The 72,089-nt window shown below is 40.4% G+C and overlaps 1 protein-coding gene across 1 annotated transcript; it reads right to left on the bottom strand.

Annotated features, from left to right (window-relative positions):
- Positions 1–49,599: 49,599 nt before the first annotated feature.
- Positions 49,600–71,000, bottom strand: BMS1 (BMS1 ribosome biogenesis factor). Its single transcript, XM_059477423.1, has 23 exons — positions 70,845–71,000; positions 70,330–70,572; positions 69,760–69,950; positions 69,309–69,388; positions 68,028–68,216; positions 67,401–67,543; positions 66,048–66,169; positions 65,283–65,479; positions 64,451–64,587; positions 63,146–63,984; positions 62,519–62,620; positions 61,420–61,577; positions 60,816–60,897; positions 59,775–59,851; positions 58,559–58,744; positions 57,312–57,500; positions 56,564–56,744; positions 55,849–55,907; positions 53,725–53,847; positions 52,526–52,673; positions 51,499–51,674; positions 50,844–51,005; positions 49,600–50,133 (listed from the first exon to the last, which is right to left on the bottom strand). Exons 2-23 carry the CDS (start codon positions 70,503–70,505, stop codon positions 49,897–49,899), a joined length of 3,954 nt encoding a protein of 1,317 aa, XP_059333406.1. The 5' UTR covers positions 70,506–70,572; positions 70,845–71,000; the 3' UTR covers positions 49,600–49,896.
- Between the last annotated feature and the right edge of the window lie 1,089 nt (positions 71,001–72,089).

The raw sequence follows: 72,089 nt of genomic DNA, 5'->3' as shown, positions 1-72,089 counted from the left end.
AAAAACCAAAATATACTACTTGTACCTTCCTTTCTGGATATATTGCACTTAGGGAAAAAAATTATTACAAGCTTAAAATCCACACGGTAATCAAATACTCCCTTTGAGGAATTTACAGGAAGAGGTATGCTTTTGAAACAATCATATGTACAAAGAGTTAGCAGACATGATGGTATAATATTTTGCCTCATCATTTTCCATCTATTTAAGAACCCAAATTTCTATAGGGAAAAGACCAAACCAAAACAAACATACTTAAAATTACACATTTTGATTCAATTTAACTAAAAGGCAAAAGAAAACAGGAAAAAATCAGTGATAGAAAGAGTTCTGTAGGACAAGATTGTTTGATTCAGCCTGTCCACACTGCATAGCATCTGATGACAGGCTCTTTAACAGAGCTTTAAACATGCTAACAGTGCTATTAAGATTACTTCTACCATCTCCCAGCGCAGGCACAAACGCTCTTGGCACAGTCACATTTTGTACCCGCCTATGCCAAATTTCAAAGAAGCCGCAAGTAAGACACGAGAAGTAGAGAAATAGACTCTTGTTTGCAGCCCAGAAAAATCCAGGTGGAACCTCTTCCATTAAGGAAAGACAGCACCAAGTAAGGTCATAAGGCACAAAGAGATGTCAGGCTCTAAAGAAACAGTGCCCCTCCAAGAATGTGAGGTAGGTACCCAAAGAATGGGTAAAGTATGGGTAGAGCTAGAGGACAATTGTCAAAAAGCATTCTAAAGATAACTGGGGAGCTACAGGATAACTGGCAGTGTGTAGTTACCAGTGGCTGAAAAGCAAGGAGGAAATACATGGCTAAATGCTACCCAAGCAAGAGTGGCTGATTTTTGACTGTGAACCTCAGAGGCAAGCAGAGGACACTGCTGAAATCAGAGAAGCCTCGAGGAGGGAGCTCAGACAGACCAACAACAGCCTCCCCAGAAAACAGCAGGCAAAATGTGCCATTGGCATAGGCCCAGGTGCCAAAACTGAGAGGACACCAGCTCTTTTCCATTTCCAGGTACCCTGCTGGTTTCTACTTTAACTTCCAGAAGTGACATAACATAGACTGATAGCTCAGTAAAAACCCTTCTTCTGTATCCAGAGATAATCAAGAAATAAAGTAAGCAATATCACAAATAAGGAAATAGGACTAGAATATCAAGTTTGGGAGAATGGAAAATTATTATTGTTGTTATTATGGTCTCCTAATGCTAAGTACTTACTCTGCTTCAACAGATTTCTGGCATGCCTTAGTCAAAGCAACAGCAAGTATTCATCTATGCACTTCATAGCATTTGTGCAGGAGCAAAAAATTCAACCACAAATTCAACAGTATAACAAGAACTATTTCTCTGAGAATGCCAAACAAATTCAGAAACCCCACCAATAAAAAACATGAGCTGCCAAAAAATTGAAAGGAATTGAAAGTTGACCTTCAAGACCTTCTAGAATTTATTTTAGTATTTGAAGAGTGTCTGTTTAACAATTTACTATTTACCATAGACTGAACAAATACATTTTTTCAGTTTACATCATGCCTCAGACATAAGGAAAAAGTAGTTCTAGAGCATAATTGTAGCTTAAGTGAAATTAGTTTTTCAATCATTTAAAATTCACTTCAATCACTTAAAATTAACAATGTACGCTTATTAGGCTTCAATAAATGAAGATATCTGAAAATTTTACTGGTTCAAAAGAAAACAAACCAAAAAAATTAAAACAAAACAAACAAAACCAACAAAAAACACCAAAAAATCCAAAGGAATATTAAATTCACAGCATTTATCTCATTTATTCCAATCCTTATTTTGCACAGTTGGTGTAGAATTTAAAGGGATTAAAATGCATTCCTAATATTCTCCTTTGAATAATTTCTATTGCCAAAATTTTATATGTTCCATTCCTAATCCTTTGTGATTCTATTCTGTCCCAGCAGAGTGCAGATGTTTTACTGAGATCTGCTGCAAACAGATCTCACAAAATAGGACTATATACATAATAAGTAACTCAATGTAACAAGAAAATGCAGAAAGCATATTATAAGACCTATTGCAGATAATATCCAAGCCCAGCTTTAACCTTTTAAATGAAGATTGTACAACTACTGTGTACTTTTATGGGAAGTACACTTTAACTTTGAAATAAGTACCTTAAACTTGTCCTCTCTGACTCACTCTCTGCAAACAGCAGTTCCTGATATAAATGAAAACATGCTTTTGCTACATGACTTCCAGGAGATTCTCTAGATCAATTAGCATTTGTATTATCATTTCAGGAAGTGATATATAGCCCTGGCCACTTTTTGAGCTATCTCTTGGAGAGCCTCTTATCCCTCTGTCAACTCACATTTGTCTGCTCATGAAGTTACTGGAAAGAATGACTCAACATTAATTTCAATTACAGCAGAGTGAAAGTCCATTCATAAATATTGCCCCTGACAGGCTTCATTTGGCTTCTGGAGGTTGACCTTGATTAACCAGTACACACTCCATATGCCAAAGAATCAAGAACTTGCAACATTGCTTTAACTCAAATACACAGTATTTCAGGGGAAAAAGAAAAAAAAAAGTTCACATTAAAAAACAAGTTTTTAGTACATTAAAGCAATTTCCAGCAATTGCACCATCTTTGTAATAACCTTTACTGTAATCACCTAAGGAGTACTGAAGATGCATTAAAGGCAAGATTTCATTCATTCTGAGGCACATCTAATTGCATCTTAAAGGACCAGTATCAGGGTTCTTTTCCTTTGTGAATGCCTGCAGAAATGTATTGGATCAGGTTTCAAGTATTTATAAGTTATTCATAATATAAACATAGTTTGATGGAAGTCTAGTTATTCTACCTGGTTGAAAGCATACAGTGCACCAGTCCTCGAAATATAAAAGAATTCTGAGAAGCACATATGCATACAACACATGCTATATAGACAGAAGTTTGCCAGAAAATGAACAAATACTCTTTCTGTGTGAGATACAGGACAGCAGATGGTGAGGTTAGCTTTTCTGTAGCATTAGCATCTCTTCCCTGATTGTCAGAGTGCCTCAGGGTCCTTCGAGCATTTAACAACCCAGCAAGATAAGGTGAGGAACAAACACAAGGAGAGACTAAAGTCCAAACCTGAGAGTATCTAGGAGCATAAGGATTATTGATTACTGAAGTCATGGGGATTCAGGTTTTTTGTTCTTTTGAGAATCAGGCCTAAATAATTATCCAAAGTGGCATGGAAAGTTTGAGGGAATGAACTTCCACCTCTATCGTCTGTGCCAGCCTGCACAATCACACCTTAGATTCTTGGTTTATTTTGTCTTCATGTTGTGAAGTGCTGCAGCTGCCAGAAAATAAGGCCATATGCACCTCTTCCCAACAACAACAAAAAAAATTGTGAAGACAGCTTTGGTGCAACTGTCAACTACAAAATTCACTTGACTCTATCCTAATGTACAGGACAGGGTAAATACTGTTCAGATGATCTAAAAAAGGCAGCTAAAAATAAAAAGCCACCAACTTTCAAGAGGCTTCCACTTTTTAAACACAAATATGACCTCGGATATCATGCTGTCTTCATGGTTTGGCTTTTCAAGTTTATGCATGTCACAGCTAGTTATCTGAATTGGATTATGTATTGTAAACCCATCTGGTGTAGCCAGATTATAAGAAAGGGCTTTTAATGCCAACCATGAAACAATCTCCTCTGCAGCCATAGTGATACTGTACCACACTTACTTTCTGCCCAAAATGCTCACAGATACCTTGCAGTCGTTGAGTCCATTTCAAAATAATATATTGGTTAATTTAATTAAAACTTCAATGCAAGATGTTCTCAGGAGACTATATGAAATCACAAAAAATTGGATACAAGGACAATATGCTGCTGAGCTAATTGCAAATATATCTAAAAAGCCCTTTATCCTAATTTAGTGATAAAATCTATTTCCCAAGCTTCTTTCAGTCAGGTGATATTTTCTGCTGAGATATCCTCTGAGTAAAGCCAATATTCACTAAAAGCAATTACCGGTGCTGCCAGAACAAGTATTGAGGAGCAGTGGGAGAGTCTGCCCAGTCTGGTTCAGGATCTCTTTCTGTCTTGGCACTGGGTGTTTGCTCTGAAGGAGGTTACACCCCACTGCTGCCAATGGGCTAAAACCCAGTGCACATTTTGCCTCCAGTAGCAGAGAGCAGCTGTCTACCAGAAACATTTAAGAAAACTGCTGATTACAATACTTAAATGGCAAATTAAGCCATAAGGTTGAATACAATGCTCCACAAAACAATGGATTTGGCAGCACGGGCCCTGCATCCCCCCCGGAGCAGTTTCCACGGCTCCGCTGGAGCGTTGCTCCTCTGAGAGCTCCCACACCTGCCCCTTGCGCCCTCATGGCCCGGCTGTGCTGACACATCCATCCTTCCCACACACCCTGGCGTGCCACGAGGGCCAGCGGTTCCCCGGGACCAGAAACACAACACTGAGCCTGCCATGACAGGGCCCTCACCATGCTCTACCTTGCCACCTCTCTGCCAGGGCTGCCATGCCAATCTCCCAACACCGGCACCGTGGCTCGGCTGTGAAAGCGCTGGCAGAGGCCCCGGGCCCGGCCGGGATCAGCCTCCCCTCACGCGGGCTGTGATGGGAAACGCCTCAGGAGGGGATGGCTGCCACGGGCCATGGCGTTTCCCGCCCTTTGCAGCTCCCATGGTTGCTTCGTTTGGCTGGGCCAAGGGATGAGGACATGGGAGGTGCCCCACCGTAAGGAGCCAGTGAGTTTTCCTGCCTACCTCATACCCACCATTCTCCATCACAGAGTCTCCTCCACCACCTTCTCCCAGTCTGAAACTTGGCACTGCTACTCTGCAAATAAACTCACTTGCTTACAGACTAGAACTTAGCCAACTGAACTGCAATTTCCATTTCTAAACAACATCTTAATGGCCTTGTGGAAAGCACCTTTCACTTAAGGCAGTTTGTGATCCAGCTGCCACAGGATGCCATTTGTTCTCCAGCATTCCTCATGCTCCTAAGATGCCTGCTTTATCAAGGCAGCACCCACTCCCTTTAAGGCATTTAGTTCATCTGCCCCTATAACATTCATGGGCAATAAGGTATGACTTATCTTTCTGTAAATACCGATTCTATTATTTTTGAACTCCTAACACAATTCCTTGCTGATTTCCCACACTTCTACCATGATCTTACCCTGCATCTTTGTAGATCCATTCTGTATTCTGCTTTTTGTAGGAAGCAGAGCTACTAACACCCTTGACAAACCTCTCTTTCCAATTTTCACGCTCTTTGACTCTAATCGGCTTTCTACCAGCCGGCAGCCATAGCACAAGAACAGACTTTTTACCATGAAGTATCTCAATTGGCTTTAGGTAATTCAACCAGACAATATAAATGCCTTTTTGAACAATTCAGCAGCTACCATGTAAATATCTTAATTAGTGAATCAACAGACGATTTTCCTTCACTTTAAGGACTGCGTTGGAATGTGAATATCTTTGGCAATGTGTTTTAAAAACACTGGTTACTGAGTCACAGAGTTGTCTTCCCAAGCAAAATGCAGTGATGCAAATGATACTATTGTTTTGCTATACCCTTGATGAAAAAAAATCAAACAATTGAATATTCTAATTTTCCTCTCATCTTTATTTAGAATATTGCATGTCATCTCTAGAAAAAACCAGATCCCATCACACACTGGCCTCAAGAAAAGCACACTAATTCAGGCTTTGACTTAAGTTTCCAACTGGTAAAAACCAGAAACTCTGTTAACACTTCAGAGTCTTGCTGAAGCTTACCAGCATTCAGTCTTAGTCAGGAATTTGTCCAAAAGAAAAACTCCCAGCATCTAACAGAAGAGACATTTCACAGATGTTCGTCAATTGATTAACTATGCAGTTGCAACGTAATAACCCCATACGTGTGATTGGGGAGTTGTAACTTGCAGCTCTTCAGCTGTTTGACACCATTTATTGATTAGAAAAACAGATTGCCATTCTCAGAATTGTAACATAATATTTTAATTACTGCCATATATAACATCTGACTTTCAGCCCATTAGGATAAAATTATCCACATAGTGACTAAGTCCTCCTCTCACCCACAGTTCCCAAAAGTTGATTTATCAGTGATGCCTATTCAAGCAAGATTCTGCAGCCTTTTCCCCTACCAAATAAGTCTAATCTCTTTTTATCTCATTTTGCAATAGGAAGACTCAATCAAAGATGTTTATTAGAAGGAAAGTTGGATGCTTTTTATTTCACAGTCCTTGTAGAAAGTTACACAAAATTGAATAAAAGACCTATAACACAAATATTTCAGAGGCAATAACCTCTGCATCACTAACTTGTCCCTTTTTTATGTTATTTACAAGAATCTGGCAATGGTGTTCATCCTACAGTGTCTGATCCCCTTTGCTACAGAAAAGTAGAAATGATTAATTTTCCAGTAGAGTACAACAGTTACTAGCAATTCCATGCACAAAAGACTCTGCAAGAGACAGGGGTTTTAGTTGGCTTTATCAACACTTTATTGACTTTTTTTTCCTCCTCCTCCCCTAGGATTGTTTAATGATCTGTGTGGGGAGAACTGATAAGTGAAATTTTAACGCTGAGAACAATGGACCTAATACCTCTCTAAGGAAGCTCTCCATGTCTTAAAGTGACACTTGTGCAGAATCCAATAACCCAGAACAATCCCAACAAGAGTATTAGTCATTAGATTGTGTTATAAAAGCAACATTATAAACACCCTTACACAATACCTATATCTTTCCACAGAAAATACACACACAAAGGAAATAGGTATTATTTTGACATTAAACTCATATCTTGCATTTAAGTTTCTTTTCTGTGGCTAATCCTTCTGTCTGGCAATCAAGTCCAGATACATAAAAGACAGCTTCTTTTTCGGCACTGGGATGGCACATAGCAAGTTGAGCTATCAGAAACTAAGGTTTTCAAGCAACAAATACCTAAAGAACTTTAATTCCTGTCATTCAGAAGGAGCAAAGACTAAGAGAAAAGAGTAAGAAGGCATCAGCATGAGACAGTGGTTTCTAAGAATATAATCTACTTTCAGCATGTGTTTAGCACCCTGTGAAAAATAAAAGTGTGTACTGTAACTGCGCAATTCACATCACAGAGGACCCTTAAAATAACCAGGTCTTAGGAGAGAACATTGTCCAATGCCATATTGTAGCAGTAGTCAAGCAGAAACCTATCTCAAATTTAACCTCTAAAACATAGGGTGAACTATCACCATTTAATTCCTCAAAGTAGATGCTGGCATATGCACCACCTGTGTGAGGGGTTTCAAGGCAGCACAGGTGTACAAGTGTTGCAATTCCATATGCTGTGTGTGAATGAGACACTTGAACAGTAAAGCTGATTTAAGCACTAGAATTGGAAGAGAATCTCAATTATTTCACATGTGCTAATTCCAAGTCATTCTCATTTTGAGTGTATTATGGAAGCCCATTCTCCTATAGGAAAAGGATTGTTTACACTGATACTGCTATGAGAATAATCTCATGTGGCACATTTCTCTGAATGTGCTCTGTCACCCATTTATCCTTTAGATAATCCAACACACCAATTTCCCCCAGCTCTTTGCTTGTTTAATTCTCTGCTTGTTAACTAAGCAGCCAGTGGGTGTTATCTTAAAGCAGCATAAAGGAGCTTGCAGCTTTTATTTTTAACCAGTAACGTTCTTCTGTACACTTCTACTACCCCATTATCATCTCACTACTTGTAATCCCACAACAGCCATAATCACAAAAGATCAGAATCTGGAAACTCAAGAGAAGTCAAGGAAACCAAGAAATACACACAGTTTGTGTCAGTTTACACTCTTGATAGCAAGGGAGATGAGCACAGTAGTTTTAGAACCAGGTACCAGAATTTGTAAAATCTCCTATCTGTCCCTCTTCAAGGTAAAATAAAAACCCCAAACTTAACAGAAACATACCATTTTTACTAATCTTGGTTTACTGGTGTAATTCTGCATCAGAAAGCTAAAACTTTCCAGATTTGTGCTAAGTGTTTTGCCTTACAATTTATAAAACATAAAATTGCCTCCCTGAGCACTCCTACCAAGCAGAAAGAATGCCCTCAAAACCAGATTTATCTTTAGTGGCACTCCTCATAAAAAAAGGATGGGGGGAGTTATTTTGTTTTCTTGAAGAGTATCGTGAATTTTATGGGTAAAGGATTCTCTGTTACAAGCTCTTGGATTGAAGTGTATGTCCCATGGGTATATAGAAATCAGAAAGTGGGCAGTGCTCAATGACCATGGGATGAGAACAGAGTTTAAGAAGCATACAAAGGCTGTTATATAACCTATTAATTCAATGACTTTACAGCATTTTCTGCTCTGTTGGGTACAAATGAAAGGAAAAATTACCTATTCCAAGCCTATAAGGCTCACAATCCCTAAAAAGGTCTGGCAGAACCTATTCTGGGAGATAGTGTTCATGTAACCAAGGGGGACAGTTACTTCTCTGCTGAAAATTCCAGCTGGAATTGAAATGGAGAAATGATTCTGTTCTTTCTGGAACCCAACTCTGCTCTACAATGAATTTTCAGCCACTCTCCATGTAATTTTCACTCCATAGAAATTAAATTCACCACCAAAAAATTCTGCTTTTTTCACTGAGATTGATTTCAGACTGGACTCTGCTTTAGCAAAGGCAGAACCATACAAGTCTTTGGACTTAGTATCTGTCTTCATAGAAAGCAGATAAGAAGTAACATCAGGGACAATTTTATTCCCCAGTAAGAGAAGGAGCTTAGAAATGACAAAATGAATACAAAATGGAACCAAAGTAACTGCTCTGACCTACAGTGCCGTGCTTGGTTGACCACTAAATCTTTTCTTACTAGTATAAGGAAACCACAAATACCACTCAAAAATTTTTCCTGGCTTTGGCTGGGATAGTTTTAATTTTCTTCCCAGTAGTTGGTAAACTGCTTTGTATGCCCTTTTCACAGAGACAACAATCCAGAACCTAGCAAATGTGCCAAAGTCTTTTTTCTTTTTTTAAAATCAGACAAGAGCAAAAAAGCCTTGTTTATTGAAATGTTCATCCCTGCAACACTTCTACAAGGCCAAGGTGATACCTGCAGTATACAAGTCTCACCATCACTCATATACAACTTAAAACCTTTACAGTTCACAGCAGCATGGAAATAAGTCTGCCACATTTCACATATATTTGGCTTACATATATTTGCACCTGCTAGGTAAGGCAATAAAATGCTTCCTACATCCCAAACAGGAGTTCACAAATCACATCATGTGAACGAGCAGAGCGCTCCCCTGGGTGACTGAGCATTCCAGGTATGACACGAACTGTTTCTGCAACAAGCTCCACAGCAGCTCTCAAAGCATTGTCAGGAACCACTGCCTAAAGTTACCCTGCAGTCTTCTCCACTCTCAGAAAGATTACACACACACATTCAGTTTAAACATTCTCAGGATCAAGAAAGAAAATTATTAACCACAAGAAATCAAACCAAAACCTAAGCAGGCCTCAAATGCTCATGTTTACATGTGTTACTCTGTACCTGACAACTTGATTCCTACAATCAGTACATGAAAAGAGAGAGAACAGTGTCTGGAAATTCAGAGCAATGTGCCTTACAAATGCTTTCTACATTACATTTGTGTTAATGCTTTGAAAACTTAATTCAGCCATGCCATTAACAATTTAAGATAATTTTAGTTGCTTTTATGTCAACTTCCACAATTAGTCTGATCAGGTAGCATGAGGGCATACTTGTTACAGAAGAACACTCCTTCATTTCAAGAAGTAATTGCCAACACATTCCCCTACTCCATAAATAAAGCTTTTCTTTTTTTCCAGGCTCAATCCCTGCAGTGAAATGGCACACAGATGACAGCACTCAATTAAGTTCAGAATTAATGTAGCATGAAAGCACATTTTTACTGAGAAGGCCAAGTGAAATTGAACAGGAGGACTGCAGGTATTTTCACCATATTTTACTGCAAATGATCACTCATTTTTCCTGCCATGGAACAGGTTAGTAGGGCAATAGTCAATAAAGGGAACCTTTGGAAAGCAAGGGGTTGCATTGAACTCTTCAACATATTAATTCAGATCTAATTCTTAACATTCACCAATAACTGAGTTGATGTACACACCTGTGTTGTCAAATAAAGTACTTCTGAGAGGAAATGTGATTTTTTAACCACCTTCATGGGTTAGTGGATAACTCTCCAAACTATTTGTGAATAGTTTCCATATATTAAGTTATTAAAATTAAGCTCTTTCATTGCATGATGAGCTCTCTGGTAATTTATATACATGTGTACATACTTATGCATATATTTAGAATATATGCATATTTATGACATATTTTTTGTCGATCAGCTAACTGATGTGGCTTCAGACACTGACCTTGTGAAAGAACTAAATTATAAATTGTGTTGGCTGAAAGTTATTATTCCTGTCTCAAGAAAACTGATGGGGATGGGAAGGGGAGCAAATGTGCCCATGATCAAAACAGTAGAGTTAAATTTTGGGAAATTGAAAACAAAGATGTAAACAAGGACTTAAAACTGCTCTGGATAAGTTTAACTCAATCTATTTAAACATATCTATCTTATGTTTTTTAAATAATTCAATATGGACCACTGAATACATGAATATAAAACTAGACACATTTAAAATGAAATGAATACAGGAAAAATATTTCAGCCAGAAATGTTTTGAAAAATACGGTGTCCAAAACAATCCTTTTTTTCTGTCAAGTTTCAGGTCTAACTATTCCCATTCCTCCCCCCAAAAAAGCTTCATTCTTTTATTTTCAGTCAGCAAGGGTATCTAGCAATCACCTGTCAAATCTGCAATCAGACCAGTCTCGACAGTCAGACTCCTCTACATACAGGTAGGTAGTAAATAGAATATCTAGAATTTCAATATGAATTACACACAATTCCTCTTGGTTTAAATGTACCTAGGAAAATTGCAGAATGTGCTGATTAGCATATTAGTGTCTCCAAAACCCATGAAAAAACTTCTCTCCCCCCACACTGTGTTCTGCCACAATCAGTGCACTAAACATGATTTTAAAGTACAGATCTTTCTCAGATTTCTCAACTTCTCAAGGAAAAGGCCAAAATCTTTGAGGGATGCTTTTAAAGTTCAGTGTTCTCCACCTTGTTTTCCTTAGCACCCACTCTTTTTCTTCAACTGCAGGGTTGTTTGGTATCTGATAACAGTTCTGTCATCTTCCTGAAGGCATTTATAGGACCTTTGAATTTCAGGTGGTACCGGGAACCTCTCTTGCTGAAATCATGGCACTATCACTTGTTTTTGTCCCCAGGGGTAAAAGGAAAACCAGTCATACCAAAAGGGAATATAATATTTAAGAGCGCTATTGATACACGAGCTTATTTATCTTCACTAAAATTTCAGAGGCAAGATAATTTGAAGCACAGTGTGGTGAATCAGAGACTGACAGGTTAAAATAATTGAAAGGGAGCTGGAGTTTTTTTGTTAATTGCCTGCTGCAGGAGAATCCTGTGCTATGGTATGCATCGAATCAGCAAGCAGAGACCCAATATTTACTATCAATCAGCGTTACAAGCATTTAATGAAAAGTTTCATAATTCAAAGGTTGAGTGAGCTGAGACAGATCATCCATTAACCAACTCCTCTCCACAACCTACAGCTCCATTATGAACTAGCAGTCTCCAATTATTTGAAAGCTCAGTTTCCTCATATTAAAAATAGTTTCTGCAGCACATTAAAAAATAGCAAAAAGCTAACTTTCTTGCATCTTCAGTAAAGTAGAAGTGAATTGGGACAAAAGGAGTTCCTTTGCTCTTTGTTGTGTTTATGTTTTAACAGGGGTGACTTGGAAAAGAGCTGAGAAAGGCACAAGGAAAAGAGTGGCATAAAGCACTTAAACCTGTCAAGCTAGATGTGATTGACAATAAAGTTTTAATTAATCCAAGTAAAACTCCTGAACACAGGACCTATATTTCTATAAAAACCGTTTCATTGGCAGAAGAATTTACCTCTGGATTGTGTACCTGGCAAAGGGAGTAACAACAGGTCCCTTAATCATTATATACCTGTTGTCATCTTATCACAGGGGTTCCATACTGTTGTCTCCTTATCACAAAAGTTCCATACCTTCTTGGTGTTTTCTTGTGGGCAGCTCCTCAGAGCACTGACTCTTCTTCACAAAGCAGCCACTGCCTCCAGCTCCCCTCTCACCCAGCCACCCCACTCTTTTATAGCATCTTCTTCTCACTGGTTACAGCTGTGGCCTGTTAAAGTCAGGCCTGCTCCTAATCTTTGATAATTGGCCCAGCTGCAAACTCCTTAGGGGTAAGATTACTTTCTAGTACTTTCTACACTATATTTTCTTACATTCTACCCCCTTACAAATACCTTCTTGCTTTCTAGATAGGAATATGTGAAGTTTTCAAACGGAAAATGAATGTGACTCATGCAACTGAATTTACCCCTTACTAGAAGCCCTTTAAACTTAACTGAGGGCATGCAGGAAAATGGAAAACCTTCAAAGCAATCTAATGTACAACACAGTTGTATCAGGCGCCTACTAACAGAAGGGGAAGTAACTGTATAGGTACCTAGAGAAAGCCAAAACTCAAGCAGCAGCTCATGTCCACAAACAACATGAATTGTGTATCAGTTTCCTGTCTGCATTACAAATTACGTGTTTGCCGAAGCTATCTATACCACAAAAGTTTTTGAATTATTGTCATCATATATTTTCCTCACTCTTTTTGGCAAGACAGAACATTTGAAGGACTCACACACACATTAGTCAAAAAATTGATACTGTCTGTTCTTGGCTAGATTTTATGCAATGACATTAGAAAGAATTTTTAGAAACATGTCTGGCATCAAGGTGAATAATCAAGTGGTTTAAATGCTATTCTATACTTAATAATAAAATTTTATTAATACATGTATTTGAAACAAAACTAATACAAGTCCATATAGAATGTATTAGCAAAAATTCTATAACCTAATTATCATGCAGATTTGTAGGAACATCACTGTCATCCCTAAAATTATGTCAATGAAGTGAACAAACTATGAAAAGTTGAATTGTGGTCAGTCTTGGCCAGATATTTATTTTGCTTCATTTATTACTGAAGAAAATTCACATAATTCAGTCATGTTTATAGTTCTTTTAGAAGGAAGTAAAGAGAGAGAATGATTTTTCAAAATACTAATGCTTAGGCTGTATCTTCATTTTCATTAAGTGTGTCATTGAAGGGAATGAAAAGCAAGATAAATGTACTAGTCCAGGAGAATCAAAGTGAAGGAACAGGACAATTCTATTCACTAGTCCAGCAAGTCCAGAGGAAGAGCAAATTAGTTTATTAATATTTCAGGTTATTTTAATGTTATTAGTAATGCAGAAGAACAGCTAAAATAATTTTATAAAGTTTACTGCTATATTTATCTTCAAAAATATTGGATATCTGTCTAAAATATCCCCAAACCCACAAAGAATCATTTGAAATTATTGATTTTGGTAGTAGCATCAAATACCTAATAAAAGTTAATGTTCTGAAAAAATGGAGGGTGGCAGGGAAACAGAAGAAAATATAACAGACACCTGCAAGTGCCTGGGTTCTTGCAACTCTTCAGCAATCAATTTTATTTCTATCTCAGCCTATTTCTGTCTGTGGGGATCCTGAGCATGCTAGTGGGGCACACCAACTAACTCCAGCCCTTAGTTTTACTTGTCAAGAAAACTATTCTGGTTAAAATAGCATTATTTCACACACAGACCATGAGACCCACTTAACCATCTAAAGCTTGACCTGATGTAGCAGAATCTTTTCAACCAGAAAAATGATGTCTCTATCTCAAAGATAGTCAGAATGCTACAAAACCCAAACACTGGGTTTTACTTCATTGCTCCTTTCCATCCTTTGAGATCAGGATGACAAACCAGAAGGTCTGACACAGCCCTTCTGGGTGATGGCTTCCCCTCTAACAGCCTCTACAGCGCATTTTCTACTGCACTTTCAGAGCGCAGTAAATGAACTTGGTCTCAGGACAGTTACCCACATTTTCTGTAAAAAGGGTCTTTTCAAAACTAACTGCCAGCAGGCAGCTGCAAGGACTAAATTGGTCTGTCCGAAGCTCCTTCCAGCTCTCTTGTGAAAAATGTGAAATACTATAATTCCTCCCTGTATATTTCTGGCTATTATTTTTTATTGGACTCATTATAGCTGTGGCCCAAGAAAAATAGGGCTCATCAGGTAACAGAAACCAGGCAAAAGAAATAATAATTTCTAGGAACCCTGGACATTAATCTTACTCAAGGTTTCATACTGGACTGCTCCTTCTGCTTTAAGAAAAGCAAAGCGTTGTGAACACAAATATATTCACACACAAGCTGTGACTTTCCAAAGCGGACAATTAATATTGGAAGATGAAGGGAAGTGGCAAGCGCAAACTAATTGAAAATAACAATTCCAAAATGGTGGTACCTTTAAAATATTTTTGTTTAAAATCCTTACATGTGCATGGGGAAGGTGGGAGAGGCTTCATGATGATTCTGCCTCAGCTGGTACTGCGTTTTGTGTTAAGTGCAGACAGTTATTGCAACTCTTAGAAACAAAGCAAAACCAAAGGTTTCTACAATTTCCTCAACTTTGATTTGTAACAGAGCACATCTACTTCGGGTCAGGCATCAGCCACTGTGTTCCCAAGTACTACATGTTCTCAGCTTTTAAATGTGGTACTTTCTTATGGTTTTCATAAAAAAAGGTCTTCAGCAGCCATGAATCCCTAAAGATTGTTTTTAAAAAAGCGCATTTTTCTACACTAGGCAAGAAGGTTTCACAATTTATCCATCTTTATCGCCATATGGTCAACTTTTTCAATGCATTCTAATTAGGACTACATCCTAATTAGATCTATATCTTTAGCAATGACTATTGTGCTGTGGGTCTGCTCACCAAGACAGCTCTCCCTAGTTTGTTTTCAGAGGAAGCTCTAAATGCTGAAGCTGAGAAATATGTATTTCATCAGCTGAATATTTTTCAGCATTTTTCTGGTCAATTGCCTGAAGAGAAACCAGATGCAAATCAGGGTAAGATGAAACTTCTCTTTCTGAGGTCTTAACACATTGTAGGGTGTGATTAGAAGTAGTGCAGTAGACTACAAGTTGTTTCTAGAGATTTCTTTTCTAAAAGCACTGTCCTTTGACAACACATGGAAATAAGTTTTCACAGAAGAAGTTTTCCAGACGTGTCTCTAAGGCACTATACCTTCCTGCTGGCTCATTGCTTCAAGTTTTGAATTCATCCATTTGGCTGGTGGATGGAAAGAAAACAAAATCAGGAGTAAAGAGAAAAAGCAAGGAAGAACAGACATGTAGGAAAATTACTTAATTCTATTCTTCACCCCTGCCTAGCTGCAGCTACAACATTTGTGAGACTGGAGCTAACAAACCCAAGTAGATAGACAAGCTGCAGCACTGCTAAACAAGGAAATTCAGATGATAGTTGCTGGGCAAAGTGCTCAGCTGCTCAGACAAGGTTTCTAGGACAAATGCAGTGCTCCTACAACAACCCAGCAATTTCAATCTAGTTCTGGAGCATCAGCAATATATGACAGAGCACATCAACAAAACCTAAGTACAGGTAGCATGTCCTCAGCTTCTTACAGAGAGCTTCCAATTCTGGAGTAAGCCCACAGCTGCCCTGTGATCCAGCATTCACTCCTGGTCATGAGCACAAGGAAGTCAGCAACAGTGGAAATAAAGCAATTAGATGTGGAAAGAGGCTCGTGCTGCCTTTACAGAGCACTCTGAGCAGACTTCATGAGTGATACTAGCCTGGAACTTCCCTTGCCAGTGCCTGGTTTTCTTACATGAAATATATGGATAATAAGTAAAAATATACTTTTTTTTTATAATACAGTATTTGTAAACCTACTAAACTTATTGGCATTACTGTTGGATTTTATGTGCAAACACACTCAAAATTGTGTTATAAATTATGGAAGGTTGAATTTTTGGTGGATTATTTTGTTGGCTTGTCATGGCTGGAATTTTTTTTCAAATTTACAATGTTTCTTTTGCTTTCTACCCCCACATCTTTGTCTAAAGTTCTTAAGTGCCATAAAAAGTATTTACATGCCTTTAAATGAACTATACATTTCACACTGCAGCATTTAATCCTCCATGATATTGAGAAAATGCACTCTGTTCTTTGAAGGTAGCAGTACATCTCACATGTTATTACTAGAAAAGGTCATGAAAAGATCAATACATGCCTTGTGCTTACATATCTTACTAGAGAAAATTGTCCTTTACAAGCAATATTAAAAAACCTCCCCTAGAAAGAAGCAGAATCATAAGGAATAAAAGTGGTAATTAACAGAAGGCAGATGGAATGCCTTGAACTTTCAAGGTTTGATCCTGTGCAGCCTGAGAGGAGATAACAGCCAGAATAGATGCTTAACACCAAGCACAGATGTAAGCAGAGCTGACTAAGAACAGTGGGGGGAGGGAGTTGATCTGCATGGTTACTTACTGAGGAGAGGATGAGAATATAAGCAGTAAATTAAGCAAAATCAATTCTTCCCAACACCCCACCCATGTATTTTTTTCTAATTATGGCGTAATTCCCTGTTCCTTCTAAGCACTAACAGCATCTCAGAGCCAGTGAAGATTTTACTCATTCACAAAGGAGCCAGACAACAAATAGAATTTAAAGTTGTGGTGTAAGTCACCAGTTGGCCCAAAGTTTATTTGAATGATTTGTTGGTAACTGATGTTGTTCTACAACTTCATTCTTGGTTTGGGGTAGGTGAGCATAACAGAATCAACATTTCTCTGTTGTATCCAAGACATTGCAAAGATTTGCCATTATAGATAGCATTTAAAATCCATTCCTTTCTGTCATTTAAAATTCATCAGCCAAAATGTTCATGCTTATCACAGCTTCCTTCTTGCACGGCTTTAACCACTGTGAAATCTGCATCATTGCTGTCCTCTTCATGTACAGAAAAGGGAGGTAAAAAACAAATCAAGTCTGAGATCCAAGAGGGATTTTTGTTTTGAAAGTTGGAGTTACTACAATGTAGGAATCTGTGCCAAAATTTTAATCACAGGCTCATGATTATTTTAATCATAGGCTTTGCTTACTGCCTGAACTCCTCCAAAAAGTTGGTTTTCAACATCCCAAAATGTCCATCTGCCAAGGGCTTGGCTTCTACACTGCACACCAGGTAGGTGAGGAAGTCAGCAAAGAATCCAGAAATTTGCATTTGTATCTTGTTAAAACACATAAGGCAAAGTAATCCTGGATATTTTAACTGAGGCCGTGGCCTAGCAGACATTCTCACAGTACACTGAATAAGTTTAACTTCATACTATAAGTCGGGTTTATCATCAACTTCAACACCAATGATATTGCCCAATTCACCCATTTTTAGGATATCCTAGCAATGAGAACACTCACCCAAAAAAGATAAAAACCTTTGTTCTGAATATATTCAGAAGTGACTTTATAAGACTCACTGTAAGACTTCACTAGAAGAACTCTGATTTCCTCCTACAGCTCATGAAATGCCCTGCACTCCTTTTCCATTCACTGTATTTGAATCCTGAGGGTCCCTTTTGAATCCTCAGAGAACAGACCAACTTCAGCAGGAGAGACAGATAATACCTCTACATCGAACAGCCTCCAGTCACACACAGCACAGCTCCAGAGAGGATGGGGGCACAGCCCTTGCCAGACAGAGGCAAGGAGGACAACACTACCAACCTGCATACTGTGCACATCACTAGTGTGCACATCAATCCTGTTTCACAACAGAAAACTGTTAAATAGCTTAGTATTTTGCTATAGTGGTGTGAGGCTTTGTAAGGGTTTCTTGGGTGGTTGGCTGGTTGTGTTTTGGGGGGTGGTTGTTTAGTTGGGTTTTTTTTGTTGTTGTTGTTGTTCTTTTTTCATTAATATGATTTAAATCACAGCAAGATTCCTAGTTTTAAAAAAATCGACATTTTGGGCACCTTCTGGGATAGAAATAAGTTTTCGTGTGTAGGTGTGCAGCTCCTTTGGCTTACTAACTCCCTTTGTAGAGTAACTCAGTAGGCGACCATCTCCATCTGTTGAATTTTGTGTCTTGCTGAGAAACCAAGGTCTCTTCTGGAATTTCACATGGAAAGTTTTGACTCTCAATTTTCCTGGTAGGAAAAGAAGGGCCAAAACAATGTGCTGTTTAATCCTTGTCTCTTACTTGTACTCAGTAACCTGTTTATCTCCTCTTACAAAGACACTGGGACTGAGACCTGCATGCATGGCCACATCCAAGACAGGGACAGCTTTCAAAGCTAGATATTCAAGGTTGTATACTGACTTTCAGGCATCTCCTCAGAGCACTGCTGTTGTGCCCCTTCCCTGGCAGGTCCTGATGCATTTTGTCCCAGGTAAGTCTATCTACCTTATCATATGCCAAGCAAGAGTCCCTTACCAGAATGAGGATCAGTTCACTGTACTCAGCTGTCACAGTTTTACTTCAGTTCCTCATCCAGATACTTCAGCAAATAAATGGTGTTAAAACAGCTGCCTCCACCTGGAAGCAGGTTCTGTGTCTGGTTGCAGATGTGCAATATTGCAGGAAGTAGAGCCCAAACACAGGCTTGTGAAGGTGGCAAACACTCCCGATCCCAGAGCTCTGTGCATTTCAGGAATAAAAGGAATTTTATCTCTAATTGTTTTCAAAGGAAGGTCACTTCCCATGCATTGTCTACAATAGATTGTTTTGCCTTTTCCTTTTTATAGCTCACAACATCTAGCTAACTAATAACAGGGTATGTTCCACAGGGGGTCATTCATATCCTATTACCACCAAGTGACCAATTGTCAGTTTGTAGCTGTTGCCTAGAAACTACTGTACTTTTTCCATTTGAAGCTCAACTTTATTGCAACACAGACAAACAATGAGATACAACCATGTGGGCAAATAAGTAGCAGCCTGCTTTCAGTAGTTTACACCTATTGTTTTACTTCCCATAAGTGGTGATTTTTGTTAGTGAAATGATTTTGGCCCAAGACATCCTGTAGTGTGGCTAAAATCAATCTATTTTTTTTCAGTTCTCTCTTGGAAAACAATATATAACTTCTTTCTTCTTTTCTCTTGGAACCCGTAGTACTGAGGTTTATTATTACAGGCTTGAGGTTTTCTTGTTCAAGTCTAAACATAGAGACACTTGGCCCAAGATTGCGTTTAAGATTAGGAACCTCTGTCTGTGAGAAGAGATACAGAGTCAGTTCTTATTCTTCACTGTTCCTTGACTCTGGAAGGAGTATAAGCACCCCAAAATACATATTACATTTCAGATTTTTTCCAATACTTATCTACATATATCCAGTCATTAAATAAAGCCTATAGTATTACTAAATAGGTGTATTGTAACTGCAAACTTCACCTCATGGTTATCAAAAGCAAACAGCCAGTACAGACTGATGGGAAAAGAAAGTGAGCAACTACTCCTGATGGGAGAACAGTCCCTTCATTCACATCAGTGATTTGGAGGAAGCCAAGGGAATATAAATGAAGCAAAATATTGATTTTTAACTTCCATTATTTCTTAGTCTTGGTAGCAACTCAATGTACCTTAGACATGGATTTCTCAGGCACAAACAATTGCCCTTTTTGTGTTCCTCACCTCAGCACATCAGACACTGAAAGCAATAGGGAATCAATAACAGCTGCACATAAACACATGCCTGGGCTGGAGCTTCCTTCTGATCCAAGTGTCAGGCTGAGACCCTCACCTGTGCAGAGAGCTGTAACTCCCCAGCACTTTGAAGTGCAATCTTCCTACCAGAGATTAATGACAGAGGTTGCAATGACCATGCCCCAGGCTTGGTTTTCTGCAACTAGTCTAGGTAGTCTCCATTTTATTACGTATAGATATGCACAGATAAATCTGGGCAAAATACTTTTCTCCTAAACCTGATTAAATAGATTTTATTACGTTTCCTTCATCTTTTCTGGGTTATAAACCTCAGTCTGGACTTTTATGCAATTTCAGGCTACTAGGAAAGACAATTCAGCAGCTTCAGTTGGAGGTGAACTTTCCTTGCATCTGCATTAGACCTCTCCAGCCACTCAGTAACTTTTTCATTTGCTTCAGTTATGTAGCCACTCTTGAAATAACACATGGATTTGCCATAGAAATTCAGTTGCTCACACTACATTCGAAAGTGAGCACAATCATTGACCTTGAAATATGTCAGCAATAATTCCAGCTGATTCTCTAAGAAGTGAAATAAATATTCTACCAAGATATGATCATTACAACAACCCACATACCTAAGCCAATGTTTTAGTTTAGAACTACATTGCCTGACAAAGCTGTTTAGGGTGTATATAGAACACTTGTGCCTATAATGAGTCCATATATGTTAGCAGACTCTATACAGATTCCTTAAACTATGTGAGAGAGTGAGTTTCAGTGTGCAAATTAGATTGTCTTGTCTGGTGCAAGTTTATGCTGTTAAACAAGCACATCCAGTCAATATTTAATTTAGAGCAGACAATAAAGGGCAGACTGATCATTTCAACAATGGTTGTAGGCAAATTATGTACAAAATAGCACAGCATGAAGAGAGTGAAAAAAACCCACAAATATCATCTCTTTTAAAACAGATAGTTTCATCTCTTGCTTGTCTGACTGAACAACTGAACAAAAAAACTTTTACACCAACGCATGCAGAGAAAATGACCAAAGTGTGAATAAGCACTACCTCCAGTGCTTGCTAAAATCTTTGCAGCCATGCTAAACTTACATTACATACAACTTCAAGTGTGGAGATCTCAAAGTAAATAGTATCTATGAAAATATCATCTCAGTTATTTTAGTTAAGGTATGCATAAGGTATAGAATATATTTTGAGCTTGTTTGGGTTTTTTGTTCTCAAAAATAAGCTCCAGTTCTCTATGCACCTTTAAAAAATTGAGCAATTCACACTGAATGTTCCCAGTATTCCATATGGATTAGAAAGCAAGGCTGAGAATAAGCCCAAGAGTAACATGAATGAGGCACTTTGCAGGAAAGTGCAACAAATACATTAGCAAATATTTCAGTGGTTATTTCACTAATGGTCATGAAAGCATGGCAAAATGGCTTTTGAAATAGTCTACTGATATTCCTTGAAAACACAGGCCTGACAAAAGTAGTCTTGTTTTTCAAAGGTTTGCCCATGAACATTTCTTTCTTCCCCTCATTTATCCCTCTTGTTGTCTACCCATCACTTTTCCCCCAGAAGAGTCCCCTTGATATCTATTCATGTACTTGCTTTCCCAGAACACTCACACACACTCTCTCCCTCCATTTGTTCTGAGATACAAAGAATAGCTTGCATATTGCCCAGACTAACCAGTTATAGCTAATAAGTTTTGACTTGTATAAAAGACTTCAAGTTCTATGAAGTAGCAGAGTATGCAGGCCATGTCAAGGTTAAAATATTTTAATTTGGCCCACCAAAGAGATACAAGACAGCAAAGAATCCAGATATTTCAACTTCTGAGATATCGTCATTCTCCCATTGTCTTGCATTACACATTTTGCAACCCAAAATTTGTCAGCTTTAGCATGCTCCCTCCACCCCCAGCACAAGACAACTTTACTTAAGAATCCAATTTGTCTGCCATTCATCAATGCCCTCCACGTGAACCTCATGGCATCACAGAAACATTTCTATCCCCTGCATTCACAGCACCGGAGTCTCTTGAGCCAACAAACTGTCAAATTAGTGCCAACTCGTGACAGCTTTATGATATGTAATCTTGTTCACCAGCAAATGGTCTGAGACCCCCTGCTTGCTACTGCTGTCATACAAGAAAAGCTTTTTTTGTGTGTCTCTGATATATTTATATTTTGAATGCAGATCCCAGCTGGGAAAGTAGTGGTTTTGCCTCACAAAAATCTTTCATACACACACTTAACTGCTCTCTCCATGTGTTACTTAAAAAGCAGCTTTTGCTTGAAAGGTTATGTTAGGGAATAGGAAATTAATTAAAAATTAGTTTAAAATGTACTTTGTCCCGCTGATTCAATATACTTATGTAGCAAGTAAAAAATCCTTACTCCTTCAACATTCAATCACAATTGACACATTGAAAAAAATATATTGTCAGGGTTGTGTGGGCTGTAAAGTCCATGTATCAAAAACCGAGGTGCAGATAAATCAAGTTTATTCAAACATATCCACAAAGAGGAAAGTTCACTAGGAAACATGTCTGAAGGTTTGAAGATGATAAACAGTGGACAACAGAACAGTGTGGAGAAGTTAGGAAAGTAGCACACATCCGTCTTGGAGTTCTTTGAGACAGGAAGTTAGTCTTTCCTTTACATAACTTTATAATAACCTTATTCTAGTCATTACAATATAAAACAACACCAGTAGACTAGCTTACTTTTTAAATGTATCCTGAAGTAGTTAGCTTTTACATCCCTCTTTGTACAAGTGACAGTGGTTGCCTGCATTTATTTCTTAATTGGTAACAGAATTAACCACAAGAAGTAGCCAAAAGGAAAAATTAGTGTGTGAGAAATGCTTAAAAGCAAGAATGCTATTTTCAATTAGCTTCATTTATAATTCAAAAGATATAAAGGGTACAATTCTGCAAAGTTCCCATATGAAGGACCATAGCAAAGTCAGTGGAAACACAAAGATTTACAGGAACAAGCCCTATAAACTGGATAATAACAAAAACAATAACAAAACAAACAAAAAAAAAAAAAAAAAAAGGGGGGGGACACACACAAATGGGACAGATCAGTGATTACTTTCACTTGAAAAAATTATCCCTAGAGTCTTCAAGGGACTTGAAAGCCTCAAAGTATAACAGAATTGTGCTAGAAAACAGGATTGGTCTAGAGAACAGCAGAAAACATTAGTGGTTTTGCTTAAGAAGATCTATTCATAGGGGCAGTGTGCATTTCTAGGCTTGAGCTGACCAGTGCTAACTAACAGAGGACTCAGACATAGCTTCACATGGAGTCTAGCAAGTGGCACACCCAGATTACTCACATAAGAAACAAACAATTAATGGATAAATTTTCCTCACCATCCAATCAATGTAGCCATGTTAGGACTTTCAAGGCTAGAAGGCCATGTAAAACTCACCATTCTCACCCTTGATCAAACCCTAACTCAGGACCTTGGGCACCAGGGTAACCAAGCACTGCATCTCCTCACAAGGCAGCCAATAGCTAGGACACATTCCTGCCACTCAGCCCTTCACCCTCCACACCCCAGAGAAAAAAGCCCAGTCCCTCCTCACCTCGTGAATGAGGATTCTGAAGCTTAAGATCAAAACTCATTGCAGATATTCATCTGCTATTTTATAATTGAAGCTAAGATACCTATTTCTTTGAGGCGTGGGGGTAATATATTTTATATGGCAGATATTAATGATCAGCAATTACAGAAGAGAAGAATCTGCAGCTCATCCCATTTCAACTTTAGTTTATTAAAAAATGTTGCTTGTTCCTGTACTCTGGCCAACTAGTACTATGTCACATAGTCTGACAGTTTGGTATCAACAGAAAATGACAGCACAAGTAAGCAAGTTTAAATCCTATATCAAGCCATCCAGATTAACCAACTCAAAAGTACAAAGCCCAAAGTTCTTCCATTCTTGCTCTTTCAGGAAGTATTTCAGAAATACTCACATGAATGACAAAATTTTGTAAAATAATTTCTCCACTGGAGTTTCAGCTGGCAGAACTATTGCAAGGTACTAGTTGGAAAGACAGAACCTCAGAGGGTGTTTATGATACTTTAGTCCTTTAGGTATTTTCTCTCTTCAGATAAGAAATTATAGATCATAAAGAAAAGAACATTATATTGCCTGTGTAATTGTCCATAGTAATATGACTTAAAATCATTTGAATTAATTTAGTTAAGTAAAATCTCAAATCCATTTGGGTTCATCTAGCCAGGGACATCCATGGAATAGGAGTTTGCAAAGTTGTAAGAATCACAAGCACTATGCCTTGAACCAGGGCAATGCAGTCAGTGGCTCTGCATGTACATCTGCCTGCCTAGGAGCAGCCAAGAAATGCTACTTGGTCTTTCCTGTCACACATCAACAATCCATCTTTCCCATTTACCTGCCATCTAATCAGAAACAGAGAAGTGACTTTCCACTTGCAAGTTAACGAGTTAGAATTGCTGCTCACTTCACAGGAGGACAGCCAGAAACACAAGCAAATCCACGATCTACAAATGCATTTCAGTGATGCCAGGCATAAAGTCAAGCAGAAAGATGGGTATTTTAGTCCTTTTTTTTTTTTCAGAGAAGTCATATGTTATAAATGACATAAATCTCTGTCTCTCCTTCCTCAGTATTAATACAGAGAAAGGCACCTTTCCTCCTTGGTGCTTGCTTTCAGTCTGAACAGAGGAAGGGGAGTGGCCAAGCTTCTTGACACTAAAAAATGAAAGCCAATCTCTAGAGTTCCTGTTGAGATGTATCCTTTCATCCTCACTGTGTGTCCAAAGCAGCTAAAAGGGCTAGAGGTATTGCAGTGTATTCAATATATAGTGTAGCTTGTATTATAAATAATAAATATACTCAAGTACATCTATAAAATATGCTTATTCATTGTGGTCTGTGATCCTTCCATGAACGCTGCTGCTACAAACTTGAATAAAGGAGCACCTGAGGACAGGCTGTAGCAATGAATATCTCTATTGTATAGCTGAGATTGAACCTTTCTGTGGAGAATCTCAAGCTGATGAAGTTCCATGATTACAAGTTGGTAAAACTGTATTTGTAGCCAAGGGATAACTGCACAGACCTCAGTATGAAATGTACTCAAACTTTCATGTTTACAACAGTTATAAACAGTCACATTCACAACTGTCACTGTTAACTGACAAATTCTAAGGAATGGATCATTATTGCAGATTTTGAAGAAAAGTACTGTAGAAACCCTTCAAACCCCAGTCTGCTACAGACATGCAATAATCACAATATGGTGTGCTCATGCTTTGGAGCCATCTGAGAATGACTTCTGAGAACAATCTGTATTTATCACAATTGCCAGACTCAATTATATTTTGAGTATAAATGCACTGGATCTTGAGGACAGGTATAGTGCTTTCATGGAGAAATCAGATCAATAAATCTCTCCAAAAGTGCACAGTTTCTTGCTAATTTTCCAATGCTGACTACTCAGTAGAGGAGCATTAGCCAGCCTGCCTTTCCTTGATCAAGCAAGTCATTCACTGCCCCCACAGAAGGGATCTGCTGTGCCATACCAGACACACTGTCCTCCAGGGGATCAGAAAGAGCCAGCGCTTCACCACTTAGGACTGCATTTGCATTCAGGCTTCTCATAAAGCAAGAACGGAAAATATTACTTCTAAATAAAGAAGAGCAGGACTCTAATTCATACATTCATACTTAGTTTCATGGAAGGGCATTAAAACTGATTCTCACCACTGTGCTAAAGCTTCACATTTGTTTTCAAAAAGTACTGTTCGGTATTAAAAACAGATGCTCTGTCCAACTAATCCTTCACATATCCTGTCATTTGTTTTGGCTTTCAAGCTTGCTGTTCTTAATGGGCTCTTTTTCCAAATAATGCATGTCGTGGTGGATGCTGTATCATTGCAACAGACAGATGTGTCTCTCTTCCTCCCCCCACACACTCATTTTCTATGTGCCTTTCCAACCTACTACCACAGTGTTAAAAACAGTATCCATACACAAGGATCATCTTATTTGAACTGCAATGGACTGTACCCATAATTGAACTGTGAGTTAAAAGTGAGCATCATTTCATAGATAAGATATTAGAACAAGACACACAAGACACACTGCATTTGATTGCAGGCTCAGCCAGGAGTCCCTACAGCCTTAGCTAATATCCATCATCTTTAAGATAGACTTTTCTGATCTGTAAAATGAGAATAGTTACATTGTCCATATTTTTTTATTATTATTTTCGAGCAATTTTGAGGCTTACTGCTCTGTACTTGCTGATGTTCAATATTTAACATCTCAGAATACTGATAGGGATCTCTGAACACTTCAAGGAAGAAAAGGAAGAAAAGCAGAAAATAATCCTCATAAGTCAAGTTTTTTTCTTTTTTCATGCACATATATTTATAGAAAAACTGTTTTCATTCTTTCTTTGTCAGAAACAGGATACAAACTGTTTGACACAATTAGATAGGAAGAATCAAAGCCCATCTGACAGCTCCCTTCATGAAAAGATTAGAGCCATAGCTGTAGGCAGGATCATCTCTCTTTCTCTTTTTCACTGACAAAATCTCTGATAAACTGCTATATAAACCTCATTCTCTCTCTCTCTGAGCAATTACTGCTTGATTTTATATAGCTCTATATATACCTGTAGGTATCTATACAGATATATACAAATCACACTCCACAAAACATGGCACCAATGCTTGGCAGACTGCACAAAGATGACTTTTGTAAAATCAAAATACCATTCTGCTTTGTCAGACACATTGTAAAGGAAAAGTAGTGAAACAGTATTGAGCTAATATAGAAATAAAAACTTTATATATATAAAGTTCTGATATATACACACACACACTCCCACACAGAGAATGTATAGATATATAGAGAGAAAAATGTCTGTTTCAAAGCCCAGAACAGGATTTCCCATTCACTAGGTAATTTAATCATTGCTGTCTTAAAATAAGTTGGTTAAAGTACCAATAAGATGCACAAGGAAGAAAATCTGTCCATCATGAGAAGTTATAGTTGGTACAGCATTATAAATTATCTACATGCACATCCTTTCCCTCAGTGATTCCTTTGAGTAGCACTGTTCCAGGAAGAAGACAGAGAATCTTCATGCTATATTGCAATCATCAATCAACTGATGGGTTTTAGTGTGTATATATATATTTATCCATACATGTGCTCCACAGAAATTACTCTGGCACCATTCTTGTATGATCCCTGTCCAGCATGTGCACCAAAGCCTGTGCTCAATTTAAATTCTGTGGTTGAAATTAAACATGGGTTTGTGTCCTTCATCTATGCAGTTTAAATATCACAGGGAAATAAGAATTTTGCTTGATCCTGATTTGGGCTGGACTTCTACAGGTTCTGACCACAGCCCATCACGTACTGTGATCTCTTTCACCTCTTTAAAAACTGGGTTTGAGATTTGAAGATACAATTTTGAAAAAAATTAAGAATTGAAAACTCCACATGTCACTAGCAAGAGCAAAGGGGACATGAATACACATAAAAGGTTTGAGTGTCACTGGCACTGTATGCCATCTTCCATGCATTGTACAGCCTCCAAGTTAAAGGCACCTGAAAAAGGCCAGGATTAAGTTTTTGATAGTTACCTTTAGTCTTACACATCACTAACCATTGACATTTGTATAGTGGGGAATGCCTTAAAGAGAGGCAGCAGAAAAACAAACGTACACATTGCCCCAACTCAATCCAATTTCTAGGGCACCCAGACTCCTGAATTTCTGATCAACTTCCCCATTTTGGTGCCCTCTGAGGTAGGTGAGACAAAGGTTAAGAGACAGAGCACACTAATGAAGAGACAACTGTGACTGCCAACTTTCCTGTTCCTGCAAACACTGGCACTGCTCCTGGAGCAGAGGGAATAGCAGTCTGTTATGGGATACTGCTGTATCCCATAGCTCAAACATCTGCAGACTTGAGGGGATTTACTCTTGTTTCCCCTCTTCTTTCTCCCACCTTCTTGGACACTTACACTTGCAGTGCCTTGTGGACTCTACACCACAACACTGACTTAAATCTCACAGCACAGAGACACACTTGGATTTTATTTAGCTCGTAACACTAAGCTTCTGAAACACCTTTTCAAAGCATTGTATTGAGAACTCTTGGGGGGAAAAAATGAAATATTTTTTGATCCCAAGGAGAAAGGCAAAGCATCCACATAATATTTTATGTGACTTGTTTTCAGTATTGAAATTAAAGCTTTGGAGAAGGCTGCAGAATATAAAAATCAAAGTCTCAAGATTCAAGCTGAATATATCTAACACTGATTTTCATTGAAAGTTTTGCTATATGTAACTGAGTACACTAAGACAGTCTTTTCTATACTTGCATAACTAATATATTACACTGGAAATAGATTTATTTTTAAGCTTTAAAAATACTGTTTTAAAAACATAGGTAGGGTTTCATCCAGAAACATACAGGACTTATCTTTTGTGAATAACAATGTATGCTGAAACAACTTCTCAACTCTCTCCAGAATTATTTCTTGAAAAATTGGAAGCATGGAAGTAAATTCATATAATGCAACTCTAAATTAAATAGTTCCAAACTAGTGTATTATCTGAAGAGAGATATAAGGATAATCTAGCTTGTTACCAAATGCCATCTAGCTCATGTTCTGAGCACCCTTATTGTAGTGAGATATGTTTGCTCTCTTCTGAGAGTACATACACCTCCCTTTTCTTAGCCATTAGGACTAAAATTAGTATTTAAGAGTTGGAACAACTCAGCATATGAAAAGGTTAATGCTCATATGGCAATAACTTAAGTAGATCAAGAATGGCTATCTACCTAAAAATATACATTGAGCCACATATGATATGCTCATGGTTAATGAAGAAAACACAAGATGAAGTTCTGTATCAGGGACCATAATGGTCCCTGCTGTCCTCAAAATCTATTCCTTAAAAATAAACAACAAAACCACCACCCCAGAAAAACAAGATACACACAAACAAAAATATCATCAAAACTACACACACACCCCACACCTGACTTATTTTCCCATTCTGTAGTTCCATGGAAGAGCTGGTTGGCTTAGGAAAGGGATGTGAATATCATCTTTGTTACCATAAAATGAGTTTTCATCTTGGGGAACTTGTAAAGCACATTATCTACAGCATTCAGACATGAAAACTGTCTAGCACACATGCCCTGACTGTATTAGATGTGCTTTCCAAGCTTAGATAGAGGAGTCTAGTCCCCTCCTTGTTTCTCAGGTCAGAAAGGGCTAACAGTACTTCAAAAGACAGCACATACTCTCAGCTGGATAAGTTTTTCACTGTGGGGGGAATTACAGTCCCAAAGGAAGCTCCTTTCTTCTATTAAAAGGAGAAACTTTGGCTGTTGAGGGAGGCAGAGCTGTGGGAGAAGGTTTTTATTGAACTCAAGTAGAAATTGTGTGAATTAACAGCTGCATCACTGGATCAGGAGTCAGGAGATCTGTGCTCTCTTCCTGGCTTTGTGACCTCAGGCAGATCAGTTTTACTTAATAATTACTGCACTACAAGTAATTGGCAGCAAAAAAAATCATGTAATGCAATACTCATACAGTATTGTTAGCCATTTTACGTTGCTTTCAGTTTAGGAGAAAATGAGGCAGGAGGTGTCTCAGCCCTTCTGAAGAGATAAAGTCCAAATGCAGGACCTGGTTTCCTGAGTGCCATATACTTGTACAGTGGGGAGCAAAGACTGAATGCAGACAACAAGTGAGAAAGACATCCAAGAAGTATCATTGCCCAAAACCTGCTGGCCAAGCACAGAGTAACATCCAGGCAGTAATCACCATCCCCTCCAACTTAATCTTTTCAAAAAAGTCATCAGTACTACAGAAAACATGGAAGACTTACATTTTAAAAACAAACCAAAAAAAACCAACCTAGAAATCATCAAGCATTTTAACACACAAGCCCAATAAAGCTACAGGATTGTCTGTGGCTTTGCTGGTCACAACGTCAAGCATATTTAAGGAAACCAGTGAAATGGAACAAATTATACGACAGGTCACATCTCAGCTTCTGAAAGCAGCATGGATGGCTTAAAGTTTGGAAGGGTGGGAGGATTATTCCTCTAAACACTCTTTTATTACAAGAATATAAATCACTTAGCTATGTATTATAAAACAAGGCCTATATCCCAAAGCCTAATACAATTTAGAAAGGCATTATGCATCCTTTTCCCTTCTGGTTTTGCAGAGTCTTTCCCCATTTGATATTAACCCAGACAACCTGTCTCTTCACATTAGCTTCAAGCTGCCTCTAAACTTTCAGTGCACCCTGAGTATGAGATTTCTGCTCTCAATCTGCACCTTAACCAGTAAAATTTCTAGTTATACTGTCAATATTTTCCCTGGGTCAGGTCAATATTTGATCTCTTGGCTTTTTCCATAAATGAAATTAATACTGCAGCAAGAAAAAAGCCCTCTGAGTTTTATCAGTTTTGAAACATAAGCTCAAAAAGGAAACCTCAGGTGTCTTTTGAAAATGGAAGGAAAATATCTCAGCTATGAACTTTAGACAATGACTGTAGTTTTTTATTATCTATCTGTACTTACAAATTAAAAAAACTGTATCTATTATTCTTCAGAAAGCCTCCCTAAGTATTAGGATACATTAATCGAATTTGCTGCAAATTAAAAAATTTGTGCTACATGTTTGTGCGTTCCTTCCCCTTTCTATATAAATTTGTGTGGCTGTAGAGCTCAATAACCCAAAAGTTTGTTACAGCATAAATTCTTCACCAGAACTACCCCAAGGTAGCATTCCCTGGTGTAGCTGATCTCCAGCTGCATTAACAGGTGCTTACTGCAGTGCTCATGTACAGTATTCAGTTTGCCACAGTGAAAATAAAAATGTACAACAAAAAGCCCACAGGATTTTTCACCTCTCTTTGCTATGCAGAAAAAGGTGAAATGCCCTGCTGTGGGGTAAGAGAGCAGCACAGTTCAGTCTCAGACCAGGAATGGCCTCCGACATGATGGGCTGTGACTTGGCAAGCACAGCTCCAAGCTGGGTGTCTCAGCACTGCGACAGCCACTGTCATCACAACGGGCCCTGGCTGGGTCATAATTAACATTGACTCCATGACTCGCAGAAGGCTGATCCATCTCTATTAAGAAACACATTGCTCTTATAGACAGTTGTGATGCAGGTTGACCTAATTGGTCCTTTAATTAGAACCATCACCATCAGCTAAAACAAATCTCCCTAACACATGTTCACAATACCAGGTGCAGTAAGTTATGATAAGAATTGTTTCTCATTCTTTTCTCTGATCTTCCCACAGCCTTTCCCCAGCACTATGCCTGGGAAAGTTGTCTGTTGCTCTCTGTGGCCAGAGTTGCTGCCACAGCACACAAACTCAGAACAGCTTGGCTCTGTGCATCCCAGGATCAAAGGCAAAAGCCTCACAGATTGAAGCCCTCTTCCCTAAAAACACATCAGCAGCTTCAACACCTAGAAAATATTAGCTTAAATCCAGCAGCATGAGGAGAATACCTGTGTAAAAGGCTTTTCAGTTCCAGTCCAGTAAAATCAGATTGCTCAGCTAAATTAAAAGTACCATTCCGGAACAATTACACTTATATTCAAACTATGAATTTGAAATCCCCTATTTGGTTGCTAGTATAAGCACATCTTTTCTTTATTCCTTTTGTAGTATTTATCACCAACACACAACCATACCCCATACAAAATTATCGAAAAATGGTGAGAACCAAGAGTATGTTTAGAAGAGATACATTTTATTTCTGCAATCAAGAAGCATTATAATGGAGTTTCTAAAGACTGAAATATTTCAATTATTATTTGGTGGGAAGGAATGTAAAGCGTTTTGTACTTTTCCTATATTTCCTGCCTATATTTGCATGAACTTTGTTGAAAGAAACTAGTCTTTTCTAATAAGTTAGAAGGGTTAAACTCCTACGCCAATATGAAAAGAAACACATTAAGAAAATGCTAGAACTAACAGATCACATGTGCTTTCTACTACCTAGTGCATAACACCAGCAGGTTTCAGGAAATGGAAATTCTCCAATCCCATATTGCTCCAGTAATACCTGCAAGAATTATATAAACCTCTACCACCCTTCCAGTAACATGGTAAAACGAGCCATAACCAGTAAAACACAGCAGCCTGGTACAGGGACAGCAAACATCACCAGGTGGATGCCAGGCACAGCCAGGAGAGCCCCACACCAAAGGGTTTACCTGTGGCATAAGCCAGGCTCAGCTGCCTCTGACCATTCTCCACATCCACCATATGTCATTTCATACCATGAGATTCCTTCCCAGAGCACAGAACAAAATGTTTATCCCTGTTGGCCCCTTTTGCACTTAAATCCCACAGACCAGGGACACACTTTGGCAGGAAGGTATTCTGAGCTTATTATTGCTGCTCTTTGTTTTGTGTACTTGTGAAACATGAAACCAATGTTCAGTTATACATCATGGAATAAAAACACCTGGCTCAAGTGCCTCCTCAAATATTATTCAAAATGTAAAATACTAGTATAGAACCTCTGCAAATAGTATTTCTACATCTACTGCCCAGTGCCCAGCAGGCAACAAGACACTTTCCACAGAAAGAAGCCAGCCTGACTTCTCCTGTTCCTTTGGGGAAGTCTGGATCACAGGACAAGCAACAGCAGCCACAGAAGGACCCATAACCGTCTGTCTGTTGCGGGCAAGAGCTGCAGTCCTGCTGAGGACTGAGCAGCACAAGCCAACCTCTCTAGGCAGCATCCTGTGTACATCAGCAGCCAAGGAGCCTCTGGGCATCCTGGGCTGCCAGCAGCTCCTGCTGAGGATGGGCAGCCTGGGATGTGTCTCCTCGGGCACCAGAGAAGAAAAGTTCCCATAATACCAGGATATGGGGAAGAAATAGCCTGCCTAAGTGTTTGCAAACCCAATTTCCTTCCTGATGTCCTGTCCTTCCCTCCTTTCAATGAGGCACTTCTTTATTATGTTACTTGGCAAAGAGCAGTTTGCTCAGCACAAGGGCAATTAGTTTAAGTTTTTCTGAGTAGAAGCTTAAACTACTATTTGTAAGTGACCTCCAAAGGGTCCTTGTTGCTGCCAACAGCACCTGACAGCAAGTTAGAGGTTGAGTGCAGTAATAAGCAAACCAGTGCTGCTTGCTTACTCGCTGTATACACATATAGTAACCAGACAGTAACTGCTCCCAGTTGCAGGATAGCAGGGGAAAACCTTGGATTTTCAGCTGCTGATTCAAGAAAAAAAGAATTTTAATGTATCAGCAAAATTCCCCCCCTTTCTTAACCCAGAAGGGAGAAAAGGGGAACATTTCCTTTGTCATAGCACTCCTCCTCTCTGTCCTCAGACCAAGAAAGCAGTCTGGGATTACAGTGAGACTAGCAATTACTGTACTGCTCTGAAAAATACAGGCCCTTTGCCTCTAGGGGCCCTGTTCTTGCACTTCTAACAGAAGACTTCCTACAAGAGAAGTTCTGAAATCTTTCTTTCCATTAATGAAATACTGCTAAGAGTAAACACCTTTCAACAGAAATTATCTGTTATCACCAGCATGAGTGAGTATCATAAAAAAAGGCCCACTATTGTATTCTGTAAGAAGCCATGGATTTTAGCCCTATCACATGTATTTGCGCTAACTTGTAATGGAGATAACTTAGGAAGAGAGAGAGAGAGGATTTAAAACAATTTGCACAAAAATCTAGCAAAGTGACAATCTGTAATAACCCAGCTATAATCCAGGTCTCAAGATTTTTCGAGGCAATGCGTAAAACCAGTTGAGGTTTTCAGTCTATTACACAGAAAAAGACTCCCCAGGCAAGTCCTGATGCTTAACCCAAGCTTTGCTTAAAAGCCAGAGAACAGAACAGGACAACACTGAAGATGGGAACACATGGAAGCAAACTGCTTCCATGCAGCTGCATGGGGGAAAAAAGCCACAACAGAGACAATGAAGGGTATTGAGCTTAAAAAAAATGGTTTATAACAGTCATCAGCTTAAAAAAACATTTTAGCAAACCTTTGCTGTGCCATCTAAACACAAATAATTCCTTAAACAGAGACAGCACATAGCATGATGGGGCTCAGCAAAGTGAATCTACTCAGCCAAAACCAACCACTAAAGTCAGAGCTACTTCTTCAAGTATTTGACAAAACCACCTCTCTTCTGCTCACCTGGGCAGCTGGCTCACTCTGGAGTCCCTGACTTGGCTCTGCTGTGCCTCTTGTTAACCCCTTAGGGGCTGAGTCTCCAGCCAGCCATCGCTCTGCAAACGCCATTTCCCGAGGGGCAGCGAATGAGCGCACGCTGGCCTGTTTCCACCTCAGAGTTACTGCACTCCAGGGAGAATAAATCTTAATATCCGAGGGAAAGCAATCAATGTAAACTTATTACAAACACATCATTTATTAACTTCATTTTAAAAGTTAGTTAAAGTATCAGAATTTTTTCTTCATTAAGTTTTGCTTTCTTTTTTTACCCCCATTATTTGACTAACAGGAAGCCAGAGAAGACAGTTAAAGTTAGTTTTAAAAGTACCTACTTCTTCCTGTCTTAAAAGCAAAGTATTCCCTGGATATTGAAAAAAGAATTAACAGTACTATCTTATACCAAGACAGAAGAGTTATATTTGCCTGCTATTTATTAGTAACAACAGCCACTCCAAATATTCATGGACTTGGAATTGCAATATGGGTACTGATGGAAGAACAAAAATCAGCCATGTCTTTTCCTTTATATTTTACATACCACATCTGGCATCATTCCTGCCCCAACACCCAGGCAAGAAGCAACAGCCACGCCATGCTGCTGCTCAGGCATCACCAGAGTTTTAGTGGGGGAAAAGGGACCTCAACCAGATGAAAAGGGAGCAGAAAGCCCCAGACATTCGAGGTCTGTCTGCCCTCACAGCTCCGAGACTGCCAAGTCACCTCCCCACGTTTCACATCTCTGAGAACACTTACTGCTCCTGGCCCCATTATTCTAGCAAGCAACAAGCATCCCTTTGCCATCCATTTACCTAGGACAAATGCAGCAAATTCTGCACCAGAAGTTGCTTCAGAGCTACATCATATACTGTAAATGTCAGAGATGAGTATTTCTTTTTTGTCTGTTTTACAAATATCTTACACTGTATTATACCAAACCAAGAGGCTTGGAGAGGGATGTGTATCCTTCTGTTTGTACAATTTATTTTATTCAGTGCTCAGCATTTTCTACAGCTGCAGCACCATATTCTGCAGGAAGAAATGCAATAAATGTATTCTTAACCTCCAAGGAAGCTGAGGTTAAAGAGCCCTCTACTGAAAGTTGTGTTTTCTCACAACTTTGCTACACTTCACAACTTCTTTTTCTCCTCCACACGGCTGAGAACAGTTGCACTGATCACTCACGCAGTAACAGCATAACCTCCCTCCACAGCCAATACTTTCAAACAGTCAAATCCTGGAGATATCCACCATGTTTATTAAAAATGCTTTCTCATTCCACTGATAGCAACAGTGCTTACTAAGCCTGAACTTCTAATTGCCCAATATAACCAGAGAACACTCTGCAAGGCCTACATTTAGCTAACTAAAGTTTACAAATTTATATGTACACAGGTGTTCTGCAGGCAATGAAGAAGAATGTGCAATTCTTCCTCCCAAAAGTGTACAGCATAACTTTTTAATCACTTTATTTGGGGGGAAAAAAAAGCTATGCTGTATATAGAAGAGTCAAATTTTACAGAATATCAATAAATTTCTTTTCAGTACAAAACTCAATCTAAAAAGAGAAAAATACAAGAGATTGTAAATAAATTACAGCAAACTTTGCACCGATGGCAACTGGAGGATAAAACGCACAGTTATCTGACACAGAGAAGGTTAAAAGGACAAAAGAATGAATTTGGTGGACATGAAAAATTGAAGGAAAGGCAAATTCGGAACTGATGTCAGGCCACCCATTTTAAGTGCGGAACTGAATGCCAGACATTAACACAGAGCCGGGGTCATCCGGAGAACCATCAAAGGGCACTTGGGGGACACTGGGCACTGGGGTGCAGCAACTTGCTACAGAAAATCTTACTGGCCTTTACTTGCTTGTGCTACAGCTGTGTTATAAGTAATAGCTAACACCAACTGGAGTGCTCCTTCAAGACGAAGGAAAAAAAAACACAGAAAGAAAGAAAATAGTCATACCACTGAGGTTGTCAATCATAAGCAAAAGAAAACTACAGCCATTCAAAATAAACTGCCCCTTCGGAGCTGAGGTCACCTTGTCAATATCAATCTTCTCATTTTGATGCATATTAAGAGCTATTGGAGTGTCCTCTTTCATCCTATGACTGTGAATTGACCTTACTGACACTACTGAATACAATATGGTCATTTAGGGATGCAGTAATTATTGGTAACTGCACTAACAAAGTTAGTAGCACACAAGGCATCATTGCTCTGGCTTGTATTGCCACCTGGCCTTTATTTTAAGAGATTTATTCTCATTTCATATGCCTTGATACAAACTGCATACACATCAGTCCCCTATTTACAGTTATTTTCCATGGGATTCCCATGACAGTTTCCACTAAAAAAGAGTATTTTTACCCGAAAAAAGCCAAAACAAAGCTGTTGCTTAAAAAGTCTGAATTGAGCTTATAAAAAGTCATACCACAATCTTGTCATAGGACCATCCTGTATTCCCTATCTTCTGTCAAAACACAACACAGCTGGGTCAAGAGTGGGACCTCCTGTCAGGTGTTGCCGCCTGTCACTGCAGAGGTGACACAACACACACCACCACCAACACATCTGATACACACCAGCCCATCAGAAGCAAACTGCACCTCCCTCTTGCCAGGATTATACTCCACTACCAAAATGAATCAAAAAGTAAAACTGTCTCCAGGACTTGAGACGGGAAGAGCAGGTGCCCAAGACCTGTATCCACACTCCTTTCTGCACAATTCCTGAGCAGCTGCAGCCTTGTGAGCCCGAGAGGTGGCCGTGCTGGGGCAGCAGTGGCCAGCCCAGGCACGCACCACACACACCAGCTGCCAGAGATAAGCCACAGTGCTTCCCCAGGCAGCAGCTTCCTTCGCTCTGAAATTGCCTTTCCTGATTTACTGACGAAGATTTATAATGCGATCACCACAGAGATGACTTTTTGTTAAAAGGAAAGAGAAATAATCAATAGTAGCTTGGGCTGGAAAGGGACCTTGGAATTGATTTGGAGATGACATGCTGGGCTTGGGCCCAAAGCAGAGATCCTGGCCAAGCAGAGTCTAATGCTTTTAGAGTTCATTTAAAGATGACCCAAAATTAAATTTCCAATTGTAGGGGTCTAATTCACTCCAGATTGTTTAGAAACACTGCTAAGAAGAAAGAAAAATCCCAATACAAATACCCTTCAAAGGTTTTGGAGTTCAACTTCTTAAATTTTTAAGCAGACCTTGTATTTTATCCCGTATTTGTTCACTTTTGTTGCTATAGGTTGTCACATTCTGCTAACCCGGAAGACCAATCAGAGGCAAGTTTCTCAGACAGCTTGCAAACACGACTGTTTTCTTCACACTGTTTCAATTCAGTGCTACTTCTGCCATAGACAGACCCACATTTTTAAAGCTATTTATTTTCCCCTGAAATACATACAAAAATGCAGTAGCAAGAAGGCACAATACTCCACCTCTTTAGCACTTGAAAATATTTCACCTCATTTTGCCATATCACAAGCAAGACTTGAGAAGTTACCTGGCTTTAGAGATTGCCACACATTCATCCCTCTAGACTGCAGTAGTCCCATCACATCAGATTCATCTGCAGTGCAGTCTTACCTGCCAACTGTGCCAGCAGCATTTGCTTCACAACTGAGAGAAAAGTGAGAATAAACCTCATGGTGATGACCCGCCAAAGGGTCACTGAATCTCACTCTGCTGTGAAATGCCACTGAAGACATCCAGAAAAAGATCCAGAGCACCAGAAATGCAGCAGTGACAGAAAACCTGTCATCTGTTACTCAGAGTATTTCAGTAGCTCCAACAGCCTGAGCAGTACCTTTGCAAAGTTCTCTATGCCAAAGCCCCAGTGTTTTCCTCTAAAGAAAGCATCACTCTGCAGAGACGAGGGAGATAGGGGTGAACATGGTAGAAAGAAGAGGGGCAATGGAGGTGAAAAGCACTTCTTTCAAGTGAGTCATACTCACTTTGACTGTTTCTTCAGCTGTGTCTTGACAAACAATTAATGGTAGATTTTCACACTAGCACTCATTTGGCAGAAGATATTTAAGTCAATACAAAACACAGATCGGATTTCAAATTAGCAAGATCACCAATGAATTATATGACGAGAACGATAGCAAGCCTGTGCTGGCACCAGGCTGCAGCCTGCCACCTGGTATTCCAGATTGCACTGATCCCAGCCTGTGCTGGTCCCCACCACCTGGTGCATTGCAAAATGCCTCTTCTGCAGTACTGCAAGGCTTTCTGAGCAGCCCTCTTGGAAGAAGGGCCCTTCTGTTTCCAAGGTCACCCACACTTCCAAGAAACAGCCTTGCAGGAAGGCTGCTCAGCTCCATCAGACCTTTATGAGCATCTCAGCACCATAAGAATCACAAACCACTTCAGCCTGCTGACGGACCAGTGATCTTATCACTGCACTCCTCCTCATGACCAGGACTACTTTCTCATGCCCATTTTGCTCATTGAAGGCAGCTGTACTCCTCCTTGACACAATCCTTACTGAGCATCCCCACTCCAAAAGGGCACGTATGCTTCTGCCCAAATCAGCTTCCCCTTGCTGCCAGAACTTCGTGGACCAGCTATTTTTCTCTCCCTTTGAGCCAGTTTGATAACAGCTCATACCCATGTCCTGGTCACAGCTGGGGCCAGACCATGAAGTGAAGCATGCCCAGGTGTGCCCAGAGCACCCCTCAGAAAGCCCTGCTGTTTCTGGGTAGAGGGCATCTTGTGCTGTATCATCTAGCCAGGGAGAAGAACTTCCTAAATGTAAGCAGACAAATTCCCTATTCTATAAGCCATAAGGAGAAAAGAACTGTTGCTATATTTAGCAACAAATAATTTTGTAAGTCCAAACAATAGTGAAATAATCAACTGTAGAGCAGGAGAGGTCACATCAATCTACAATGATGAGCAGAGAGGAGTCATGCCAGGGTCCAGAACAGATTCAACACTGAAACTTCACTTCTGGCAGGAGTAAGTCACCACTACTGCTGCACACAGCCAGCTCTGCATTGCTATTTATCTTCCTTAAAACTAACAGCAAAAAACTCCAGGGGTGAGGCCTGAAGAAAAATTGGCAGAGACTGCAAGCCTTGGCCAGAGCCCCTCTAGGAGTGCTGACAAGGACACAGCATTCAGATCCTGGTGCTCTGTCCCCTGCCACCCCCAGGGACACAGCATCTGGAGCCCATACCAGAACACAATGTTCAGAAAGTAGCACAATCAAAAAAACATCAGCTCAGCCAGCCCATTGCACTACATGTAGCAAGTAACAGATAAAAAATTCAGAAAAACAACAGCATATTTGGCTTAGAAAGACATTTTCTTACCTTAGTCAGGGGCTTCTAAGGAGATTTCCAGTAATGCCAAGGAATCAGTAGTGCAGCACAGCCTTCCTTTTTACCTGGTTCCACCACCTTCTTCCAAGTGCAGCAGCCTTCACAACCTTTACATGGACCAACTTCAGCCACCTGGCACTGAAGATTTGATGCTGAAACACCTGCAAAGCAAGGTGTAGCAGATCAGTGATCACTCACCTTAATCAGAAAAGCCTGTGTCTAATCTGCTACATCACAGAATCCTAGCAAATTTTCTGGGATCTAGCTAGCAGACCAGTGGGAAGGGGAGCTAAGAGATTGCTGGGACACACAGAGCCTGCCTGGGGAGGTGCAGTGCTGGGGCTACACCTGAATCCAGGGCAAAACAAGTACAGCAGAGCTAGGGATGGACTTCACAGAATATTCTGAGTTGGGAGGGACCCTCAAGGATCACCAAGTCCAACTCTCTTAGGTAAATGGCCCACACAGGGATAGCACCCATGACCTTGGCACTGTCAGCATCATGTTCTGATCATTGAGCCAATAAAAGATTGATGAAGATCCAGTTGCATATCAGGGGGAAGGAAAAGATACATGACCTGGAATAAAACCTGCCAAAATGAAGTTAAATCTTTTTTTTTTTTTTTTTAAATAAAGGATAAAGATATATGAAACTACTGCTTTGTGACTCACAGCTACAATACTCTAAATCCAGCAGCAGAAACACTAAAGGACATCTGCCATGACTTTGCTCTGTTTTCCACCTTGGCAAAAGCAGATAATTTATGATCTCTCTGCTATCACAGTAGCTTAGAGGCTTCTTACACTTACATGAGCAAAAGCTGCTGAGACTATTAGAGTGGATGTAGAATAAAAATGGAAAATATTTCTACTATGTAACTCTCCATATTAGCTATAGCTGGAAGGAAAATAGGAAGCTCAGCAGATTAACTGCTTTACTCATTATGGCAAATTATCCATTCCAAAAGGCAACTAGTGGCATGAAAATAATATGTGTATGTTAGAGGGCATTAGCAGAGGGGTAAGATTTCCCCACCATTAACAGTGCTAGGTTATGTTTTTATCTTTACAACAAATTAGCCATACATTACAAAAGCTTCTCAATAGCTCTTTCAGTAGAAATTAAACCTTGAATTCACAAATATTGACATCTCTGTCTTTTCACAGTAGTATACCTTAAAGGAGATAAATTAATATTTTTCTGCAGTGATTAGGAAAGAAAACCCACTGATTCCAACCATGCAAAAGTAGCCTCAAAGGCAAAAGTCCACTTATCCTTTCCTCCCCTAATATATGCTAATTTGTTCCAGTGAGGACATTAACATTTAAGAGCAGGCAGGCCTGCTTCACCTGCTCCAGTGTGGCAGAGGCTGCTCTGGAGTGACAGCTGAAAGCCCCGTGGCACAGGGGGGACACACCATGGGCACGGGTGCAGGCCCAGGGCCCCTCCTGTCAGCAAGGGGGGAGAGCAAGGGAGGACTCAGACGATGTCTTACAGGCTGGAATGCAGTAAGGCATTGTGAAAGTCAAAGAGAAATCTCTTCCAGGCTGGAGGAGCAAAAGGCTGGCTTGGGTTCTGCTTTATACCATTAGGCACAGTTGAATAAAAGGCACATTTCCCTACTGAGCCCTTTTACCCCAACAACAGGATGAATTCTGTCCAATATACATTCATTTTTTCATTTCTTGAGAAGATGAAAGTGGCATCTTTTAGTTTTCCAGAAGTGAAAGGCTGGATCTCTATCTTTCCTGCTTGCAAGCCTCAGGGACTAACAGGCATCACTCCATCTGGGAGACAAAAACCTGCCCTTCCAGCTGAGACCACAGCCCAAGAGTATTGATCAAACGTCCACCTCCCTTCCACATAATAGAATTTCCCAGTGAGCTAATTGTTTTTTTCTTCTTTCATCTCCATAAATGAGGTCAATGGCAAGGGCAAAGAAGAGAGAATTAGCTCTAAGTGTTCTTGGCTTCAAAGCAAGAGGAGACAGAGCTTCCAGATTTTGGAGAGTGCTCTACAGGATTTATAAAGTACCATGGGACCTTACAAATATCTGAATTTAGAATTGCTTCAGCTTAGGACAAGGCTTGCTGCACTGCCCAAAGATTTGTGCTTTTCTATACCTGCAGCTACAGTTCGGCAATGCCACTTGTAGGTCACTGATGGCTTTCATGCTGTACCTCCAACAGCATGAAGTGAGTGACCAGCTCCCATCTACAGCTCCTAAAGCATTTTACAAAAATGCATAAAGCTTCCCAGCAGATGTGGGAGCAGGCACGTAGCACAGTGCATCTCTGTGCCTTGTCTCATTCTCTTCTGCTGCAGTGGCAGAGCTGAGCAGCACCTCCCATCCTGCAGCCCCGTGCTGTGAGTGCAGGTGAGGAGGCAAAGCAGAGTCTGACAATGCAGGTTCAGACACACACCCACATCATGCTTACAGAAAGGAATACTCAACCACCAGCAAAGGTACTTTGGCTTTCTCTTCCAAAACAGCAATGATTCTCTGAGGTCTGGCCATCAGCCCTACTCTCTTTTTCTTCCCCCAAAACACGGGCATTCCCTTGTGCAGTATAAAAAGCCCTACAGGACTCATTAGTATTAATTCAGGCAGAATTAATAACAAGAATCAGGAATGATGGTCAGGGGCAGGCAGCTGCAGACTACTGCTGCTATGGGTAGGGAAGCAATTAATTTGCTGCTGAACTCTTCACAAAGTGTTTTTCCGTATTTTGGGCACAGTTAGAATGTAAAAGTTACATTGACAGTAGGAACAGCAAGTTCTCCACCAGAAAGATTAAAAACAAAAAACAAATTCAATCCACCTCCACAGGTCTATGCTGTACTTTTTCATGTCTGAGTCCCAGCACTATCAGAATAACAGCCTGAATGCTGGTTGTGTGTGGTGAAGCTTCTGGCACACTCAGGGCTATTGCAGCATCTGCTTTACAACCCTCAGGTCACCACTGAGTCACAACTGTCCAAGCACAAGACAAGAGGGCCCAGCCAGAGCAGGGGGACAGGACAGCTATGGCCTCACCAGCCCTTGCTCCTGGCAGTCACTCCTCTTGCAGCGCAGGCGGTGATGCCTGAAGTTTTAGCTTTCCTATTTTCCAGATTCTGCACTGCATTAGTGTGTAACTCTGAACTTCATATAGAGTGTTAGCAAGTTCTCCTGACAGTTTAGCTACACAAAACAATCCTTCTCCAGCCTGGGAACCAATGACACCATTGCAGCTTCAGGTCCCAAAAATAGAAACAACAGCGAATTGAAGAGAGCAATCTAGAGGATGGGACTTCATAACCTGAAGCTGTAATTGTGCAATTAACCCCAATATGTAAATGGAAAAAAACTTACAAAAGTGTGAAAACATTCACACATGGATGTGTGACCCATCATCCGTCTTGGGTGTAGCCTCAACCAGACTCTTGTACTGTCCAAGGTGTCTCCTTTGAAGGCTTTTTAATAAATCCCACCTTTATTCCTTTAACAATGTCCAGCTCCCAGCACTGCCTCTGTTCCAGGCACCTCTCGAGGGATCAGTGGGGCTCTCATCTGCTGGGCTGCCAACCAAAGAGCTCCCAAACAGGTGGGAACAGTTTTATGCTCTCCCAATCAAGGCAAGGCACACCTCAGTGGTGAAATTCCCAGGTGTTTGCTGTTCCCTCATTAACACAGGTGCTGAAACTGTAGAAAACAGTTTTGAATTTTGGAAAGATACCTTTAAACCAAGTTCTGAGTTTTGTGGGATTTGCAGAGACCACCTCTCAAGAGGCAGAACAAACCTAGCAGATGTTACTTGTCTCAAAGCAGACAAGGTGCTCTGTCCTGAGGGATCAGCCCTCACTAACCAAAAGCAAGGTCAACAATAACACCATGTCCAACATTTGTAAATGGAACTCTGCAAAGCAAAAATTTTATTGGAACATTCCTGACACATTTACATATGCTTTCCCCACACTTTTGCCAGAAAGGACACCTTATAGAATAGAAAACCTGCCAAAAGCAAATGCAGTTCAACTCTGGGAATAATTTTTTAAAGTCTGTTCCTTCCTGGATGTGAGCAAAGGTTATTATGTGTCTAGAATAGATCCAGTCCAGACAGATGGAACATCATGGGGGGAGGAGGACTGAACTCATGGTCTATTTGTTTCCTGAAGAGCCTTTTGTAATGAACTCTGTAAAAAGACTTTTTGTAAATTCAAGTGAACTAAATTGCTTTATACAGCACTGGAATAAACAACTTATTGACAATTAGATTTTTTTTAATTGCTTAAGAAATGAATCTTGGAAACAGAAGAACAAGGAGGAAAAACTGGATAAAATAATTTTAAAATGCACACCTGTCCGTAGGCTGGAAATTAAACCTCTTCCAAAAAAGAGTTACTCATTTAAATCATATGAGCCATCCCATCCAAAGTCAGGAGATTATTATTTTCAGGAATAAAGATCACTATCGTTCTTTTCAAGCTCTGACCAGCCTCAGATCACAGAACCATCCATCAAGATCCTCAATAATCCATCCTGTTCCCTGTTGTTACTGTCTGTAATGAACAATGTGCCCTAGAAACTACCACATGATCTGAAACCCCCTGAATCTTTAACAGGATGCAGTCTTGTAAGATTTGCAGCCTCTCCTGATAATTTTTGAAAGGGCAAAAAACACTGCAAACACATGCTGAAAATTTGAGCATAAAAGAGAAATCTTAGTGGTGTTTTTCTTCAGCATCAGATACATATTACTGAAAAAACCAAGAAACACCAAAAAGCAGAACCAAAACAAGGAACTTATGATCTTAAGCCAAAACTGAGAAAGAGACCTGAGACAATCTTAGCAGGCCTCATGAGACTGAAATTATTTTCAGCCACACCTAATGTTATTTTAACTTATCTGCTTGTACCATTTGACCCTGTTTGGTCCAGCTCTTGTTCTTACTCGGGTACTGAAGTGCCAGCTTTGGTGCAAATCTCAGAGGGAAGAAATGAGCACATTTCAGTTCAGTCCCAGCTATGATACCTCCCCTTCCCAGCTTCATCTCCAGCACAGTGCTTTTACTCCTTTCCCCATTCCTACAGAAGGGGCAATGCAGAGTAAAAGGCTCCTGATCGTTCTTCATCTCTTTACCACAACGTGGTCATGGGGACTTCTTTCTCCAGGTCCTACTGACTGCTCCTCCCATGGGAAACAAGACAAATATTGGTTCAGGCAATTGAAAGTAAAAACCTACTGCAAATATACAATTTGTGTTTGAGTGAACTTTTGAGTAAGTCTTTACCTAGTTTTGCTCACATTCAGGCTATGGTCTTCTAGAACTAAAAAAAACCTTGAGAATTCCTTCACAGATATTATCCACTGATAATTTAAAATGAGGCTTAAATGGCAACCTGTTTATACCACAAAAGGCGAAATTAGTAAATGGATGATACTGTAAAAATCCAACTAGCTTTTAATATTGAATTTCTATGGATCATTGGTTTGTTTCATAGCTCTCTGAAACCTGCCCTTAAGAGTAATTTAAGAATAATTACAATAGCATTTTTCAAACATGTTTCAATTGTGACTGCCAGTGCAAGGGGGGCTACAGCAGAAAAGGTAGGAAAAGCAAAAACTGGCTCAACTTTTCCCCCTCTTCTGCCTCCCCACGAGATTTTGCCAAAGCAGATGACACACCAAACTGTGCTACATGGCAAACTGGAGCAGCGAATTCACCCGAGTCAAAAGTCCGTCCCCTGTTTTCTTTCTTCAGACACCACTGATAAAGGAGATTGGCAACATTCACTCAGGATCACTATCCAAATGCCCACATCCTTAGGCCATAATCTGAAACCCTGATTTTTCGCTCAGGAAAGCTGGCATTTAGCAACAGAAATTCAAAGCCAAAGAGCCAGTTGCTCCAGACTGCATCATCACAGATAACCCATCTCAGGTTCACTGCTAAGTTATTTTGGTGCCAAATAAGTTTTCAACACAACAGTCTTCCAGGAATTTAAGAACCTCCAAAAGAGGGAAATATAACCCAGAAGGAAAATTTAAAATTAAAAAAAGTGAAGACAAAACAAATTCAACTGTACCCAGCAACATCTTGGGAAAAGAAATGAATGAAGGAAAAAGTTGTGGATAGCTCTGTAGCTGATTTTATACAGTCTGCATAGAAATGCTTTATCATCACCTACAATATAAGCAACCCAACATTTTTAGTACTGTATAGAAGCATGTATATTTTTTGTACTGAAGAGAGTTAATTTTCATCTATTTCCTCTATTTCCTCCATTCAGGCAACTACTTAATACATTGATCTTTGTTGCATTTCCATTTTCTCCGCCAATACACTTCTTATAATTGGAATGAGCTGCTCTATTAAGCTTCTTAATAGATTCTATGTTCTCAAAACCCAATAACTTCAGGACAATACATTAAAATAGACAACAAATTAAGCTTGCTGTTTGCAAATGTGAGACCCCATCAACAGTGACCTTTAAAGTTACTGCAAGGACACTGTTTAGAATTGGCTGCAGAGAAGCCAGTATCTGATACATGTAATTGCATTAGTTTGTGCCAATGCTAAGCACCCTGAGACTCCTCTGATGGCCAGGAACAAATCACAGTTCTGATGTGAAGCAGCATTGCACACATGTGCAGATGTCAATGAATTCACTTAGAGCTGTGGGTGCACAGTGGCTGTGGAATAAACAGGACCTCTGCATCACCCAGCACAGACATTGCCTGGTTTGAGTGATGCAGTCTGGGCTTAGCTTTGTATATGCAAACAGTGTTGAGCATTACACACAGCACAGAAGTATTTTGACAGTCTAACATATTTATTTTAATTATATCAATTTGCTCCAATAGCTATGCCACAATATCACATTAACTTAGTTTGGAATACCATGTGAGCAGAGTTTTTATTTGCAAACCATTACAAAGATGTAATTCCATTTAAAAATAGCAAGCGGTATAAAATAATTCTCTCAAAGCTGGTTAGCCCTGGTATGATTTCTGCCTCTGCCAATAGCTAATAGCTACCTTCACATGCATTTTAGATCACTTCTTAATTAAGTCAGAGGGGTTTTCTACCACAGCTGAAGAACAGGGTGACCTGCTAATGTGGAGGGTGAGCACCTGCAATACACAGCGCAGCTGGAGCCAGGGGAGAGGCATGCCTGACAGACACATGGCAAACTGCTGGAGTGGGTGTTTGCCACAACCCAGCCTCTAGGACAGGGCAGGAGATCACATTTGCTCCAGCATGTGTATCACCAATTCCAGCCTGAGACCAGACTGAAACAACACTAAGAGTTAGGAGGAATGAGCCTGGTAAAGTGAATCTGGGTAGATAGCCCAAAAGGGAAGATTGTCTTCATCTAGCTTTGTGCTTCCTGGGAAATGTTTTATTTAAAAGTGAGTCCCCAGCTGCCCTTCACCTGGCATTAGCCTTTGCTAACCACTTCCACAAACAGCTCCATGGGTAACATCAGCAACACAGCCACCCTCCTGGCTGCCAATTGACCCCTCACACCTCTATTTATATTTGATTCCAATGCCTGTTTCCTTGCAATTTCAGTTTCTTTCGAGTTACACATGTTCGCAGCCTGGCAGGGTGAACTGTTGCAATCCCCCTGCTCACAGGCAATTAGTGAGTGTACACTTCCATGTGAAATACTTTGGCATACAGTTCATTTTGTATTACCCTGCCTGCATGACCTGTACGGCACCTTCTACCAGAACGTTGCTTTTTTTAGCACGGAAATCGTCGTATAAACGACTTTGCTTTTGTTACAGTTTTTCACATTTGCCTCAGGCTTAATCACGAGCACAACTGCTAATTATTTGCACCTCCCACAGCGCGGACTGGGCTTATCCAAGATAAGAACAGTTCAGCCCCTTCTTCGCCACCTGCCAGCCCAGGCCTGCTGCCAGCAATTCCTCTGATAACCCCGCCTGTGGCAGCAGCTGAGGACGAGCAGTAAATATTGTTTATTTTCCTAGGGCACTTTTACTTGGAGGCTGTGGCGAGGGATGTGGGGCTGGGAGGGGGGCACAACTGAAACAATCTAGGCCAAAAGCGCTGTGAGGGACTGCTGTTACCACTAAAACCTAGATTTATTTCATGTTTGGGGACAAAACCCAAGTACCTTTGTTAGCTGGCATGTGGTGGTTCTCCTCAAAAGCAATATTAACATGTCTCCAGCCAGGCAGGGGCTGTAGCTCTTTTCAGGCTGGCAGAAATGCCAGCCTCCTCAGCGGGCAGGGCTCCCTGCAGACACGCCAGCCTCCTCAGCGGGCAGGGCTCCCTGGAGCCTTCCCGCAGGGCTGGAAATCCGGGAGCAGGAGCAGCCGGCAGGGCAGGCCCTGACCCGTACTCTGTGCCACCGCCTTTCCCTCGGCAGGGCTGGAAATCCGGGAGCAGGAGCAGCCGGCAGGAAAGCCCCTGACCCGGCCCCTAGTGCCTTTCTCTCGGCAGGGCTGGAAATCCGGAGCAGAGCAGCGGCAGGGCAGGCCCTGACCCGGACCCGGTGCCACCGCCATTCTCTCGGCAGGGCTCACTACGCACACCAGCTCCCACCCACTGCCTACCAAACTTGTGTTCATTTTCAAACGCGTCTGGTCAATTTCCAACGTTTCCTCTCCCATTGAAGAAAGCTACCTAAAGGAAACAAGTATCATAATCCAAAACAAGTATCTTTACTGTCTTCCCAGGTGGAACATCTTCATGCTCAGCTGGCTCTCTGAGTGCTTCTCTCCACAATGAAGACTGTACCCCACCATTTTTGTCTCCGGCAGAGCTATTATGGATAAACCAGATCTAAGTTATTTTTCATTATGTGCAAATGGCAAATGTGAAAACCTAAAAGTCTAATGTTGCAGTGCTGACTTCCCAGGCAACTGCTTGTCACATGTGAACACATGGAAGATGCAAACAGCGCCTAAGATGGAAGTTCACTCACAACAGCATAAAACCAGGGATAATAGAAACACTTCCTTGATGGCTTAATTAGACCTAGCCTAGCACAGCTGGACAGAAGCAGAAAAAACCCTGCAGAAACAAAGTCATGGCCAGCCATCCTGTACTACTCCATGGGGCAAAATGCCAACAATTTCCTTGTAAATCTCTGAAGGCAGCAGTTGTCTATTCAGCAGAGACTCTTCAATTATTCAAACAATAAACCATGTTTTCATATTCACGTAACCTCATCTGAATCTCACAAGGGACAAAAAAAATTACTGACAAATTAATTTGAGTCAGGTGTCAGCCTAGTAGCATACAGACAAAGATGAATGCATTAGAATTTCAATATCAGTAAACAGAACATTATGAGATTAATTAAGAAAATCCCAAAATACTAAATGTTTTTAAAAAAATCTACAGACCCATTCAACCAAATGCTTTTGTGTGAGGCAGCCTGGTCCCACATGGCATCTCACATCTGAGATAGCAAATATTACTACATTGTAATAATAATGAATTTCAGCTTGATGACAAAGAGTAAACTTTTTCCGGAAGGAGACCAAGAAATTACTGATATTATCTGCCCCACTGCCTGTTTGAGGATAAAGTATTAAAAATGGGTATATCATAGTAACTACTTTTTTATGCCATATATGGCATAAAAAATAAATTTTGCTGCTCTTCCAACAAAATGATTGTTCAAAGTCTTCTGTCATACAGAGAAAGACTTCAGCTGTCAGTTAATTTAACAGGACTGAAACCATCTACCACTTCTTCTCTCCATTCATCTTAAGCCTAACAATGTACCATGGAACCAAGCTGGCTGGACACAGGAAGATTTTCCCAAAGGAAGCAAGTTACCCTGTCAGTGCCAACCCCACAGAAAATCACAGAGTAGCTACACACATTGGGGAAGGTCTGATAGTGTTTGCCCACAAAGCTGCAGTCAGTGAGGGACCTACTGGCAGCCTCAGGGTGCCAAAACTGGCCAAGTAACACAAGATCTAGATGCAGCACTGTTTTGAAGATCTGCTTAATAACCCAGTGAGAAGTGGAAAAAACTGAGATGCTTTCATGCTGGAGGAAATGATCTAAGCACAGGAGTGAGCTACTCTGATCAAAGATAAAGAATTTCCCAAGCTCCTACCCAGTAACTGTTGATCTTCACACCTTTTAATAAAATATTTGCCAAGGGCAAAACTTAGGTAATAGCTCAAAGTAAGGGACATATTTGGAGACATTCAGGAGAGTTTTCTTCCATGGAAGTCCACTAAGGCAACACACAAATAAACAATATTCTGTAATTGATTAAAATACTTTATTGGCTAGAAAATGCAGAAATATGCAGTATGCATAGAAATATACTGAAATACAAAGTCTTCCAGAATATTCCTGTATAAAAACCACAATTCATACTTCTACATCTTATTTATATACAATACCAAATGTATTCAAGAGTGTGAGTAAGGTCATATTTGCATTTCTTTCTTCTCTTGAAAGCACATTTGGTGTAGCCCAAGGCCTTTTTGTTTCTTCAAGAGAAAATTGCACAGCTACCCTATTTCCTCATTTGGCCTGAAACCTGATGATATTTTACATATTCTTCTCTCCCTTACTAGATCCTTTCAAGCTTGACTTCTGCTTCTTTTTCTCCCTTTGTCCCAGTATGCGATAGACTTTTTTCTTAGCCTCCTTTTGCCTCTTGAATTTCTGTTCATCCTCCTTCTGCTTAACTTTGAGATATTCTTTAAGCTGTTCCCGATGCTTTACTTTGGCTTTCTTTATCTTGTAATTATTCACTGTACTCAAAGCACTGAGTAGAGCTGATATCTAGAATAGAAAATACACAATCAATATACATGCAGCTCAGTTTTGGTGAGCAAGAAGCAGTGTAACCTCAGCAGACACGCATAATGAATCAGAGATTCAAGGCAAGTTCCTAATTATCTCTGCACCTGTTACCCAATTTCTAAAATGGTTTAATTATTTATCCTGTTAGGAAATTAATCAAAGCTTTAATTTTTGTGAACTCCGATTTTGGTTAGACAGCTTTTAAAAGGCTGTGCCTAATTGCTACTATAGAACACTTAAACTGCAGTTTGGATCTTCTTGCCTCTGCAAGCACTCTAATTCTCAATTTTGGAAGCAGAATATTTGCTTCAAATCCTGTCTGTGTTAATAATGCATGGCAATGACAAGTCAAATAAAAAACTGCAGCTGCCAATTTAAGTCACCCATAATATGAGAGCACTAAATCCAAGTGAAATACCTTGCAAGTGCCGTGACAAGGACAAAAGTCGTATTTAGGCTTCAGGTAACCTACTAGTCTAAAAAATAGACACCATCCACTCAGTGACAGTTCCATCCACATACTGTGTGCCAAACAGGAACAAAACAAATTGCAAGTGATCATTTTTCACCAGGAACATATATATCTTTAGCATTAGCAGTAGATTCAAATGCCAAAACAATAGTTAGAAAAGCTTTACACAACACATTTACCCTTCAGGAGTCCTTGTTTCAGAGTAAGTGATAATTACCTTCTTTTCATGAGGCTCCCTGATAACAGCTGGTCTCCACTGGTCTTTTGGAGTCTTGCCTTTCTTCTCAAGATTCTTAGGCTTGTTCTTAAAAGGCAGTGCCTTCTGCAGTGCTTTAGGGATGTGGAGCTTATTGAAGTGCCTCTTCTCCCTCACAATAGGCTAAGAGAATGAATACAGAACATACATATAATACCCATGATCTTAAAAAGCTTTTATTTAATTTTGCATCTTTTAGTGGGGAAAATACCCAAAAAACACCACAAACCAAAACAGAAATACACACCCCAAAAAAACCCCAAACCAAACAAAGCATAAAAAACATGAACCAAAAGTAAAATAACAACATCCTCTGACATCCTTGGACTGAACTGTAAATGATATGTTCACCCCAAATACTACAGCAGAAGTCTCAGTAAGCTTCTGGAGAGGACTTCTACTCTGCAGATTACTTTATAAACTTTAAGTGACTCAAACAATCTACTCTCAACTGTTTTATTTCCATCTCATGCCAGGACTGTGCCTTGTAGATACAAATTTAAAGTCCCACATGCATGTGTATGAACATGTATTTACACTGCTCTCAGTTTGCACAGGTCTGAGACACACTGCAAATTTGACTGGTTTTAAAAAACAAAACAAAACAGAAAATTACCTTATAGAGAGAATCCTTGTTTTGTTTCAGTTTGATGCCTCGCTCATACCTCAGCTGGCCTGTTGTTTTCATTCCACTCCAACTATCTTTCTCACCTGCTGGCTTCAGCAGGGATGTTACAGGGTTATAAAACATTGGGATAGAAACAGGATACCAAGTCCTCACAAAAACAATATCTGAAAGAAAAGGGAACGTTACTTGGCTCTAAAAATATGAAATGTAAAGTGTTCATCACATCCACACTCTAAGCAAAGATGGCCTGAACAGAACAGATACTGCACCACATGCTAGCAGTGTGTTTGGTATATAGACCAAATGTCTTCAACTTGTGGTAAAAGCAATGCAAAACCCCATAAAGGCATGAACAGCACACATTCCTCAAGAGTAGGCAGCTGAATACCATCCTGTTCATCATTCATATTCAAGAACAAGCAACAGAATTCATATATGTAATGTGCCTATATAATTACTGACAACACCAATTTTCTTTTCCTTTGCCTATTTTTATAAAAGAACTAACTTGCTTTTATTTTGCACTATCTGTGATTTTGGTGTGTTTAGGAAAACAGGTCATATAAACCCAAGTAAGTATAAACTCATATTCTCAATATCACAGTGACACTCAGCAAACACAGGAGATCCTCTGCACAATTTCCCCAAAAGGTTACAGAAAAAAGTTCTCAGAAAAGTGTCCTTTTAAGCATTTGTACCACTAAATTCATCATGTTCAAGGAAAAAGGCTGTGTAAAACACTAAAACTGTGCTCTGTAAATCATTAAAACACATGAAGATGCTTGTCTTCAACTCAAGCCTTTTCATCTGCATATTATATGACTTCTGAGTAGAAGTGAAAGAAATCCAACACACAGTACACTTCTTTTGAATTTCACTCCACATCTCACAAGGTATTTCTTACTCCATGAATTCACATCTCAATTATCAAATCCCGGAATTCTGAGACACAGCTTTACAATCTGTGAAGAAGGATGAAAGCTGTGTGATACCTTACGTGCAATGTGCAACTTACCACTCATCAGCAGCTTGTCTTCAAATGTTGCTCTGAAAGCACCCACAGGAGCTCTGAGGGCCTTTTTGATCTGGCCTCGGATGCCACTCACACTGCGGATCGCTGCACCTTCAAACTTGGCCACTTCCAACTGAGAGTTAAACATGCCCTGAAAATGTGAATTACCACTGTCATTCAAGATGCCAAGTCTCTCTCTGTGACCTGTGTAGGCCACAAAACCAGAATTCCCACAAGCATATCTTATAAAGAAACAGGAGGAGCGTAGCACTGTCTTTAGCTTAAGAGTACTGATCATACCAAAAACCCAGAGCTGACTTTAGGTGAGCTACTGAAAGCAATCTACTTAGTCATACATCACAGGCAAGGCTGCTAAGCATTAAATATATGTATTTAAAATTTCAAACCAGAACATATCTACAGAAGCTTTACAGTTCTCCTTTAAAGTAATTTGCTAGAACACAGGATACCTTAAAAACAACCAAGCTGCATTAAGTTGCTAGCTCTGAGATTCTAATACAATACAGTTCTTGAAGGTTTGTGCTTCTTTCATATATCACAAGAAAAGCAAGAAAAAAAATATCTCTATGCCTAGTGCAAACACTTGAGTGCTTCACTGCTAAGATCACTGCTTAGCTGCTTGCTGCCTCAAATGCACAACAACCTAAGCTCTCCCTGAGCTGAAAGCCCAGCTAAGCACAGTGGGAAGGTCAGTGAACATTCACTTCTGCAGCACTCCCTACCCCAGACATTTTTGTAACTGTAACTGAGAAGTCTTAAGCACTGCTAGAAGTCTCCTTTGACTCCAGAGCTGAAATTTAGTGGGATCAGACTGATCAGACTGATAAGTGAGATAAGACCAGGCACAGGTTTACATCCTCCAAAGCTGTCTGTCATTGCTAATCAGTGGGGTTTTAGGAAGGAAGCAGAGGGTGAGAAGGAAAAAAAAATCACACTGAATGTGAATCAGGAGATTGTTCCAGAATTTTTGTCTGGTTAACAATTACTCATATTCTTTGTAGTAACCAGTTCTTTTAGAGATCACTTGGAAGGGAGCTCAAAAAAGCACAGGCAGCTCCTGAGATCCAGAACAGCATTCAACAATAACTGAGAACTTCTGCCTCAGGGAAGACAATGCCAGGGTGCATTTCTTCCTAACATCAGTATCTCTGGTTTTACAGTATACATACCTATGAACTTACCTTAATAAAACAAGTGTTCTTGAAAATTTTGAATGGAAAACCAGTTAGCTTTAATTTCTTCACAATAGTGATGGATTTATCTAAATCAAGCACAACTCCTGTGGCAGCAATCCGGAAGTCAGGCTGAAACATCAGACATGAAAGACACTGCTGAATGTGTATTCCTCAAACAGTGAAGACACCATTTAAAATCACAGAATCGTAAAATAGTTTGACTGCAAGTCATCTAGATGACTTCTAATGGTCATTTAGTCCCACTCCCCCGAAGTGAGCACAGACCAGTAGATGAGGCTGCTCACAGCCCCAGCCAGTCTGACTGAATATTTCCAGGGACGGGGCATCCACAATCTCTCTCATCAACCTGTTCATGTTTTACCACCCTTGTTGTAAAAACCTTCCTCCTAATATCTAGCCTAAATCAACTCTTTTAATTTAAAATTATTTCCCCTGGTCCTATCACAGCAGGCCCTGCTAAGTTTATCCCCACATTATTTTTAAGCCCCCCCTTATATACTGAAAGGCTGCAATGAGGTCTCCCCAGAGTTTTCTCTTTTCCATGATGAACCCCAACTCTCTCACAGCCTTTCTTCCTGGGAGAGGTGCTCCATCCCTCCAGTCATCTTTGTGATTGTTCTCTGGACCTGCTCCAGCAGGTCCCTGTCTTTCCTGTGCTGAGGGCCCCAAGGCTGGCCGTGGTACTCCAGCTGGGGTCTCACCAGAGCAGAGCAGAGGGGCAGAATCCCCTCCCCTGCTCTGCTGCTGGCACTGCTCTTGCTGCAGCCCAGGCTGTGATTTTCTCTCTGGGCTGCAAGTTCACACGACCACAGCTCAGCCTCTCATCCACCAGAACCCCCAAGTCCTTCCCAGCAGGGGCTGCTTTCAATCCCTTCACTGCACAATCTGCACTGACATTGGGGCTGCTCCACATCTGGTGCAGGACCTTGCACTTGGCCTCACTGAACCTTATGGGCTTCCCCCTGGACCACTTCCCAAGGTTCCCCTGGACTGTATTCCATTCCTCAGGCATGCCTACCAAACTGCCTGTGTCACTGATGGTCAGTGCTCATCAAACAGTGCTGGTCCCAGCACAGACTGATGAGGGACACCACTTGTCACCACTGCACACCAGGACACTGCACTGTTGACCACCACCCTCCAGATGTGGCCATTCAACCAACTCCTCCTCCAGCAAACAGTCCACCCGCTGAATGAATATCTTTCCAACTTTGAGAGAAGGATGTTGTGGGGCCCCTGCACTCCACATTTCACTTCTAAGATTCAGAATTTCTAACCTTTACAGAAGTAATGCAGCATGAAAAATGCAGATTGACTAGTACAGGCTAGTTGAGGTGCTGCTGACATAACATTCCTACCATTCACTAATGAGATTTCCAGAACTGCCATTCTAATTACCTTGGAAACAATCTAAAAGTCCTTGTGATCTACCTCACTGTGTTCTCTTATGGAACAGAATCTCACTCAGACAGAAAGTCTCAAAGGAGAAGTGCTTAGTGCACTGCTCTAAGATACTGTATTATGCGAGGGACACATGATGAAAACAGACTTTTAAAACATGTAAAAAGACAACTGTGCAATAGTACTTGAAGGCATATTTTAGGAAGGAGATAATAATCACCACTGATTACTGACAAGCTCATTACAATGCCATGCAAAGCTTTTGTTACCAATTGTCTGCAAACATGACAATTGGTAAAAAAAGCTTTGCCAATTGGGAATTGCTTGGTTTTGAAGGGACCTCAAAGATCATCCATTCCAACACCTCTGCCATGGGCACCTTTCACTAGACCAGGCTGCTCATGGCCCCATGCAACCTGGCCTTGAATCCACAGCTTCTCTGCGCAATCTGTGCCAGAGCCTCATCACCTTCACAATAAACAATTTCTTCCTGAAATTTGCTAAAAAAACAAACAAACAAAAATATCCTCTCCATACAGTTTCCCTACGTCAACATAATACACCTTTCAAAAGCTTGAGCCCTGCTACTTTCATAGTTCCTACAACTACACTGTTTTATCATAATGTAAACTTTCTTCCCAAAACATATATATTTTCCACAAATATCTATAGAAAGTGTTAATAAACATTGTGTGGTAACAAACCTACCGTTGTGCCACTGACAGACTGCACTGCCAAAAATCCTGTCCCCTGAGGAGTGATGGGCCCTAAAAGAAAATGAAATTTAAAAATTTCTGAGAAGTTTTACTATGCAATATCTAATCCCTATTTAAATTCCAAAAGCTTAAAAATACATGAAAAATATACTCAATGAAGAAAACCAAAGTTTAAAGCACTCAAACTATTGCTGACATTTAAAGCCCCGTAAAGGAATGGTTAACAAGAAGTTACTCATGCAAGGGCTGGGCCCCTAATGTGTGCAAAGTCTATCTGCACACAAATCAGGCTCTTCTTCAATATGCTACAACTTAGCAGAATGCTCAGAATTTGATTAAAAGCCAAGCAATTCACAAATCACTTAAATAATCCACAAATATTAGAGAACTGCCAATTTTCCCACACTACTTGATGTTATTTTTTGTTCCATGGGGAAAAAGCTGTACTTTTCATTGCAAAAGCTGCATTTCCTGGTACATCCTGCAAAGCCAGAGAGCTGCACACTGCCAAAGGGAGCTGGGACACAGCTGCAGCAGGCTCACCCCAGCAGGCTGCCCCACAGTGCATGCACAGTGAGAGCTGTACACTGCTGAGGTGAGGCAGGACACACTGCAGCAGGCTCACCCCAGCAGGCTGCCCCACAGTGCATGCACAGTGAGAGCTGTACACTGCTGAGGTGAGGCAGGACACACTGCAGCAGGCTCACCCCAGAAGGCTGCCCCACAGTGCATGTGCTGTGGGGTGTACTTGAGCAGGCGGTGCCGCCCGTTGTGGTCCTCGATGTAGAACATGGGGATGGTCTGGAAGCGCCTCCAGCCCAGCGACAGGATCAGGGGATCGCGCGTCTTCAGGATCTTCTTGTACCACCGGTGCTTCTTCAGGCGCAGCTGGTTGGAACAGAAGGTGAACCATGCTACTACAGGATGGCAACAGTGATTCTGTTTTCCAGGAATGATTGAAAGCAACTTCTATCTACACCAGAATTTTTATACACTAAGTTTTATCTTTGGTTTATCTTCAGAAGATCAATCAGTATTTCACTCACTCTGAAGCCATGTGTGTACCCATACAAGCAAGTATTATATTAAAAATACATTTATATATGTGCTAGTAGCTTTTATGTAGTCACTTGTATATAGATCATGAAGGTCAGAGAACAATTAATGTTTGCAATTTAGCAATCACAGTATCAGACCTTAGTCCTGAGACACCTCTGCAGCTGAACATTAAACAGCAGTAACTTTTTCCAGTTATCCAATTAAGCCTGTAAAGATCCAGAATCTGCTACTGTAGAATTACACTTTGTGTCTAAAGCAAATCCCCTATTCAGGAGACAAGGATGGAAGTTCCTGTCTGTGTTTACTGTATTTCAAGTACACAGAAAGCAGTAACTCCAGACACCTTGAAGCACACCTGCACTGACATAAAATGCACTCAGCCCTTTGGCTACGTACCTGTACATAGCCGACATTTCCCTCACTGTTGCCCAGACCACCCAGGATGATGGGATAATGAGGATCAAAGTTCAGGACAAATTCACAGGGCACATTCTCAATCTCTATTCGAACATACATGCCAGGCCTGAATCCCTCATACTGCACTCTGGTCTCATCATCCTGATCTTCAAATTCCGCTCGGTTCAGCTATGCGACAAAGACATAATTCACAAAATTCAAGTACTAGCAACTTGTTCAAGAAGGGATGGTTCTATTTAAAACATTCTAACATTTATATAAATCTTTTTGGGAAAGATCTGGTAGGTTTTGTGACTTTGGGGGAAGATCTCTACCACCACAAAGCCCTTCCAATTTGAGATCCCAAGTGGCCCTGTTAGTCTACTTGAAAGACAGTACCCAGTATTCAGACACTGATTCTTTTACTGCAATGTCCTTCCTTACCCTTTAAGTGCTCTCAGTGCATCAGCATATCAGAGCTCAGATTCGCCTTTGTGGCAGAGGCTAATACAAGCAGGTAAGAATTAATTTAAAAACTATTTAGGGCAAAATTTTGTCAAAAGACAAGACAGTGAAGTTATTAACATTATTAAAGTTATTAATGTAAGGCAGTGTTCTCCCAAGTCAGTCAAAGAAGGAAGCTACTTTTAAGCTTACAAGTTCTCATGTAGAAAAAAACAAAGGCCTGGAACAAAACCAACACCTCACATTCTGGATACAGTTACACTGAAGACTTCTACCACATGTACAGAGCAACAGTCATTAATTACTTTTTCCTCAAAATAACTTCACAGTTGGATGAAAAAGACTGTCACAGAGAATTTACTTATCCATTAAAAACAGTGCAAAAAATCATACTAAAAATAATACCAGGAAAATATATAGCAGAAATTAATATGAGAATTTTCATCTTCCTACACATAAAAGGATGCCTTTTTTATTTAAAAACTTTTTAAGTAGTTGAAGTTTAGATAATACATCCTGGCTTATTCAGTGATTTAAAGTATGGTTAAATATTGCACTCAGTTTAAATTAAGCTTTCACTTGTTTGGCTTATTTACTTGCTTTCATTTCCAGATAACAGAATCAAAAATTTCAAGAATAAAAAAATCACAAGCATGTATTTCTTTCTGAAATACCTCCTGAGCATCACCTGTGTCTCCAGGAAAAAATCTTTGGGAGACAAACTCTGTGGAGCATTTTGGAAGACATATAGCCAGATAAATTGTCAAATTAGCAGACAGTACCTGTGCTTGTTTATGCATTTCTTCTTTAAGATCATCAAAGTATGTGGCATCCCCTTCATCATATTCTGCATCAAACATTTCTTTAAGTTTTCTTTTCTTGTCCATGCGTTCCTTTTTCTTTTCCTCCTCCTCGGGCTCTGGTTTGGACATTTTGTCATCTTCCTCCTCCTCTTCTTCACTTCCAGACTAATCAACAAAAAGTTGTCAAACACATAAAATGCTTCACTGAAAACAACCCATTCTGATCAACAGTTTGATAGATATTATTAAACAATACTTTTATAGATATGATTAAACAATACTTTCTTATAGTGTCAATTATTAGACATTTGAAAAACATTTCCATTTTAGACAGAAATTAGTAAGCTATTCATACAAGGAGACAACTTCAGCAAGGATCAAAAGATCTCATTATCTAATCCTATTCCTTTTCACTGACAAAACTTTTTTGACTGAAGATCATTTTATCATAAGGGAACAGACCCTAGAACTGACCTACCTGCTATTCTAGAGCTAATATAAGCATATGTAATAGAGGAGGGGAAAAAAAGTAATTGTTGATAGCATTGAGCTATCAACTGCTGGAAAGCTGGAAGCACTCTAGAGAGCAGGGAGAAGGAAGTTTGTTCACAGACCATTTCAAAACTGCCAAAATGATGCCATTACCTTCAATTTTATAACAAATGCAAAGCCATCAAGTTGCTCAGTCCAAAAAGAAATTGATTTTTCAGTTTGTACTGTCACAGACAACTACAGTTCTGTTATTGGAAGATATCCAAGCCACAGCATAAAATTGCTTCCACCAGCCTCCTTTATGCAGATAAGAGGAATGAACTAGGAAACTGCGTCAAGTTTCCACTATTTGTTGTGTTTAAACAGTGTGCTATAATCTTCTGCATCAAATGAGATGACATAGTACAAACAGTTATGATTACATTTGGTTTTAAAATACTTCTGTCCTGCCTCCAGATCCTGCAGCTCTTGATTAAGCCTGACACCTACTGTTAAATAAGTGAGGTGACTTCTACATAATTAACTACAAACAAAAATTCAGGCTCAGGCTAAAAATATGCCACTCTAGATAAAGTCAGCAATAAACATAAATTTTCTTTCATGCTCCCACTGATTTCCTTCCTAATTTATTACATAGGATGCCTATCACTTGATAAGAAACACATACTTATGTTGCTAAAGAACATAAAAATGCAGATCAGACCTGCTCTCCTCCAGCAGCAGCTTTTCCTTTGTGCACGACCCCAGTTTCCAGATCTTCAAAATCTCCATACAGCTCTTCTGCAACAGTGAGCACCCAAGACATGTGAGCATTAGTTAACCATCCTGCTGTATTGCTGCACACCATCTCCCATGTGTTCAGTGCTATGCATTTCTCAGTGCTGCCCTGGAGATTAGCTTCAGTCCAAATACTTATGATTCCCATCAAGTTTTATACATTTGTTTTGCCCTCTTTACAGCTTCAGCTGAAAATTCCCAGCTAAACTCAACGTGGCTCCTCCTTTACCCTTTCAACACCCTTATGATTTAAAAAATGCAAATAAAGTTTAGATCACCCCAAAGGACTCCCAATACATTAGTTTGCACTCTAATGACACAAGACACCAGCAGAGCAATTGAGCTCCTATGTTTAATTAAAAAAAAATTAAATATAGCTGACCGTATTTGGGTTAAAAACATGAGCTTATAGAAGCCTGTTAAAGCACAATCATAATGCATGTAAGATATAGCCAGATTTTTAAACTTTTTAAGTATTTCCTAATTAAAAAAAAAAAACAAACAAAAAACCCAAAAACACCACCTCCAAAACATCTGAAGATAGATCTCACTTTTCAGCCAAACCTGAAAGGCAAGTTTGTCTTCCTAATAAAGAATAGTTTCTGTTTATTTCCACCATGACTATCCAAAAGAATAAACCATATATGATGAACAGATGAACTCAGACACATAATTCAAAGCTGGCATGACGAAGTCTTGAGACTAAGGACTCCATTTTGTAATTTAAGTTACATACTCTATTTTTCAGACAGTAAATTTCCAGAATGTTGTATATGCCTACTGCTTCTACAGAGACTGACAGCAATGTGTAATTATATTAGTATCTATATAATAATTTATATATAGTTTGACCAAAAAAACCCTGCAAGTATAGCACTAAGGTACAATATTCTGTATATACAACTAAAAAGTCATACTTTTCTTAAAAATCCTATAGAGGAATCATTTTTAAAAGTGTTACACATACCATCTTCCTCCAACAGCTTTGCTGCATCTTTATCATCCTCCCACTTTCCAGTAACAAAGCAGTCTCGAATACTGCTCATAACCTGCAAAATAAATTGCACAGCTGCATTGCCTTGCACAGCTGCAGCTTATCATCAACAGAAATATTCTCCAAGACATTCCCCACTCCCCCATCAGAGACAATTCTCACATGCAGCTCCACATCAAGACACCCTTACCAAAACTACACAATGCCTCCCCAAAAGCAGCATTGTGAACCCAGTTTAATTCTTGCCAAAAAGTCCTTACATTACCAAAATCTCTACCCTACATTGTATTTTCAATGGGGTCTCCCCTGCCTTTTTTTTTTTTTTTTTGGTAAATAAAGAATAAACTATTATCCACCAAATACTCAAATGATACAAGCATTAAATTGATTTACTCTAACTTGCCACTCTTCTAAAAACAAACCTTGGAATCTGTTACTTATACTGACAGCAAGTGGCAGAATCTAAGACACTGTGGGCGTAGCTCCCACAGCTCTGTTTCAATAACAACTCAGCCATGCTTTATGAGCCAGGACAGAACCAGCAGGATATGCAGAAGCAATTATCCAATGGCATTACCTCTTCTAAATCCCAATCTTGTGGCTTTTCTACCAGGAATTTGGAGCAGTCAAGAGCATTGGCCTTCTGTTTGGATGCTTTGTCTGGACGGCTGACACGAAACAAACCTCCAAGTTCATCATCTGCATCCTCACTCTCCTGGTCCTCATCCTCCACAGCTAAACCAAACACAGAGGCTGTGATGATTTCCCCCACAGTACATGCATGAAATTTGTTAGCCACCTCTTTCCTATGTTTCCTAACAGCTGCAGTAGTTTAAAGAAATAAAAGAACCAAACTGGAACACTTTTGAATGTAAAAGCCTGAAGAAAAAGGTACACTGATCCAATTGTTTCCATAGCTGGAATTATATAAAAAACATTGTCCAATAAGTAAACAGAGGATGCTTGTTCAATATCACAAATCAGAACAATAGCAAAATGATCTGTGACCAGGAAGGAACAGGAATTAAACTTGCATGTAAATTAACAATAACAGGCTGGAGAATCTGTCAGAAAGCCTTCCCACACCTGCACTGTGGAAGGTTTACAAAGGCCAAATTCTCATCATGTTCTACAAATGTTCTGCACAACAAGATTAGCACTCTCAGACAACAACTGTACAAGTTGTGAATTAAAACAGGACAAGTTACATAAACAGCAATTTTCTCTTCCTTTAAGCCAGCTATTTTTCCCCTTGACAAACACCTGATACTAAGTCATGTATAAGAGATTCTTCCACAGTCACTGTGAGACAGAAATTCCTGAAACCAGCCAACATCCCTTTAGGAAACACAATTACCACAATGGGTTTGCATAATATCTACCAGATCATTACACAAATTACCAAACCTTAGAGGTTTGGAAGAAATAACTGTGTAAGAAAACATGAGTAACAACTGAGCAGTCTGGAAAATTAACTCAAAATGCTTTTAACGGGAAAAGTTAAAAACTGTCTTCTCATTACAATTATTAGTGAAAATGAGCATCAGCAATTAAAAAGTCAATTAACTCTCCTCAAGCCTCCCACCAAAAGACCATGCTCAAATATTCAGACTTGAAAACTTGGTAACAGTAAAAAGCCAGCATATATTGAGTCAAGTTTCCAAGCAGATCTGTACCTGTTCCATATACAAGTTTGCGAAGATTGGGAGTTGAACGCTGCTGTCTCAGAAAGGCCTCAGCTGCCTTCTGTGTGAGGTCCTCTTTCCATTTAAGTGCACCTGAAAAGGGAAAAAAATGCAAAAAAGAACAAGACTAAGCAACTACAAAAATAATTTAAATAAGGACATGACTTAAGAATGTTCAAAGGACAGCCTTTGAATATCTCCAAAGATGGAGATTCCTGTTCCAGTGCTCAGTGAGCAGTTAGTGCATTTTAGTAACATTCCCCCAAACATGTTTTAGTCTTTCTAGATGTAATAGAGCATCATAATTTGTTTTATATAAATTGATATAAAGATTAAAGAGAATTATATGCAAAATCAATGAAGTTTTGTTTATAAAATTAATCACCTCCATGGTAGAGGAAGGAAACCTGACACTGCATACCACAATGTAAATGAAAGGCTTAATAGCAAGTATTTCAAGCTTTCCTAACTTGAAGTTTTGCTACTTAAGAATTATATATAAATACATATTTATATATATGTATATGACAGGCAAAATTATGGAGTATTTACTAATTATATCCTTTAACAATTAATACAATTAAAGTGGACAGTAAAAATTAAACAGTTATAGTCTACCTGTTGTGTCAGCAGAAAGATCTATTTTTTCTTCATACTCCTCTTCCTCTCTCAGCAGGTTCTCCACATCATCATCCTCAGTATCTACAGTTTTAACTTTAGTGTGTCTAACACTATCAGCTTTCTTTGCTTGACTGTCCTGAAATCCATTCCTATTTGACTCTTCAGCTTCTAATTCCTCATGTGATTCTCCTTCATCATCACCCTCTTCAAGGGAAGAGTTCTCATCCTCAGATTCTGATGCCTCTTCTGCAGTGCAGTTTCCTGAATCTGTAGTGAGCACTCCTTTTCTTTTGGGGCTGTGCTCTGAGATTTGTGGTTTTGTTTCTGTATGTTCACTATCCATATCACACTGCTTAGATTCAGCTCTCTTATTTGCAGCCTCAAATTCACTACCTGAGCTTTCATCTTCACAAGTCCTTTGTATGTCCCCCTCCTCCTCTTCCTCCTCCTCATCTTCCTCCATCTCACTGTCTTCAGGGGCAGTTTCTCCTTCTTCTTCAGAGCTCAGCTCCAGATCATCATCACTGTCAGCAAATGCTGGTAGCTCATTCACAGCTTCTGCCTGAGGCACCTCTGTTTTCAGACGCTTGGCTCTCCTAACAGCCATCCCTTCCCGCAAGAGCACTCTCTCACTTTCTTCCTCAGCATCATTTTCATCATCACCATCACTTCCATCTTCAGACACTGCTTCTTCCTCATCTTCTTCTTCTTCCTGGTCATCTTCCTCATCACTTGCGGCATCATCATTTTCCTTCTCGTCGTCTTCAAATACGGCTTTCCGACGAACTCTTCCAGTCTTCAAATCCACCTGCCTCTCTTCTTTTGGCATCACAAACCTATTCTCCCAAAGACCACATTTGGGGTAAGATGGTAAAGTACAAGAAAATTTTAATGAAAGAATGAAGCTTCATGTTAATATTGTTAAAGAGTTCTACAAATTTTCTTTCAAAGAAAGTGAAGTTACATAGACCATTAGAAAGGCACTGGCATCCTCTAATGTGTCTTTATTCAAGAATATTGAACGTTATAGCCAAAACTAATTCCAATAAATTTCTTCCTTTTCCATGGAATTAATTAAAACAGAAATGTTACTTGTATCAGCAAGAAATTCCTGGAAGGCAGGTTGCAAACATTCTAGTACCAATTACTTTTATCCCAAAATACACTGTGGCATATGAGTAATCTCAGAAGAAGAAGAAACAGACATTTTACAGGCTGTGCTCTATTCAGAATTCTTCCTAAATTAGAGCCATGAATCTCTATTCATTCATGCTCAAACACTGCTCAACATTCAAAACTTACTCTTGTCCTACATCTTCTGAACCCAAGGGTGTAGAGTCCATGAAGAGAGAGACCTTGCTTGATGCCATCTTAACATCAATGGCTGAGTGTGTGGAGATGAGGCTCTGAACAAGTTCCTGATTTGGCCTCACTTCCTCCTGGAAAGACAAGACTTCTTACTTTTCAATGAAGTTGAATAAATAATTGTCTAGTGACACCTATCAGTCTAAACCAGCAGAAATATACCTATGCAAGAAAAAATTGCAGAGCATTTTAAAGAAACATTTTCTCAGAATAGAATTGCAAGGTCTCCCTTCCCCTCTTCACATTTCAAGAATATTTATAATATCAACCCAAGAAAAATTGAAGAGGGACTCCTTCACAATATGCAACCACTACAGTAAATACCAGCAAACACATTATCACAGACCCAAAGGTATTTAACATTTAGCACAATATAGGGAAAAAAACTGAATTCATTTTGTTTGAAGGTAAATCCTTTTTTTTCTCCCTTTGACTAGTCAAATCCTTAAAGTTTTCTCCCAACAATCACCATGCCCTGCAAATAATAGTAATAGTCCAGCACCAGATTTCATAAATCTTAGGTCAATATTTAAAAAGTTATTACACAAACTTTACGTATTTAATATTAACTGATCTTCCAATGTTTTGTACAATACAAGAAATAGAAATATCCCTTCTCTGAAATCCCTGAAGGAGAAAAGAACTAATCACCCACTATGGACAGATAAGGATTGTTTCAAAGAAGCTTATTTATAAACATTTATTTTGGCTTTAAGGATAAAAACTATGTTTTCCAAGAGAATTCAAACCACCACCAGCATTCTTTTACCTCTTCTTTTTCATGAGCATGGCTTCCACCAAGGTCAATGTAAACAGCATCTTTGTCATACACAATACCCCCAACTCCTGAGAGAGGGGCATAGACAAGCTTCTCTTTCTCATTCAAGGAACGTTTCTTCTGCTGCTCAGGGAGAGCACAGGGGTCTGGCAGGAAACTCACATCACTCACTGTGAAGTCTCCAACACCTGAGGGGACACACAATGATTCATCAACAGGAAGCTCTGTACCAAACATCCAATTCCTCTGCCTTACCACTGAACTCAGAGAAGTATACAGAAATTCACCAGAATCCTGCAAAGCTTTGTTTGTTTCTTTGGTTGTTTTCAAATTACAAAAACAGCAGCTCCCTTTTCTGAGTAGGTCTGTAAATTTATTATCACAGTATTTCTAAATTTAAACTATTTAATCATTCACTTAAAATATTAAATCAATTCTGACCATAATAAACATAATCTACTAATTCACATAATTTAAATTAACTTGTCATTATTAGGGCTGATATGTTGTACATTTTAAGCACTTTCTAAAAGTGATACACTTATAAAAAAATTTAAGGTTTTTATCAATGCAACAAAACTGCAAAACTATTTACAAGATTTATTTTCACAAAAATGTGCACTATGAAAACAATTTCAAAAACGTAACAGAAAGGTGGAAAATCTGTTGTATAACATACTCTGAAGATACAAATATTTGCAGCTATGCTGTTTTTCGCATATCAGTACAGAAAGAATTCTAAGACTGATAAATTACCTGGCATGTGAATTTGACTTTTGTTTTTTAGGTGTGCTCCTCTCAGGTATCCATACAGTGATATCTTCCTGTCACATTTGGGATTGATTCGAACATCCTCTGGGTTTGTCAGCTCTTCCATTCTACTCAACATTTAAAATAACAGTTACAATACCCAGAGTCTCAATGATAACTTTTGAGAGAAGGTAATTTAAGAAAAGAGAACATCACTGCTGCCACTGCATGATCTGCAGACTCTAATAATCAAAACTGAATTATCATGTGAAAGAAAAAAATCATGGAAAAACTGATCTCCTAAGAACATTTTAGAATTCTTTTCTAAAAGCTGTAAAATTATGCTCAACAAATTTCCAGAAGGTTTACTGACACTTGACTGAGCAGGTAATGCTTTCTTAGCACATTTTAACTACTCTTTTATCGGCCCTGTACACACAACTCCCCTCTAATCAATCTCACCGATAGAGGGCAAACAGCTGAATGTCACATTCCCTGCAGCCACACAACACCTTCCTTTCCCTAGGAATGCTGGTGAGCAGCACAAAAGCTCCCACAGAAAAGAGTGGCTGCTTGCAGGCAGAGGAGGGGAAACTCCTCTCTACACTGCACAGGGGAGGCAGCACACAGAGCCCGGGAGGAGAACGGGAGCAAAACCCGGCTGCAGATCACCTCAAAGCTGACCCAACAATCATCAAACTGCAACACTTATAGCAACCTAAAACAATGTTAATTAAATACTACAGAACATGGGGTTTGCATTTTCCCTCTCTTTGCTTTACCTATTTTGCAGGACTTTGCACAGTGCTTATCTACTTGCTAACAAATTTTCCTGAAGAAAAAGAAGAGGCTCATTCAAGGCACCTTGGATTATTGTGGGAAATTAGTCATAACTGTAAGCATTCTGGCAATAAAATATGAAAGGTGAGGTAATTTCTCAGGCAGGCACAGCTGCCATCAAGATTACTTTCATGTTCCAAAGAGACTGTGAATCAAATGCTGTACTGGGAGACAGAGCAGAAGGGATATTCCAGGGAACTCAGGGGACTAATTCACCAGCTGCTGTTTAATCACTAGAATGCTGTTTCTTTTCCACAGAAATTCAGTATACTCATCAACAAGCAGGATTATTTTAATTATCCTGTGTTTCAAAAGTATTTACAATATACCAGAGGCGTGTACATCACCTGATACAAGTGAAAACTGAACTGAACTGCAGAGGCACCTTCCCTTCCCAAAGCCACCCAGGGAACACCAAACAACCATTCACACACAGAGCTGAGGGCCAACAGCACAGCTTTTTCAAACAACAAGGTGCTATCTAGGCTGAGAATAAAGAAAAGAGACAAAACCACACACCTGTCTGCAAGAACATATGGGTGAGACGTTTGCCAAGTGAGAGGCCGGAATTTCATAACCGAGATAAAACGCCCCAAATTGTGAATTTCCTGCTTTTGATATTCTCCATGAACCATCCCAGACAAATAAAACAACTTGGCACCCTAAACACATTAAAAAGACATAAAAACATAAAAATTTCTATGTAATACCCATAAAGCTAACAAGAAAAATACACAGTTAATGCAATCGTAATTTGTAAGTCTTAATTGGAAATTATATTACAACTGGTTCTGAAAGACCAAACTAACCAGGTTACTTCAACATGAAAATTGTCCCCTAAATCTCACTGGAAAACTAGTCACATCCTCAAGACCTCATACAGACCTACAAGCAGATCCTCCTTGCACAGCACCTGCATAACAGACCTAGTAGTAAATTAAGCAGCTTATCACACCAGGAGAGAGAATAATCACACAAGTATTTCAGCAAACAAAAGAAAGATTAAACAATCTGATAGAGTATCAACATTGTTCACGTACCTATTTAAAAGATGTAAGAATATAATAAACACTTAAGTATTGACCTACTTTTAATTTAGCTTCCATAAAGCAAAATACATGAAAAAATTAATGTTAAATGTCATACCGGATACACTTCAGTCCAGAATCTGTGCTTTAACTTCTTTTTAGTCTTCTTTAATTGTTTGTTGTTCTTGAATGTGTCCAAGTGGGTTAGAACTCCCATAATTTTGGGAAAGCCATGTACCTGGCAAATGTTCAGGAATTCAAATGTCTCCATCTCAAATCCAAAGCTGGCATCAATGAGCATGAGAACCTGTAAACGCAATATTCACATTTCACTACAGCAACACCCCAGTGCCCACATGAGGTTATTTCAAAGACCACACCTTTAAACTCTTAAGCTTCTCAGGAACTAAAATTCTAAAATGCACTGACACAGCAGCCAACAATCACATGAAAATGGAAGCAAAGTTAGTTTAGGGTTTTAACAACAAAAAACTCAAAGCATACAGGAATTGATGCCAGATCTTCAAGCACTGATGTAATCTCAGCCCCCTAACAACAAATCCAAACAGATTCTCAGCACCACCATGTGCACACAGAATCTGAATCATCCACCAGCATAAGTATTTGTACTGTTTGGTACATTTCCCATACTCACTAGAAAACATAAAAGTAGAAGAATATCTAGGTAAGTGTGCACACGTATTTAGATATTTACATAGTTAATACTTAGACAAGGATCCCAATACCTAATCAGCTGTGAATAATATACTCCAAATCCACATGTAAAGTAAAATTCTAAACAAAGGGATCATGCACTGGATCCCCAATATCAGTTGGTGCAATCTCTTAATCCAAAAGTTGCAAGTAAATTACAACAGTGACCACACTCTACTGAAATCAGCTGTATTACTGCAAAACAGATGGAGACCTCAGGGTGCAGAAAAAACCCCAACTAGTAAACTAATAAATATTTCTACTTTGAACATTAGTTTAAAACTACTTGACTAAAACTCATTTTCAGATTTTATATGGTTTAACCAAATCCCCTAATGAGAAGTCACTGTGTCACCTTGGCTCATTGTAACACCTTCCACTAGAAGTTTACCAGTTGCATTGGCAATGAAGCTCAGCAGCATTTCTCTTCTTTCATATCCTCCCCACCACCCCACAAACACATACACTTTTACTTTCCCCCACCCTCAGGATGAGCAAAGTGCTGGGGTTGTTCCAGAACATAAGGTGTGTCAAAGAGATCAGGTCTTGTTCTCTTTCAAACCAAGGACAGTTTTGCCTTTGATAGCAAAAAATGTGTAGACAAACCAGACACTGGTGCAGTCCAATCAAAAGTAGCAATTTCAATATAAATTATAGTAGGGGTCACATTCAATGGTTAACTTACCAAATCAGCAACTTTAGCCAGGTCAATCATTGTGTTAATGTCACACCCACATTCAATAATGGTCAGCCGGCGCTTTTTACCTGGAAACAGAATTAAGCATCAAAAACTGCAACAGAGGGAGAAAAACAATTTGTACAGTTCTATTTTCAGGTCACATTCCTGGAGTTCCTCCACGGTATCTGAGACTCAGATTCTGGTCTAGCATGTAAATCATCCAACATTAATCACAGCAGAAGTGTCTGTTTTTTCCTGTTTATAACTGTACTAAAATATAACTTTTTAATTTAAAATTGTCCAATCTTCTTTTACTGTACATATGCCAGACCACACATCCAAATGATATCTTCAAAATGACCAAATTCATGAGAACATGAGCACACCCCAGCTCTCAAAGCAAGACAAGTAAGGAGCACTAAAGAAGCATTTCCATTTCTCCACTCTTTGTCCTCACCTGAAACAATTGTAACAGGACCCCGGATTTCAACCAGCTTTTGCCTGGTGAAGTTTTTAATGAGACACTTGATCACAGTGCTCTTCCCAACCTTGGGAGGGCCAACCACAACCACCACCACGGGAGGTGGCTCCAAAGGAGTCCGGTCAACCACGGGAATGTGATGCTTTTTAGTCTTCAGATCCTGAGTTCTGAGGAGAAATTTGTAATAAATAAACACAGGAACACCATGGATAGCAGCATTTAATACTTCAAAGTCTTCAGTATTTGCAAAGGCTTGAGCACAAATGGAGCACAAGCAGAGACACCAGGCACTCCCACTGAGCCTAAGGAGCTATATTGCTTTTCTGTGGATTAACAGAGTGTACAGTGCAACAGAGATGCACGAAGCACCCCACTCCTGACACACACAAACCACACACACAACGTGACTGGGTCAATGATGAACGCCAGGCAGACACACCAGTGAAAATCACAGTCTGTGTATGGCTACACAATGTAACAAAGAAAGCCCAGGAACTCCCACCCCTTCAGCCGCCTCCGAGGCTCTGGAGCAGCTCCCACCCTCACCGATGGAAAGTCCTGGCCATCCGCACAGCGGACTGCACCGTGAAGGCTTTGGGGTTTCTCTTCCGCGCATTCTCCTCATCGCCTATTCCCAGCTCATTGAGATAACGCTTCCTTTTCTTCTCTGCCTTCGGCCCGCTTTGCTTCGCACGGTGCTTCTTCTTCTCTTTTTCCTCCATTTCACTGGTTCAGCACTTGCATACAGCCAGCAGGATCCCGAGTTCCTCCGTGTGACGGCGGGCACAGCTGGCACAGGGAGAGAGCACAGTCGGCACAGGGCACGGGTACACAGCACTCCAGCTGGAGAGCACCGAGCGAGCCCCACCGCAGCCCGCTCCCGGGGCCCATGCCGGTGCACGGCAGCCCCCGCGCCCCGCACTCCCGGCCCGGGGCCCCGGGCAGGCCGGCAGCGCCCCGGCAGTGCGGCCGAGGGCGGGGAGCCGCCGGGCACACCGGGGCCCTCAGCTGGCCAAGGGCTCCGGCCGCGGGGCCGCTCCCCACGAGCAGCCACCACTCACCGGGGCCGTGCGGGCCGTGGGCCCGATCCGACGCTGTCCTACCCGCTCCGACGCTGTCCTGGCCGGTCCAACGCTGTTCACCCGGCCTGCGTGGTGCCCCCAGGTCGGGTGCTGTTCCTCCGGCCCCGCGCTGTCCCCTCGGTTCGGGTGCTGTTCCCCCGGCCCCGCGTTGCCCCTCGGTTCGGGCGCTGTTCCCCCGGCCCGGTCCCGCCGCCCGGCCCACGTGTGCCCGCACCGACCGCTCCGCTGCGGAGCTGCCCTCCCGGGAACAGCGGCTGCGCGCCGAGTTCCGGGCACGGCGGCGGAGCGCTATTGCCGGCGCACACGGTGTCCCACAGCGGCAGGGTGGTGGCGGAGCCGCGCAGCCCGCACCGGGAACCGGGACGGGAACCGGGAGTCGGCCCCTGTGCGCCTGTTCGGGAATAAATGACTCCCCTGCAAGCTCTGTGAAACCCGCGATAGCTGCCCGGTGGGGCCGGCCCCACAGCACCCGGAGCGCAGGAGGCGTGCGGACCATCGGGTGCCCGCGGGCTCGGGGCAGCCCCGTACGAACTGACAGATGCGGCCCCAACAATTACTGCGAGAAAGATAAAAAATCGATCCCTGCCAAGGACTATGGGAGAACGAACAAGTCAGAGGGTGAAAGCCTATGGAGAGCTTTTCCGTGCAGTGAATTCTGACGGAATTCATCAAAGAATGGCAGGAACAATGGGGATTTCAGCCCTGATGAGGCCACCCCGTGCCCGAGCCCCGCCTGGGCACAGAGGGCCGCGCTCCTGAAGCCTCCGGGAGCGAGGACTCCCCCACCTCCCCGGGCAGCCCATTCCAGTGTCTAATCGCCTTTTCTGTGAAGAAATGTTTCCCGATTTGCAACCTAAGCCTCCCCTGGTGCAGCTTAACACGGTGTCCTCTCCTCCTGTGGCTAACACAGCTCAGGTGGGGGCGTTTTGCAGGTACCAAGCCCTGCAGGCACAGGGACATGACCGGGCACGCAGAGGGCAGGGTGCCCGGGTGAGAAGTGAGCCATTGTTCTATCTCCGCCTGTGCCCCGCCTGCAGGCCCGTGCCCGTGAGGAGCGCTGTGGGTGCGCACCCTGCACAATGGAGAGCTCTCTTACCAGGGGTGATTCTCCTTGTAGCAGAGCCAGCGAGGGGCAGGGCTGCTAACGAGGTGTCGGGGTTGAGCGGCTGTTGCCGGCCCCATCGTGCCTCCCAGGCAGGTGCCTTCCCCCTGCACTTGCGGGGC

Source organism: Ammospiza nelsoni, chromosome 8 (genome assembly GCF_027579445.1).
Source record: "Ammospiza nelsoni isolate bAmmNel1 chromosome 8, bAmmNel1.pri, whole genome shotgun sequence".
Taxonomy (NCBI): domain Eukaryota; kingdom Metazoa; phylum Chordata; class Aves; order Passeriformes; family Passerellidae; genus Ammospiza; species Ammospiza nelsoni.
This window is presented reverse-complemented; position numbering and strand designations above follow the sequence as displayed.

What these genes read in the sequence shown, in the direction of transcription:
- BMS1 (XM_059477423.1), bottom strand. Translation starts at nt 70,505, where the DNA reads ATGGAGGAAAAAGAGAAGAAGAAGCACCGTGCGAAGCAAAGCGGGCCG. An exon ending in AGTCTGTCAGTGGCACAACG is followed by an intron (nt 53,848 to 55,848) that starts GTAGGTTTGTTA and finishes CTGATGTTTCAG; the next exon opens with CCTGACTTCCGGATTGCTGC. An exon ending in AGACAAGCTGCTGATGAGTG is followed by an intron (nt 51,675 to 52,525) that starts GTAAGTTGCACA and finishes CTTTTCTTTCAG; the next exon opens with ATATTGTTTTTGTGAGGACT.